Source organism: Haliaeetus leucocephalus, unplaced genomic scaffold (assembly GCF_000737465.1).
Source record: "Haliaeetus leucocephalus isolate CR32 unplaced genomic scaffold, Haliaeetus_leucocephalus-4.0 Scaffold848, whole genome shotgun sequence".
Lineage (NCBI taxonomy): Eukaryota > Metazoa > Chordata > Aves > Accipitriformes > Accipitridae > Haliaeetus > Haliaeetus leucocephalus.
Genome location: NW_010973284.1, coordinates 18,935,304 through 19,007,392, shown reverse-complemented (window position 1 = coordinate 19,007,392; position 72,089 = coordinate 18,935,304). Strand labels below are relative to the sequence as shown.

The window sequence follows — 72,089 nt, the reverse complement described above, 5'->3', positions numbered from 1 at the left end:
GTTTCAGTGGTAGACTTCATCTGAGTTGATCGTGGCTGACTGGGGAAGAGCCAGCTGTGCTGGGTCTGTGCAGTGTAACAGTTTGGTGTCTGTTTAGGATTTAGCTGCAGCCTGTGACGACTGTTAGCTGAAATCTCCTTAGTGTGTATCCACTGTGTAACTCTTGATATATGTGTGTTTTCAGAATTCAGCTGTCAGTCACACAAGTAAAGCAAAAAAGAAATACATAAAAGTTTATTGGATTGCTCCTGGAGATGCACCAAAACGTGTACAGTTTCTGTAAGTAAATCTAATATTAGTTCTAGTTTATTAAAATGCAGATAAGGTAAACCTGTGTCATTGGCTGTGTCCAATATTGGCCAGCAACTGGAAAGTATCCTTGGACTAATGGCCTGAAAAGTTGACACCTCTTGCTCACTGCAGAGTCTACGCTAATGCAGACACTTGTTTTTTAGGGAAAGCTTGGAGATGATTATTTTGATTTTTGCAGAGAAAGTAGAAGGGTATTCAGAGATGGGTTTCATTAGTATTTCTAGTTAACTGCTCACATCTCATACCTGTAATATGCAGTGTTAAGAATCTTTTTCTGTGCTTGTACCTTACAAAATGTTATGTATACCCTCCTGTTATACTACTAGCTTTTTGGAAACTAATGGATAAAAGCTATGCAACTCTTCTCTGAGGTTGTAATCTGTGCCACAGGCGTGAGTGTTTCTTATATTCAGTAGAGCATGCAGCAGTATGTTTTAAAATTATTTTTCCACTGATATTTCAGATATTTTCCTACTTTAATCCCTAAAATGGTAGAGGTCTGCATAAAGATGGGAGTTTTACAAATAAGTTGTACAAACTGTAGAAGCTTTTCCTTTTTCCTTTTTTTTAAAGTAAGAATCAGCTTTTGATGTATACAGTAATGACTGTGTGCATGTTGTATTTTTTAAGAGCCACAGTTGTGAAGAAATACAAGACTTTCTGGGTGAAGATTCCTGGTCCCATTGTTTCTCAGCCTAATGCACTGTCCCCAACAACACCCTTGCATGCAACATCAGAGGCTATATCAACTTCACACTCGGTTTCCTACTTATCAAAGCCAGTAAGTAATTATAAACCTAACTAATGCTGTCTTTAATGCTTGTGATCGATGGAATTTAATGAAATCATATTGATACAGCCTATTGACAGAAAGGGAGAGATGACGGATGAGTAACTTAAATATCAGAGACTAAGAACATAGACAGCTACCCTCTTGTGTTAGTTGAGTTGCCTGAACTGGTCTGGATTAAATGTTGTTACACCATACACAGGTCAGAAGGTTGATAGAACATGTAGAACTTAATGGTCAGAAAATATTATGCATACCTGAGAAGAGAAATGGGAAAAGACTTGCTCTGCTCTTGACTAATAGCTTCCTATTTAGTAACTGCAGGCTCAGAAACTTCCTTCAATGAGTTCATCTGTTACTGACTTCCATTACTGATTCTTGAATGGACTGAGCAAGCATCACTATTTGATCTGGATTTGATCTGGAATCCATGTATTTTCTCATTGTGTATCAGTGGAGTTTGTACTTTAAAAAGGAAATGAAAAGCTGGTCTTCCCTTCTTTTCTCCCTCATTCCACAGCTGATGTTACCTCTCTAAAAATTAAACCAAGGGAAGTTTCTCTAAAGTTTTTACTTTCTTTTCAAAGTAATTCTATTATCCTGTCTTTTAAAGTGAAAAATTCAACTTGAGTAAAAGTACAGCTTGGAACTTGCCATGATTTTACCTACTAATCCTGGGGTAATTGTAGGGATGGGTTAAGAGATCAGTGTGTAGACATAGATAGCATTTCTTTGATGTTCCTTGCATACTTTCTTCTAGAAAGGGGTAGAAAGAGAGAAAGAAAAGGGAAACTTATTGTTTATGACTTATTTGTTTGCTTAATTGTCTAGTTTAATGCATCAGGTTGTGGAAGTATGAAGTTCTGCATTAGGAACCCTTCAAACTGTGATCCTGAAAATGCTTCCTGTTTTTTTCTATCCTTCCAAGAAGAGAAGAGTTCAGTATTTATTGAAATGAGTGGTCCAAGTGAAGGCTATTTAGCATTTGCATTGTCCCATGACCAGTGGATGGTGAGTGTCCTATTCTACTTCTTTAGTTGCTTTTGTGATCTTAGGAAATTTTGAATGGTACTCTAGCAAAACATGCATGTGGAAAACTGAAATGCTACTAGACGTCGCACAAAGTAACTTCTCTCCCATAGCGCTGAAGCACAGGTTGCCTTTTATAGATGGATGTTCAGTTTTAGCTTGGGACTGACTATTCGCAATAGAATTTGCCTGTGGATATCAGTCTTAGCAGAATCCGACCTGATTGCACAGCAGCTGACTGAAATTCCTGGTTAGATCAATCTTTCTTTGTTACCTAGCCAAAAACCCTCACCTGTCAGAAGCTGAATTGCTATGCCTTCTGAAAACCATTTGCATTTCGTCGTTGTACAGGATTGACTCAGTTTAATCTTAAAAAGTGTTTAGAGCTCCTTTTTTCTAACTGGTGTTAAAGTGAAGGGACGATGCTGTTGACAACTGCATAATCCATAAACTAACTGTTGCACAAAGGAGATGCTGTTTATATTCATGTCCCAAGTACAAGAACACTTGGTTCTTAACAATACTTTGTCTTTACAGCTATGAGGAAAACCAATTTTTAACTAAAAAGGGTTTTTAAATAACATCAACATCTGTGTCTGTCTTGTCTCATTAATTTAGTAAATTCTAAGTAACTAAAGAAACTTCTGATAATAGGCTTGTTACCCTGAGAGGGGAGGGAATGTAACTCATGATGTGCCTTACTGTGTGTCATCTGTTTGACTTAATGTGATTCCTCTGTAATACTGAAGTGTTTGAAAGCTGGGAAATAATAGCTTGACATCTAGAGAAATCTGTCTTGTGTCTTGTTGCATATATTAAATCAAAGAGGTTTTGGTGACTGCCAGTAGTCGTTTTTAATGGGCTATAAATACCTTTTTCTTTTAAACTCTGCAGGGTGGTGATGACGCGTATCTGTGTGTTAAGGAGGACCACCATGTTCATGTAAGCACTGCCTATCTGAAGGGGCGAAGTCCTCCTGTTTTGGATTCAGAGGTACATTTGGAAACAACTAAGACGCTTCCACAAATGTAGGTTTGAAGTAATGAATGCTGCTGCTTTGTGCTTTTATTTTGCATAGCAGCTGTAAATACATAGGTGGATACATAATTCTTTGAGGTGAGATTGATTGGGCTCTTACTTCCTAGTAAATGTTACCTTTGGGAGTCTAAACTTACTTTTAAAAATTAAGTCACGTGGTGGGAGCTTATTGTATTGAGGAACTTTGTGCCCATTATTACTCTGTCCCTTTGCTAGGGCTGCAGCCGCAATCAATATATCTTGGGTTAAATGTTGGAAGAGAGGGGAAGATTGTTGTTATGAGCTGGAAAAATTGGTGGTAATAGGTCCAACCCTTATGTTGCTGTGTTGACTTACTGACATGCCTTCTAAGTTGGTATGCAAGAGATTTTTATCCCTCTTCCCCAATCACTGCTGTTCATTCTTTGTGCACCAGTGACACTCTTGTCTTCTGCAGGGTTACTTTTAAGCCAATTACTGTGCCAGTCTGAAAAGACTGGGTATTAAATGTCTCCTGTTTCACAGAATGTGCTTGAAGATGTGTCATGGAGGCTTGTGGATGGTATTCTTCAATGTTCCTTCGGAAGGAGTATTAGTCTTCCTGCTTACAAAGGGAGGTTTAATCTGAATGCCAGTTACTACATCTTTCTGGCAGATGGGGAAGCTAGTGAAGGTAAACTTGACTTACATATGGTTGCTTTTCTTTGAACAGCTCTAAATGAGTTAGTAAATCTTATGTAAGACGTGGCTTAGCCGAGAATTACTATCTGAACTACAGTTTCCAAGTTTGAGGACTTAGTCCAGTCATCTTTACTGCCTCTCTGGATCATGGGCTTGCTTTTGGAAGTTACAGTAAACTTACTCATATATGTGTGTTGTATGCCCACTTGATGCTAGGAACTAGTAGCTTCTTGAGAGCTGGCCACATCTTTTTAAAATGGAGACTAGTATCAAAGGGAATTATTCTTCACGCCTTGTGCATGTAGTGGAGAAAGCTATTTTCTGTAGAGGGGCGAGCTGGTTCTTGTACATTAAGTATGTGAGACGGCTTAGATGACATCTTAGGTTCTTATCATATTGTGTGTCAGAAATTTAGTTTGTATGATTATGCTCAGTACTCACAACAGGGCTTGCATTCATAAATAAGAATTGGGCACACTTACAAGTGCAGTGGCTTTCATCAGCCATAAATAAACCACTTTGTCACTGCTTAGGTGGACTAATATACAAACATCGTCATCAGCCTCTGATCACCAATGGAATATACAACGTCACAGGCCTTCCTCAGGATATTGGAGGTTCCAGGTCCCCGCAACTTATCAAGGCTCATGGTAAGCTGCAACTTCTAGTTTTGTCTTCCAGTGCTAGACTTGCTGAGACTGGAGAATTAAGTTTTCCTCATTATTGCAGAGTAAGTATTTCCTCTTGTCTCTCTGGCAGTCATGTTATATATACTGTTGGCTAGCAAGATCTGAGACTGTGAAGACAGAGTAAAGTTATTAATAACTTTTCATTTCAAGAACAACATTATAAGATTCTTGTTGCCCAGGAAAATGGACCTGCATTTTCCTTTTTCTCTTAAATTTATAACTGGGACTTGTTTCTGTTTACCTCTTTGTCTCTGGTTTAATTTGTTCTAGTTACATTATTGGTTTAATTCTACTTGAAATGAGAAACTCCTTAACTGACAGCCCAGAACCATTGAAGTTAATGAGAATTTTTTCTCGTACAGTACTGGACACTAAAGCAGGCCTGTGAGAGAACTATCACTCATTCTTTGTCAGACAAATTGCAGGAAATGTCACCTTTCATTCTCTGACATCTAAATTGGTGACAGAACAGCATCTCTCACCAGTATGTACTGACTGTATTGGCGCATATGAAGTACGCAGTAGCCAGAGGTGCTCTGTTATGCTGTTTGGGCGCAGTATGATTATCTCTTATATGCATGTTTTTGCCCTTTAACAAGATAAATGCTATAAAGTTGTATCCTTAACCAGGTGATTAAAAACTTACCACTGGTAAATTCTGACCATATGTGTACGAACTAAACTATTACACAGTCTTTGAAGCTGTATTCGTATGCAGCTAAATTACTCATGTTTACCTTGTATTTTTTTCAATTTTCAGGAGCGCTAATGTTTGTTGCTTGGATTACCACAGTTAGTATTGGTGTTATTGTTGCACGATTCTTCAAACCTGTCTGGTCTCATTCATTCCTGTTTGGAAAGGAGATGTGGTTTCAGGTGGGCAAAATCTCCCCATATCTCCACCTGTATTTTCTATCTTTGTTGTAAGCAGAATTATAAACCTACTAGATCCAAGAAATAGGAGACTAAATGTGGTGTGATTTTTATCTTTCTTTAATCTTATAAAATGGAACAATTACAAATCAGAAGTTCACCCTCTTTACTAGTAAAAGCAGTGTCTAAAAGGAAGCTAAGAACATCTTTAACTATAGACCTGTTGAATGTATTTTAATGGTGTATTAAGAAAGCTGTAGAGTTTCTAAAAGCAATTAACTTTTCTAGGTGCATCGTATGCTCATGTTGACCACAGTCATGCTTACAAGCATTTCTTTTGTGTTGCCTTTTATATACCGAGGAGGCTGGAGCCAAGTAAGTGTGTGCTTTTGTTTTGTTTAACTCAAATATAAAAGGTTGGACCAAATCAACGAGAAGGTCTAGTGATGACTAAGATGTTACAATTATTGTCAAGGAAAGTGCTGTGAAAGCTGTCCTTAAGTAGGCTGATTTCAAATCCTAGCAGCACAGAAGAGCAATGTTGCCTCCTTTAACTACAGCTGAAAAAATTCAGTACTTCCCTTCCTTCCTCTTCCTCCAAAATAAAGTCCTTGCTCACAGTTTCTTTATGTACTTAATTTGTCGTCTTCCCATTTCCTTAGAGAACTTGAATTTGAGAAGTGAGTGAGGATGGGATGGCTGACTTAATGTGGTAAACCTGCTGGGAATAAGTGTTGTTATGAACTTGGACTTGAGTAACTGTATGCAGTGATTAAGCTTAGTCTTGAACATTAGGTAGATAGAGGTTGTATATGTGTTGCTGTCACCTGTATAATATTTGGTACAAGGTAATATCAGAAATTGGAAAGTCTAGAGAGTATCTGAATTAAAGGTGGGAGAATGTGGTCACAGGTACGAACTAGGAGCTAGGGAAATTGAATAGAATATTTTAGGCTTAAGATTAAAACAGATAAGGTGAGAGGGGAGACAAGTGCTGGGAGGAGTTATAACATAAGACTCTCCTGAAGACAAAGGATTGAGGATGAAGAGCTTGGAGCATAGCTTCTACAGTCATATTGCTCTCTCAGCTGGTAGAATTTCTCAATACAGCAAAAAGGTGGGACAAACCCTGGGCAGACTTAGCAGTGTCTCATGCGGCCAAGGAGGACAATCTCCATCCAGCTGCAGGGCAGCTTACTGTGTCCTGTTGCCCCTCCAGTCTAAACACAGTGCTGCTCCACCGTTGTAACTTACTAATACAAACATAAATAAAATTATCAAATTTGGTATTTTTTCTATATCTTCATATAGATATGATATTAAAGAAAAATGTCCTGTGTTTAGCAAGCAGGTTTTCATCCCTATCTCGGCTGTACCATGATGGCTCTGACAATCTTTCAACCACTTATGGCAGGTTTCAGACCATCTCGTCATGCACCAAGGTACTCGCAACTAACTCATTAAGTTACAGCCACAGGAATTAAATATGCTTGTTTCTTTAAAAAAAATCTTTTTACATTGAGAAGATATCTTTTAAAGTAGGTAACAATGTTCTTTGATTTCCTGCACCCTGCCCTGTAATCAATAAAATGCTTTTCATTTTTTTGTAGGAGGCAATTGTTTAACTGGTTTCACTGGAGTACTGGTACAACAGCTAGAATACTAGCCGGTGAGTAGGAGTAATAGCTGTAACTCCCTTTTAAGTGATTTAAAGGAACTTTGTTCATTGTCTGGGCTATTGCTCATCTAAAACATCTATGGACATCCAGTCCAGGCATATCTGAAGATTCTTTTTCTTGCTGGACATCTTCTATGTGAGTTTTAAGTGGCCATCAGGTACAGCTTTAGGGCCAAAAAGTGACAATGTAAAACCACAGAGATTACAGACAAATCTGAAAGATTTGTGTAATGAGGACCTGTTCTTATCATGAGTAATTTATTTTTGTGTTGGAAGACTTGAGGATAGTGTTCTTGAGTAACATAGTTCGATGTTATTTAAAGGGAGAGGGAAAACTCACTCACAGAAGCAGAAGCTGGGCTTAATTCTATTAATAGTGACAGGTTTCCACAGCTAGCTTAAGCACAAATGTTGTGGTGACTGTGGTCTTGTTGGCAGAGTCACAAATGCTAGTGGGATGTGATAGGGCACTGAACAGGATGAAAACTATCTTGGCCTTCTCCTTTTGTCCCTGCTTTCCCCCTCACACTGCCAAAAAAAACCACCCCAACTTTTCAGCTGCATGGATTTGTTTAACCTCATTCCCCAAGCAGTTGTAGACAGTTCATGGGAAATCTATTACCAAAGGTGTTGAGAGCATTTTTTAATCACCCTGACACAGCACTCTTAGTGTCTTTTTATCTTGTTTTTACTGACTAGTGGTGACTATGTTCTTGGGAATGGATCTACCAGCACTTGACCTGCCAGACCCATGGGACACATATACAATGATTGGTTTTGTAGCTTGGCATGTCGGTATTGAGATTCTTCTGGAAATACACAGCTACTGTCTCGTACGTAAAGGTACAAACCCAAGAAAACTCCTATTGTTACCTTGCTTGCTGATGATTGTGCAAAAAGAATGTTAACTGAGTGGATTGAATTTCAGGAGGTGTTCTTTGGCCTCTAACTTGGAAGCTGAAAGGGAATAACTCTTGATTAACAGTGTCATATCTTCTGTACAAACTAATATGGGAGTAAACCAGCTTTCAAGACCAAAGTGTTCTAGAAATACTGGTTTTTTTCCATTTTAAATAGTAGCTTCTTATTTCTCAAACGACTGTTCATAGGGGCAGACTGAAATGCGTATTTTCCAAGTATCTATCACTGTTTGTCATGATTTTGATCCTACGTAGGTAGGTAAAGTCCAGGTTAAGACATGCAGATTTAGTCTGCATGTTATTGTGACAAATTGCTGATATGAATGGCTATTATTGCATGAGCAAAATGATCAGAAACTTGAGCACAAATGCTTGCAATTTTGACTGAACAGGGGAATGAAGGTGAAATCCTGACTCCAATATGTCTAGAGAAGGGACTGGTAGTAACTTCACTGGAAATTCTTAGTTTTCACTGGCTGGTGTCACTGAGAGGAGATGACTGTGCACATGTGAACAAGCTATATGTAAGACAGAGACGAGATGTCTGCAGGATTGAAGAAGCATGATTAGTTAAAAGGCTGTTTAAGGTGGCACATGAAGGAGTGATTATAAAAGATGTGAGTTTAAATTTAACTTGCAGTAATTACTTCCTCAAAGTAGAGAAATGAACCTGAAATATTTGAACAATTAATGTTTTCATGTTGGCTAACGGAAGATACTTCTTAATGGAATCTACTTATCTTAAAATGAAAAGTAAAAGGTTTTAGATCAGACAAATATTTTGTTCAGCTCAAAACTCAGTGTTTTCATGATTCACTCTAGCAAAAGAGACAAAATGTTTTCCCACTTCAATGTCCAGAAGTTACTTTTTGTAGGTCAGATCCAGAATAGTTTTTTCACTTGTGCTGTTGTGAGCATGATGGTACAGGCCATGAAATGTCAAATGAGACTTCCAAGCGCTTTTCAAATTTGATGCTGTGTAAGACTTAGTTTCTTAGTCACAGGATCAAGACTTCTGTAGTATAAAAATGAAAAACCTCCTTCCTCTTAAGAGCAGACTTAACTTTTTTTTTCCTTCCCACTAACAGTTGAAGTGATAGAGGATGACAGAGTACAGATACTGCAGTCACTCACATCTGCAGAAGCAGAGGTAAGTCACAATTTTGTAAATAACTGCTGTGAGATGGGATGATTCTTTGTTCAAACCAATAAAAAGACTGACACTTCTATGGCTTTTCTTCCCTTTCTCTTCCAGGGTCGTCTGTTCAAACAGGTTGTGTTAACCATCTATGTCTGTGGAAATATAGTATTCCTCATTGCCTTCCTGGCAGCAATCAACCACATATGAAATAAGTCATTGAGAACTTTGTGATGAAATATTGTGCAGTTGAAAGACCTGCAAGGAATGCTTTCTATTACAACTTTTCTGTCAACACCTCCCTGAAGATGTAACTGAAGAGTAATAGCACATGTGCATCATGCTTGGTGTTAGGGAGAACTTGAATTCAAATCAATAGAAGGATGCTGCAGTTCTGCAAAAGCTGCCTTCTGATGGGACTTTTAATGAGAGTCTTTGCCTGAATAAGGAATGAAGTCTCTATTTTTTAAGTGCAGTAATTAACTTGATTGAAGCTTACAGGTTAAGAAGACTGAGAAGATGTGCTGAAAATGCTGTTTTGATAGTCAGTTCCCTAAACCTTTTGTGAATATTATTGGGAAAACTGGAAAGATTGATCCGGAATCCATCATATCTGTTCACTTTACTGTGTTCTAATGGCATGTGATGTGACAACTTCCTGCTCATGACAGTTTTGTGCATTAAAAAAACCAGGAGTGAGAAACTGTTCCAAATGCAGGTTGATGCATGAGCCAAATGCAGTTGTCTGTCTTTGCAGTTAAATGCAAAAAATATTCTCTATGCTCTAAGAGCAGTACACTTACAGAAGCATATGAGTTTGGGAACTTCACTCCTTTAGTAAAACCACCATTTGCCTCACCTAAAATTCTGTTCTGTCCCATCCCCCTCAGTGCTTCTAAACCGTTAAGAGAAAACGTTTGCAATGTAAGTGCATTAAAACCAGTTGTACTTAGGTTCTTCCTGTTTGAGTTTTGGCTATCTCTGTGTGTGGATTTCTGTGTTTTTCTGTCTTTGGTTGCTTGTGGCTTCTGAATTACTTTTCTGTGTGAATAAGATGGATTTATGCCACTTAATGCTTAAATGGAAATGAAAATATTTGCTCAATGTTGCAGTTGTATTTGCACTATTGAACGAACTGTAGATTAGGAGCTGATTTGACTTCAGGAAAAGCAGCTTCTGTTTAATATTAAGTGAGGGTCCTTTGAGCTGGCATATCTAGGAGATAGAACTGTTCATAAGAATATGTGAGGGTGTTTTTTTTAGTCAGAAGATTTATCTAAATATATGAACTAGGTACAGGGAATGGAAAGAGACTATATTGTTTAACTTTTGGTTCATGATTTGTCTAAATATGGAAGGACACTCTTGAAATGGGATCTCAGAAATGAACCCTTAATATGCCATGCAGTAGAGTGCTTTGCATTTGGGTTTTTTTCAGCTCTGAAAGTTTGCTTCCATAGTTCTTCATTTTTGATACTGGGAATTATTGATTTTTAGTTGTAATGCTTCAAAATATATCTTCAGCCTAGGGCTACTAAGCTAGCTGGAAATAAAGGTGTTGGAGTATTGGATAGAATAGTAAATAGTGACGCCTGGCTTGGTGTAGACTACTACAGCAACATCTCTCTAGTACCTGATGGCCAGCTCTAAAATACTTGTATGTGTGGGTCAGGTAGTGGTTCTTTCTATTTACTAAAGCTGTCTATTTCTGTCTCTTCCTCTATCTCCCCAAATCCACAGTGCAGCCTGTTGCAGGGACGAGTCCTATTCAGAAAGCTACAAGTTTGTGTCTGTAGTCAGTGTTATTCTTTTTGGCCACTCAAGTAACTGGTTTAGGCATAAGCAGTGGGATTAATCCCTTTGTCATCATCAGCAGACTGCAAGTGAGTGTAAGCTGAATCGTCCCCCTTCTTCCTGGAAGCTGGAAAAGTCATGTGCAGATTAGGAAAGGGGGACTATGAAGAAATATAGCAAAACACAAGCTGAAGTGTAAGAGGCATATAGCTAATTGTGTGGGTTTGTCTCTTTTGTTTGTTTGTTTTTTGAGAACTCTGATCTCAAGAGCCTGGGAATCACAGGCCCACCTAGTACTGAAGTTTTGGGGGACTCTTTTGTATACCGTGAGTTTATAGAAGAAAATCTCTCGACCTAGGCACAGTTGATGGCTTTTTAAATTAAGGTCAATGCTGGATTCTTTCTGTAATACAGTAACTGTACAGTGTGTTGTTTCATTTGCATGGACAATGAATACAAGGTTTTTAAAACATGAATGTAAATGTCTTAATAAAAGGTTTTGTCCCTTTTAGTAAGATGAAAACACCGTAAATTAGAAACTAGAAAAGAATAGTCTTGCCTAGCAGCAAAATGGATTGTCTGTTTTCTTTGTAGATGTTGTCTTATAAATTAAAGCTATCTAAATGCTTCCTAGAGCAACTCTTATTGAAATTGAATGTTAAAATAGTTGTCATTCCCTAATGCAGTTTCTTTTCCTCAAGAAGAAAAAAATTCCTTGTTCCACATCTAATATAGCTTTAAAGTTGGCAAAATTGTCAGTTGCTCTGGATAACTTGTTCCTTCCCAGTGCTAGCAGTATTGTATAGTTTCTTATGTGAGGCGTTATGTGCAGTATTTTAACTTATTTGATTGAAAGACCTGCTGATTTTGTGTAATGTCTGTTCACACCCCCCCTGCTCTCTTCCTGCATGACTAGTAAGAGGAAGCAATGTGTCATTGTATTCTAGTGACTTCCAAAATTTCTGGTATGCTCCTTTGAAAAAAAGAAGGACGTCTAGGGAAGTGTTTCATATCAGCAGGAAAATACGTGACAGGCAGTTTGGTTTTGGAGACACTGCACTGGTGGCTGCTGTATATTTTTTTTGTTTTTGAATGATAAAATATTGTATAGAAGAAAATTCTCATTGCTTTGCTTCATAAAGGAGTCCCACTGCAGTCAAGAAAACTTCTTCACAAGAAGAGATTGAGAAGGTTTCAGTGTTCACTTTTACTCTGGGATTAAACTTGTGATGACAAATCAACACTAACATATTTCCGTTTGGGTTCTAGACAGGCAAACACTCCCAGTCAAGTAGAAACTTGTGATCGGTCTCACAACAAGTAGTTTACTGGTTTGTTTGAGTTGTTAGGTGCAGCCTCCAAATACTGGTCATCTGCTCTTGACTTAACTACAAATCATATTTCTTGCACATGTTTTGAATGAAAACTAACTGATGCAAATAGCTCAAATGCAATGGATTCACTGCTACTTTGCTTTACTTGAAATAATTTTTTTGCTAGCTGACATGCAGGCTGCAGAATGAACTAAGAAAAAGTGTGCTTTGTTTCTCCTGCCTACACTGAACGCTGTTTCCTGTTTTGTCAAAAATCACAAGATGGGGAGACTTCATATTCAGTATAATGCCCATGTTTTTCCTTTACCCGGGTTTGGGAAGGCTAGAGAGAGATTGCCTGCCTTTTGTTTTCCATCACAGTTTGTAACGCTATGTGGCGCTCTTGTTCAAATAACAGCATTTTTATTTTGCTTGCTTTCTTTAATCTGTCAGTGAGAGGTTGAGACATGTAAAGGATGTCCAAAACAGGAAGTGTTCCTAGATGAACTAAGCAGAAAAATTCTCAAGCTTTATTAAGAAATTCGGTCTTTAAATGCAAGCCAGTTCATACAGATAGACATTATGAAATGGGTGTTTTGGTATCTGTGCATGAGCTTTTGTTTAAACACTTATGGCCTGTTTTCTTTTTTCATGTGTGTAAACTGTGCTCTACGTGGGTACATCCCTTTTCCAAACAACTTAAGATGAATGGCAATCACTGAGGAAAAATTGCTATCTTTTGCATTTCAATGCAGAAGTTAGTGTCTCAGCGATTTTTAGACCTTCTGTGCACGCTGAAGTAAGAAAGACTCCAAGTGAATAGAAGGATGGTTAACAGGGATGATCTGCTAGTAATTCTGAGAAATTCTTTGCTCACATCAGTCTGATCACAGATTCTCAAAGGGGTATGCGTGAAGAGGGGAGCTGTTGCATTCACTTACCTGAGGGAGTGGCACAGGACAAGGGCTTCAGAACACACTTGGTGCCAGCTGAGCTCATACATGAGCTACTTCAACCCCTGTATAGCTTCTGCTGGTCTTCCTTGTGCTGTGCAAAAGTGACTTTACATATTGTAAACCACAAAAGCTGAACATCTGTGTCACTGAACCAGGCATCTATGATAGTCATCCTGGACAAATGATGCTGGACTAAGAAGGACTCCAGCTTTGGCTTTCAGAGAGACTTTTGTCCTACTGGGCCTTAGGAATCATTCGGCTTTAATGATGAATTGGAATTTTGCATGGCATCCATACTGATGTGTGAAAAAGATTATTTGCCTTGTCGTAATTCTGTTCTTGTGATATGGGATGTGGGATGGCTCTGGGGCTGTAGGGCTCAGATGGTGAGCATCCCTGCCTCCCAGAAACACACAACTCTTGAATGGTCTGTTTTGTGTCTCTGTTCCTCCAAATTAATGATCTGATATCCATGCTGCTACATAGCTAGTGTATTAGTGTGGAACAGTTCAGATTCATCTGCCACAAACTGACTAGTTTTAATATATGTGACATCAGAATTGCCACGTGGCAAAGCAGAGATCTACTGAGCCCGGTATTGTCTCCAGAAGTGGTAGTAATGAGTACTTAGAGCAAGAGATGTAACAAGACTGCAGTGATATTTTCTCTTCTCAGCAAGATCTCCTTGCTACTTGCCAGAATCTGTGCAAGGATGTCCTAAGCTAGAAACTGCAGCTGGACCAGGAACTCTTGTAGTGATTGGATTTTACTTAAGAAGCATGCAATGAATTATTAAAACAAAAAAAAATCTATTAATGCTTTTGCTCTCCCATTTAATTAGTCACTGTGAGAAAGTGCTTGTTTCTGTTTTAAGCCTCCTTCTTGATGTCATTGTTTGATGATCTGTATCTTTTTTTACATTCCTGCCTTTATCACAGTTCTCTAGGCCTCGTATGTCTGTGCCTTACTTTTTCCCTGTATGACTGCTGCTGCATTTAGCCATTTCGCACTTCTGATAATCTTCATTACTCTTCTCTATTTGTCTCTTCAGAGATGGGGTGACCAAACTCTACCTAAGTTGTAAATATGAAGTGGTATGACAGAGTTGTATTTTGATCTGTTTTCCATGCCTTCCCTAATGAGTCCTAAAGCTCTCTTCATTTTCATGGCTTCTGAGCACGGAGTTGATATTTTCAGAGGACTATCGAAAATAATGCCAAGGTATTTTACTTCCTAGCCAAGAGGTTTGTAACAATGACTTAACAGCCACTTCTTGTCCTGTGTATGGTTAGAGTTATTTCTATTTTTTTCATGTTACTTTTCATCTATTTGTAGTGAATTTCATCTGTAGATTTACTACACATTCACTATGGTGATGTCTCTCTTCACTCTCTGTTCTTTCAAACTACTTTGAATAATATTATGTTGGCAGCAGCATTTTTGCCCCCTTTTCCAGATCATTTAAGTTTAATAGCACAGAGTATTGGGGAATGCAGGGGATGAGTGCTGCTGTTAGAAAAACTGTTCATGACTACTACATATCAATCCTACTCTCTCATTTTTTGGTGTATCCTGTTAAGAACCTTTTGAGAAGGTGTAAAAATAAATAATAATAAAAAAAAGTTGAGGGTAACTCCCTCTGCTTTCAGAACCAACAAATAACAGAAGAAACCTAAGACACACACCCCCACACTATAAAACAAACAAACCAGGATAGACATAGAGAAAGTGTAATATAGTGAAATTTATTTGTTCTTATCTACTATTCCACTCTCCAGGTAACCATCTCTGACAAGTCCTAAAATTTGAGATTATTACCCACTTCAGACTGGGAGCCACCTAGTGTTTAGAGGCTACAAGTCAGCTGATTACTAGCATTGTGCCTCAGTATGAGGTAGTAGCTTCAGTTTCCTGCTTTGAAACGAGGATGACCGGCAAAAAAGTTATGGTTCTTTTTTGCTGGTGCATAATTTGAGTCAGCTATATTAAAATAACACAACCTAAGCTTTATCTGTCTAGTGATTCAAACTGGGCTAAGACCTAGCAAAATAAAGCTATCATCCTGATTTGAATGTAAGGATGTAGTGCTATGAGGCACTTTTTCCCCCCCAAGAACTACGTACTTGAAAAATCTGACTTGCATGTGATTTTTCTAGGTATAATTGTACCTTATGGCTGCTTTAAGGGCCCTTAGCTCCTCCCTTATGTGGAAAGAATTAACCTGTTCCTTAGTGGGAGCCTTGGACCTTGCTGGAGAGCTGTGCCCAGCAGCGGCTGCACCTGTAACAGACCTGTTGCAGCTGCAGGACAAGCCATTGGCAACTCAGTATTTCTGATGGGAGGCTTGCACTGATTTTAGCTCCCTGGCCAGCTGAAACCTGTATACTAAGCAGTTTTGGTTTGTGTTATGGTTTTGGGTTTTTTTGGTTGGGTTTTTTTTGATGGACAGGCACTGCCTGTCTGGCAACCACTTTCCTGGAAAAGCAGGGCTTTCTGAGCAAGCTAGGAGGTAAAACCATGCTTGGGAGGTCAGGCTGTTCATAGTGATATGCACAGGATCAATCTGTGAGGTTGTGGGTGGACAGCATGTATGTGGCATGGAGAAGGGAGCAGGGTCTGAGGATTGCTATACTCTCATACCTAAAATAGAAGGGTGGGTGCGCTGTGGAGGTCCAGAAGGTGGCTAAATATTTAAATGCTGACTTTACTATTTTTTGTTTGTTTTGCTGTCACTTAAAAAGGAATGCTTTAAATTTTGGATCAAGGTAGTATGCTTCAAAACTCAACTTCTATATTTACATTTCTTCCTGTTCCTGTCACTCATGTCTGTTTTCTTATTAACCAATGCTTTTACCAGAAAAATGCTGGGATGGCTTTTTCTATCAAAACTGGGTAGATTGGCACATTTTGAAGTGAAACAATGGCCTGTGAAGTTCTGTGGTGACGGGTGTTTATCCGTTCTGCGTATATAGCAACAACGTATTCCTGATTGTGGGAACAGGTATGCACATGTCTTCAGACTTGCATATACACTGCATTTATGGTCTTAGGTAACTTTCCACTACTTTCAGCAAAATCTAGGATATGATTTGTGTGTATGTGGCAGTTATGTCCATTGGATTATGCAGAGGGCAAAATAACCCAGATGCATAAAACAGAGGAGCAAAACAAGCATTATGATCCAAAAAAGGTGTGTTGAAGAAACTCTTCTTAGCTTTATTCTGCTTTGAATAGTAAATTTTACTTCCATGTCATTACAACTGTTAAATCACCTTTTTCCCCAGCTTTGCCATTCTCATCCTCAGAGCTGAAAAAAGAACACAAAGCCATTATATTTTAAGATGTAACTTTCTATTTCTGATCCTAAATCTCCTTATTTAGAAAAATGAAGAATACATGTACCTCCAGTGGTTAATCCCGCAGAATAAGCATTGGTTTAGTGTTATAGAAAGAAATCAGTAGAAGGTATTAGTTCTGGTAATTTTGCAATAAAGCGAGTATATTAAGAAATTACTCCATTATCACTATTCGAAAATTAGCACAGCTCTTTTCTAACTGTTTTGTTTCTATTACCTTCACTAACGTGTTGCAGACAGATAGTATTGTCCTTGACTAGATGCTGACAGATTAAAAGGATGAATGAATATTAAACAAACTCTTTGTTTAAACTAAACTCAGTGGGAGCTGTAACTGTTTGGAAGCCTTTTTCTTTTGTGTTGATGTTCACAGAAAACTTTCCTCTCTTCTTGGTGTAGTGAGTCAGAGTGGGAGTTAGTCATACTCCTGATTTAAGTCTGATGGAGTAACTTAGTATCTGTATAAACATCAGTATGGCTATTCTCTGTAACTGGGTATAACGTGGGTTAGTTTGAAAGTGACAGTGCAGGGCAGATGATTAAATGTTAATGTTATTTTTAGAACAGCAATATAATGTTGCTGTATGATATATAAGAGCCTCCCCCCACAATGCAGTTGATCTGAGAATGCAGTGGGAATAATCTCCAGCTCTGTGACCTGTGAGTTTGAAGAGTTACCCAAAATAGCATGTCTCATTCCTTCATCCCGCATATGTCTCTGTACTGAGAGACAGGGAGTCAAAGCAGCTGTTTACTTGATTTATGGATGTCAGCAAATGTCCAGCTCAAGTTATGTTTTGAATGCTGAAGTTGTTGCAAATCAGAGAAGCATCTGAGTGTAACTTTATAACATAGGGCCACTGATGTTATGCTTTGCTCTTAAAAGACCCTGCATACTGTTTGCAGACCAAGGAATTATGAAGGATTCAAGTCCTGGTTGTGGTTTGAGAGAACAATGTCTGATGCTTCACCTATAGCCAATAGTCTGTTTTTGCCTTGCTTTATGCATTACAGAAACAGATGGCAAGCATGAATTTTTCTCTGTTAAAAAGGATTTTTTTTATGTTACGTTCTTCAGTGCAAATGGAGCTAAGTCTCCATTGTGTTTTTTGAAGGTTGCACAGCTTCCAGTGGTAAGGAAAAATTAGCTCATTTAGACTAGCTACCTGCCAATAGCCTTGGACCTTCACATCCCATGAGAACCTCTTCCACACTGTGAGTAGGTTTTACTGCCTATTCAGCTTCAGTTTTTCCTTTCCTTATTCATTCCACTATGTCTAGCCTTTGTTCCCCCCCCCAAGGACTTTTAATTTCCCTAATGAGTATTGAATCTTCAAAACATCTGCACACTAATTCATTTAAGTGAAATTTAAAGAGAAAATAAGCTCTAAGAATGCAAAACACTGGTGTCCTAACTATAGCATTGTCATCCTTCTCTCTGTATGGTTTTTCTGAGGGCACATACTTTGAGATATTGGTCCCCCACCAAGCTCATGGGGAAAGGAAAATTGCTCCCATATGAAAAGAGATATGTTCTACATTTCTGTCAGTTTGGAGGCATGCTGAAAGCTCCTAATTTGATCTGATATTTCTCTATATAGACTGGCACATGGAACAATTCCTCTGCCTCCTACTTGTCCTTGGCCATCACTAACTTTTTCAGTAACTTGCTCTGAAGGTTCATTTCTTTCCCAAAGCAGGGTAGTTATATAAGGGACTGTCTCCCTGGTCTGTCCTGTGTGCTTCCTTGCTTTCCATTCTCTTTCAGAGAGTCCTAAGTGCTTCTTTAATGTTCAGATGCTGCAATTGCCTCCCAAAACTTTCATTTCAGAGAGGATTATTTTTTCTGTTGTACAGTTTGTTGGTTTAGTAATGAATGATGAGGTACCAAAATAATTTTGACTGCCCTCTTTTCACTGGTGGTGTTTAGTGTGAACCTGCTAGGCTAGGCTGCTTTGAAAACAATTTATTTCCCTAAGAAAAAGCTTTGTGTAATAGATTGTTGTAGATTTAAGAGGCTTTCCTGCTTTTGTTTCCTTTTTAGAAGTCACAGTAGGATTACAGGACTGCTTGGGAAAAATCGAGTCACTTCCTGGCTTTTTCCACTGATCAAAATGTCCCAGGGAGTGGCAATAAATAGGTGGAAGGGTAAAGAGGCTCAGTTCCAAATTTGGCTTAGTTCCAAATTCTACTGGGCATTTAAGACACTCACTTGGAGGCAGTTGCCAAACTGCTTTTAATTTAACTGGGACCAATTTTTTCCTAATTGGCTATTTTCTCTTTGGTAGAATACTTGTAAGTAAATGGGTAAGACCAAATACAGATTAACAAAACAGATTCTCAAAATGTCTTTGCCAGATTTGCACTTATCCCCCTTCCCTGAAAGTCAGTGTTTGTTTTCCACTAACCTCAAAAGAGAAAGAACCCAGATTGTTCAGAGGGTGTCTGTGAGTGGCAGGGGAAAATGAAGTTTCAGATTCTTCTTTCAGGAGACAAAAATAGGCCAAGATCGTTACAGATAGAGGTGCTCAGCTAATGTCTCATGGCCTGTGTATGGCCCCCCCCCAAATAGTAGTGCTAGCTATTAGTTACTTCTTGGAAACCTCTTTCCCAGGATCTGTTCAGGAGCACCCACGCAGTGGGGTGTAGGATGAATTAATTGTTTCGGTAGCAACCAGCTGGTGGGTGGGTGAGTGTCGCTTCTCTGTTACATGCCTATACATATGTGATGGGGGAATTAAGGGACTATCACCCAAATGTAATGGGCTGGAGCAGTTACTGGTTTATTTTGCCTGTGCCAGCTACTTCTGCTTTCAGTTGCTGGCATAAGAGTTGCTGGCAGCAGCCGTTGGTCCTGGAGGACCCAGAGAAGTGTGCAGATGGCAAGACTGGTGCTTGAGAGAAGCAAAGGTCCTCTCAAGTGATAGAAAAGTGCAGTGGTCTCATTGATCAGAAAGGCTGGGCAGCACTGCTGGAATATTTTAGGCTGTTGTGTGCATGACTGCACAAGTTTGATACTCCTATAAACGGAGAGCCTTACTTAACTGAACAGCTCTTCACAACCCGTACGTACTGATGCAAAAATACTTGAAACTCCTTATGTGATCCAATGACTACCCTCTCTCCTGGCTTTACATGTATTGTAAAGAAATGCTGGGCTGCCAATGCAGCTTTAGGCAGGGCCCAAACTTACAATTTTGCGGCCAAATTGCAAAATTATTCAGAATATAGTCTGGAAGAGGAGCAGGGAGAGAATGTGGGATCAGGACCCCTGATCTTCCTATAATTCAAGCACAGTATTCTTTCCTTGCAGTGGAATGTGACTGCTGTCTGAAATCTGCTCTGTAAATACTTAAATACAGTTTAATTGTATGCATTAAAGTGCAACATAATGATAAAGAGCTCTCCATGTTTCTGAAAGATCTTGCTATTGTTCTTTCAACCTTTTATTCTAAAACTTTATATTAAGAAATAGACAACTTGAGTATTAATAGAATACAAAAAGTGTTAAAAAAATAACACTATTGACTAACTACATGTACTGATGAAAACTGTTTCATTGCCTTTCAGAGGCTATAAAAATATCTAACTCAGGTTAACAAAAAAATGTTAAAACTTGCATAAACATTGTCAAGGCAAGGTTGGCAATGCTGATTCCAGAAAAATGCAAAGTAAAACTGGTTATTAAACAGTCTTTCTGATTTAAGGAGCAATTTGGATTATCTAGGAAGTAGTTAGAATGCAGATAGGCACAAAAACATTTCAGTGAGGAGACAGTGTTAAGAAGCAATGCTGTTAGTTACCTGGTAGAAATGAAAACTAATTCTGCTGATTGAAGTACTATTAATGGAACTTTTAATTGTCACTTGAAAGATAACCACTTTTAATCTTTGAAGGTTACAGAAATGGCTTTTCTGAGATAGTTTATTTTCCAAATTTTGATACGGTAACTAGTGCATTGCTAAAGATGAAATAATTCAACAGTACCAAAATGCAGATTGGCATTTGTTAACAAGCAAAGAGCAAAGAAATTATTAATAATTGAATATTAGTCCATGAAACAATCCCAATAATAAAGTGAAACAGTTGCTAGCAGATAATAGTATCAGTTTGCTATATAAGTGAACAGCAGTGACAGTCTTTTCTGTTACCTGTTAGTGAGGGATCTTCTGTACCATCGCCAGATACCTGGCTGTGAAGATGAGCATGGTGTGTTGGTGAGCTTAAGCGTTCCTCTTGTTCTCGCAAGGAGATGGAATTTTTGTGGGGTACCTTGTTCAGGCTTGCACCCAGACTGGTCACAGGGTTCATCTGTGGGACTTCTGTGACTTTCCTGCTCAGTGGCTGATAAACCTGACTATAGTGGCCTACGGGATGATATGCTGGTTTCTCAGATTTGCTGTCATCATCATCGTCATCAATGATGACTAATTCTGCACGGATAACCCCATCGTATTGTGACAATTTTTGGTCTGCTTCTGCATCGTCATCATCAATGCGCTGATAACCCATGAAAATCATTGTTACTGGTTCAGAATCATCCACGTAACATGGTACAGCTTGGACAATGCTGTATTGAACATCTTCCTCATCTTGAGGTGCAGGGGATATTTCATTAAGATGGCAGGGGCTTAACCTTGTCTCATTATGTCTTTCACTTGTATTCTGGTAAGGTTTTAATTCCTCATACGCAGCTTTTCTTTCTTCATTATGTGCCATCCTGTTCTCAGGATTAGTGTACACTGTCTTCTCTGAATGGGGAAGTACTGGAGAGGGAGACTTTGGCTGCGTTAGCTTTGGAAGATCAAGCCCATTCTCTTTATGTTGCTGCATAAAGGGCTCTGTTTTGGAGGAGAATTCTGTCTGATGATTGCTAAATCCATTAATCTCTCTTCTGTGAGTGTCTTCCAGTTTTGGTCTAGAGACAAATTTGTCTTTCTGAGGAGTAACTGGCCTGCAAAATTTGTTTGCAAACACAGGCTCATGATACTCTGTGGGAGACTGGGAATTTTTTTCAGTTGCCTGCCATAGCAGGTCCTCCACCTCAACAGGAGCAAGTTCATCCATGCCATTTTGTGTTGTACTGCCATTTGAGGACACTGCATAGACTGACTTCCTGCCATCATCATACACTTTAATCCCTGTCTCTTTAAACTCCTTTGAGGGAAGAGGTATTGTTGATAACACTGTGTTTTCTCCTGTCTTCATGTCTTTTTCAACTTTAATTTCCATGGCAAACAATGCTGTTGAAAGAAACAAGTGCTTAAACTGATGATGCAGCAGCTGCAAGAAATATTATAGAAGAGTTCTGACAGTGATAGAGAATGTCTGTCAGAATTAATTATCAAATATGTGAAATTATCACATACATAACCACTATATTGGATTCTTATTTCGAATGATCCCTTCCATCCTGTCAAAACTTGAAGTGGAAAAAAATATTTTTGATTGGATCTAATTCTGTGAGGAAAGAGGAGCCAGTTTTCATTACATGATTGACTGACTGAGAAAGCCAGATTTAACCTTGGCCCCTGGTGTTGTGTTGGGCAATAGCAGTTGAAAGAGCTCAACGTGCTACAAGAGTAAAGAGTCTTAAGCCCTCAGAAGGGTTAGGAGGCTTTGTAGTAGTTGGGAAATAACCAGACTACTGCTGGTTGCCCAGTAGGTATAAGCATGTATAGTATGAAGGGAGGAACTACTTAAGGTTATGCCAGGTAGAGGAACAAAGTGCTGGAAAGAAGTGTCAATGTTGAAAACACTTGATCCTTATTCTCAATGGCACATACTTTACACCAGTGTCTCACCTCTCAGTTTTGATGACCTCATTGATAACACAACACGGCTTAAATGAGAACAACATTGTCCCGTATCTGTAATGTTTATCCTTCCCTTAAAGTGTATTAGATTCAATTTATAGGAAGTCTTTGCACATATTGACACCCTGTGGAGTTACTAATAAGCAGTACCTTTTCTCTTTTCTTCATCATCAGTGGCAGCATGTGCAGTACTTCTCAGTGCGGAAGGCCTGAAATACTTGGGAAGGTCAGGTATGCTGGTGTATATGTAGTCTGCTGCCTCTGAATAAAGATGATCCACAAAGCATTTGGTATGTTTTCACTGACTTCTACACAAACCTTTTTAAAAATATTTTTTTGACTAAACATACCTTTTGCAACTCCTGCTTTTTCAGTCTTCGCAGACTAGGAAAGAGAACCATTAACAATAAATGTTATTAGTCAGTTTTAAGATGTTAACTAGGCAGTGCTTTGCTTTACCTGATAGTTTTAACTTTTTGTGTGCACAGCTTCATACTGAGAAGGGGCTTAAAGTGCAACATGCTCAGTTGGAGCATGGCAGGGGAGAAAGTGAAATTTTTCTGGTCTTTTTTGCCAATATGATTCCAACTCACACAGGGAAGGACAGGACATTACAAAGTGTTAGTCAGTGACACAGCCTCACACTGTGGCCTGAACTGATTGGCTTCAAAGATTTTCAAAGGCTCTACTGTGGCTTTCTAGTTGTGCTTATCTCCCTACATATCTTTAGAGAGAGTGTGTAAGAACATCTGGAGAATTGGAGTTTCATCACTATATTTTTCTGAGATGGTTTAAGATTATTTTCAAATATCAAAATGACCTTTTGACAAAGACTAATGACAGATAATATTAAGTCATGTTTCACTAGAACCTCTCTCAGGGACTTGAGGGAAAGCATGATGCGGTTTAGCTGGGCACATCACCTGACAGAGTATGAATACATCAGCCTCTACCCACTCTGTACCTGTTATGTCTGTCTCTGGCTGAGGTGCAAAGTTGCTGGTTAGTGCCAGTGTCAGCACTAATTTTTTTGAGATGTTCTATAGATGAATAATGATAGGAGTTGCTCCTCCACTCCCATAAACAAGCAAATGGAGACATTTGGCCACTTGAACAGTCTAACATCTTGACCCCTCTTGTATCTGAACTACTGTCACTTTAGACAAAAGCTCATGACCACTCAGGATCCAGCTAGTTCCCCTTTTGCTGTTTTTTTATGGTGAACAAGTAATGAATTCTACTTCTGGAGTAATTTGGCACTAACCTTTATTATGTCTTCTGTTGTTTTCTCAACAGACTTAAGTTTCTTTAAAATTGCTTCTTCCTTAGCTGAGACTTCCATTTCCTCTCTTTCCAGAGCCTCAATTTCCTTCTCCAGTCTGCAATCACAATTCCCTTTGATTTAATACCAGGCAGAGAAAAACATTGCTGATTCAATACATTGTGAATGTGAACATTAGTGGGGATGGTTCTACTTACACGGACAAATTTTGGTCTAATATGAGATCAGCATATAATTTCACATGCATTAGGAAACACTGTGAAATAGTATTCTCATTTTTTTAAAAAAAATCTACCTGCTCTAGATTCCTTCTGAGCCTACTTAGAAAACAGTGCCTGAAATTAACTTATTTTTCAGGAGCGAATAGATAGGAAATATAGGCCCCCACAGCATTTCCTCACCTCTAAGCAAATTTTCTCTCCTACATTTTTCTCAAGAAATGTGATTACTCTGTTGTAATTAAGGTGTAGGAATCTAGTATACAAATGCCAGGGTTATGACTTTGTTTCTTAATTTTGTATGTGTACTTGTACACATGATGAAAAGAAGCAAAGTCTTTTGTTGTAAGAAAGAAGAATGTTCTTGTACGTGGTGGTACTGCAAGGGCGAAAGTACATCACCTCATATGCTATATTTTATTAAATGTAGCCAAACTGTATTCAGGAGGGTCCCCCATGGAGGAAAATTCTAGTCAATCTATATCTAGAAGCTACAATTCCAGAAGAACCACCTCAATCAATGGAAATCAAATTGTATTTGTGTTTCTGAGGGGTAGAACTTTTTTGATAAAATAGTGATGGCATTTGCAAGTACTTTCTGTAGGTAAAACAGCTCTTAGCTATTTTTTTAATAGGAAAATTAATATAGCTAGAAATCATTATAATGATGTGCTTTGCAGGCTACTTTTATGAAGTAGTAACTTCAAAATTGTGTGGATTTTGAAAACTAAGCAGCCTGCATAGTGGCTGGATGCTCAAGAGACTAAAGTCTGAAGCTTTTTTGTTTTCCAGTCCATCTGAGATTGAGAATGAAGAATTTACAAACACCCAGGATGATGAAGGGGGTTTCTGAGGCAGGTGTGTGTGTGTTCAGCTCCAAGATGCCAAGACAGTTCTCCAAGGTTTTGAATGTGTGAATATGGGTTCTGGGATTTCAAAATTCTTTGCTTTGGTAAAACAGGTGTAACAGTGCTTGACTGACAGCTTGAAGCTTGATTCTTTAGGAAAAAAAATCTTGATTAAAAATGCAATATATTACTGTTGTGGGGTGGGTGTTATTGTAGCGTTCCTGATAGACTAGACCAGAGCTTGTGTAGTTACAGACTTAAATATAGTAGTAAATTTTAAGAGCTCCTCTTTGGGGCTGTGTACTAGGGCTTTTACAGACATACAGGCATCCTTCTGAGTCACTCATCAGCATTTTGTGTACTTAATTCTCTGTGAAAAGTACTGAAATCTTGTTTCTGGAAACCATTCCTTTTCAGCAAAACAGCAGTCACGCAAGACACACTGGTTCAATGCACCTAGGACAAGCAGCTGGGAAGGTTAATGTTTGCAGTGTTTGCTCAAGTAATATCTTCACAAGTATTACCAATGAATTTGCAAGAGAAAACTGGGTAGTTCACATAGCTGTGATAGAGGTTGCATCAGGTATTAATAGCAATCACTTTCTAGGATTGCAATTAGGTGAGATTTCCAACACTAAGAAACAATTTTTAAGGGTCTGTTTATTGGTGGAGGAGCCTTAATTGTACCCAGGTCTAGTCAGTGAGAGCTTTGTTTTACAAACACTACAAGCCTACCTCTTATGAATACCAAATATACTAACTTTGGATAGTCTCTATGACATCAGGATATTCAGCAATTGACTTATCTCTGTCAGATTTTAGCAGTGCAAACCATAAGTATCTTGCCAGTTAAGACTTGGCTTGGCAGTCAAAATTTCTTTTGGGCTATTGACTCCTGCTGTAGGTTTGTACATTATTTAAAAGGGGTCACAGCTCCCTTTCCCTCCCCCTTTTGTTACATGTTAAATCTGTTACATGGTTTCTTCTATGCTAAAGCTGAGTACAATGTTTAAGGCATCTTTTTCCTAATTAGAAGGTTATTTTCTTAGCACTAAAATGTTTGATGAAATACTTCTAGACAGAAAGGTCCAGGATAAAATATCTAATCTCTATGTATGTGAGAGAGGGAGAAAGCTATGCCCAGTTAAAGCACGCCTCTAAGTTAAAGTATCTCAGGCAAATTCTTTTCTCTGGTGACTAAAGCAGTGACTTAAGCAGGTGTCCCGTATCCTATTTATTTCCTCTTTCTAGTCAAGACTGTTGCTTTCTGCATAAGTGCATACTTGTTGGGTTTTAGATAGAAATTTGCCTTATTAGCCTAGTAGTTGGGAAGTCACTTTTCCATGAAGATCCAGAATCAAGTCCAGATTTAACTCCGAACTGGGACTTGAACTGGATCTCTGATGCTGTAAGTGAGTGCCATATAGCTTCAGTCTCCTGGTTCATCTACCTTTTCTTTTTGGGATTGTTGCAAATATTTTGATAAAAGAAATTAAAATCTAATTATAAAGGAGTTTGGTTCGATTAAAAAGTAGAAATTATGAAGCATAGGTATGGGAGTGTTAAGTTTGAAATGTAGCCATAGGAACTTAGGAACTTAGAAAATGTGTAATGTGTAACCATAAAAATTCAAGTATTGTTTAAAATCATCTAACCACAGAAGCTTTGACAAAGATTGGTAGTCTTGTAGTGTTTGTTTTAGAAACTGAGGAAACCGTTGTGGACACCAGTTTGCTGCTTGGAAACACCTGAGAGGTCAAAAAGCGGACGAGTGAGGAAGACTATGAAAGACCACCAGAGGACTCCTGAAGACCACCAGAGACCTTCACTGTGCCTGCGTAAAGGACATTTACATATGCTAATGATTTCCCGGAAACCTAATGAATATGTATAACCTTTCCTGGAAACCTAATGAATATGCATGAATAAGTTTTGATATAAGGTGTATTGTTTTGGTGTTCAGGTGTGCGTGGTTCGTGAGAGGACTCACCCGCGCACCCGGCCATCAATAAAGAAGTGTCTGCTTATCTACACTAAATCGGTGTTGATAAGTTCTTTATTCCAAGTTTTTCGGCAACATGATTGTTTTTGGAAGAACTTCTTTTAACTTAAAAGAAAAAACAAATGTAAATTTCAAAACTTTCCATATTTGAGTGAAATATGTCTTCCGTTGTTTTTGAATCCACGTCAGAAATTGATGACTGTAGACTTAAGGCAACTGCAACTGGTATCACTAGTTGCTCAGATCAGTCAGAAGAGAGTTACAACCAGATGATCTGAGACAAAGTTACATATAGAGTAATGATGACCTATAACCCTCATAGAAAAAATTGTTTTATATTTTGACTTATTCTTTAGTATGTGCTAGGATCCATGATTATTACACCAAAGTCAACATTAATAATAGAAATCTGTCATCCCTTTAAAGTAAGCAGACCAGAAAAGTTGAGTGTAGGCTGGCAAAGAAGCATTATTTATCTCCTTCTGTGTGACTGCTTGAGGAGTCTGAATTAACACTGTGGCTCTTGCCCTATTTAAACTCAGATTTGTAGAGATACTATGTGGACTTTTATCTGTTAGTGAGAATATCCTCTTTTGTGAAACACAAAGGTATCACAGACCTCAGAACTGAGATGTGAGGAAAAATGCATTCAGGATGAAAGTAAAAGCTGAAAAAAATATTTAGAAGTAGATAACACTTTGGACCTGAGCTCTGCAAGATGCCCTTAGGACCCTGCTCAAAGGTACTGATTATAGTTCTAAAATTTAAAAAATTTGTAATGAGGGGGATGAATATTCTTGGAGGGCTATGAAAGAAAGTAATGCAATGACCATGTGCCATATTTCTGCACTTCTTACAGAATAGTATTTGTTTAATATATCAAAATGTTGTACTTTTACATGAGACTTGATTGTAATATTATCATAAAGCAAAAGTTAATCATTAAAAGATCACAGAAGCATAATGAATGGAAGAATCATTAACTTCTACTATGGGTTTATTTCAGTTTGGACTCTAAATGCTCATAGACACACAGGTGGACGAGAAGAAAAAATCCTGGAAAGGTATTAAAAAAAAAAAGTGGGGGTGGGGAGAGAGAAAGAGAAAACACAACCCCAAATAAATCAAAGATGATAAACCCCGTATAGTTATCTGGGAGATCAAGAAAAGTATTATTTAAATTTATGTATGCTGTCACACCCATACCAACACCCACTTCATATGGTAATTAAGAGGACTGATTAGGTGGGGTTAGGGAAAAATTCTCATACTGATGTAATGGATGTTGCATCTAGACCTTAAGTATCTCTTTTGCACTCATACTTACATATAGAGATAGATTTTTGTGCTTCATTTTCAGAGGATGTTGTGAGTGTGCATGCTGGAATTTGTTGAAAGGAAACTTTTAAAAGATGCAATTTGTATGGTTTGAAGAAATCTAAGTCCTTTTGACCTCGTGCAGTTGAAAAGTTAGGCCAGGATCTTTCTGGTGTGTTTAAATCTTTAGAAACTTCTAAATCAATGACATTTTTATGAAGTTACATCACAGTTTGTATTTGTCTTGAAAGGGTTTAGGAGCTACACTAGCAATTATAAGAAACTATTTTTCGATGGTGCTGCTGTGTTTTGTAGAGAAATGGAAGTATAACATAGCTACTGTATTAAATTAATCCTTTGGATATTTGTCCTTCTCTCCTTGAGTAGAGGTCATTATCTGAGAGGGTAAAATAAGCAGTATGGAGGTATGGATGAAAGAAGGAGCCTTAGAAGCCAAGATACTAAATTGGAAGTTTCTCTGCCAAAGTAGTAGCTGAATTAAGAAATTCTACAGAGTATACGTGACTGCTGCTGGCCACCAGCTGATCTGCTGGGCTTGGCACCACTGTCATCCCAGGAGAAAAATAAATGGCTTAAGAATGAAAAGCAGATAGGAGGGTACCACCCTGGAAAATACCAGACTGAGAGGAAAAGGCAGTTTAGCAAGTCCTCACATGTTTTGAGGTGAGTCAAATGCTTCAGCAGCTCTGGAGTCCATCTAGCCTTAGCCTGCTTTCATGTATCACATTACAAAACATTGAATAGACCTTAGTTAACATGATGTTGTTTGTGCATTTTTAAGTATGTTGTTTAGCAACTAATTCCATCAAGAATGAGTGCTTAGCTGAAGATTAAATGAGAAAACCTGACTCATAATTCTTCATTCAGCTTGTACCCTGATCAAGGACATGCTCACTTTGCTCACTGTAACTTCTAACATGTAAAGAGGGTGAATAGGACAGATAATGTAAATGCTAGTTTTCGTCCGTAACCACAGCATTCAGCTATTTGTCTGGAAGGTGGTTCAGGCCACTTGCTATTCACTGTTTTGTTGCTGATACAAAGAATGGAACTCTCCCTTTTATCAAAAAATGCTCAAATTCAAGCATACACTAGCAGACATACACTAGCTCTATTCAACACCCAAGTAAAGAATGTTTCAAAACAGAGGTCCCATTTAGGAGGGTGATGGAAAGGCCCATGCCACTACTGTAAATATTCTGCCTACAACTGTGATTGTCCTCTCAGCAGAAAGAAACAAAGACTGGTCTGAGTGTATTCAAAAAGTCTTTAAAGTGATGTAGATTTTTTAACTGAAGATAAAACCCATGTAGAATAATCATCAAAGTGAACAGAATCTATCTGAATCAAGTGAAGTTTAATATCAGATGCCCAGAAGAAAGAATTCTACAGAGCTTCTGAAGAATAGATCTTACTGCTACTGCATGACATGTGTCTACATGATCAGTTTAGCAATCTTTGATTTACAGGGCAGGGCAAAAATATGACTTCACATAAATGTAGTCAAGCAAGCTTTTGTTAGCTTGGGTGATATCTATGGCATAGCAAAAGCACTGTGCAAGTACTGTATGGTGCGTAGTTTGTGCTTTTTAGTAGACTTTGTTCATACTGAACTCTATTACTAGGTTTCTGTATTGCTGCTGCCTGGTTTGAAACTGCGCTGGGTATGTCTAAACAAAATATAATGATATCCGGAAGGCAGCATGGATGTTTTTCTAGAGGCCTTTGCTAGACAGCTATTGAGGAGTGGTAGGAAGTATAATTTAAAGCAAAAGATGCTTGATGTGAATAAACCTGCTTAAATTCCTAGTTTGGAAGGAAGTTCCCACATGACTCCAGGTATGTTCTTCTGCCTTCATTCTCCCTGTATAAAATCAAATGTCCTTGTCTGAGTCCTCTGTGTATTGTGAAGATAAAAGCTGCCAAAGACTCTAAGGTATGTAGATTGTTTGGTTATGAGAGTAAGTATATCAGTAATGAAAATATTTCTTTTGATATCAAGGCCTTACAAACCTCTAAACTGTCTTTAGAACTTCAGCAATGGTGAATTAAGTCCTCTTAATTCAGTGTGGATCAGGAATGTAATTAGGAGCATTTCTGTATCGATTTTCATTTCTAGGATGCATTATACCTGTGAAGTTGTTAATGTAAGAGTGAAGATAGTGTGTCATTTTGTGTTATACTTTTTGTCAGTTATTCTTTTCATTTTATGCTGATGTAATTTGTCTGATTCATTTCACTACAAATAAATCTGAAGTATTCCAGATGTATGTCAAGAAGTAGGAATCATTTTAAGGAGGAAGCAATTTGGTGGAGATTCCCAGGAGAAGGTCACAGAGAGGAAACATTAGTTGGTAACACTGGTATTGACAACAAATGGCTGTGGAAATACTCAGTTTGCTAAGAAAAAATGAATTGCCATGAAAGAGCACCATATCTAAAAATATAAGAGGAACCATTCCCAGCTTCTATTAAGCAGGTGTAGTAAAACAAATAGCCTTATATTCTTGGAAAAAGAATAATATTTTTAGTAAGAGGAGGAAGACCAGCAACTACAATCAAACATTTATTGCAGTTTTTTCCACTGTAGTGCTTACAGTTGCAAGTGAACTTATTTAATTTAATTTTCATCAGCATTTAAATTGCTGGTTTATGGTCGGAATATCAGCTATCTAGATAGACAAACAATACTTGTGCTTGTAATTAACTGAATCTGGAACTATGTAGGAAAAGAATTCATACCTAATACATTTCTCCTAAATGCAGGCATATAAATAGAAAGCATTAAAACAAAACAAACCAACAAAAGAACAAACCACAAACCAAAACAACACAACAAAACAAACCTGTCATCCCTGCATCCCACCTACATGGGAAAGGAATTCTAACATGTTTTTTTTCTTTGTGCATGCTGAATGTTAACCAAGTCTCTGGCAAAGATTTCAGTAGGAAGGTAACAGGCATATTTCTATACTTAGGCTGTTACAGGCTCAGGCATACATCAAGTGTATGAGTTGAGGAATCTCTGCCTTGTTTGGTATAATGTGTGTGCTCTTGGTCATGTGATGTAGTACTAAATGTGCAGTCTCCCCATTCACAGTGTATCTGCATCTAGTCCTTGTAATTATCAAAAAATAGAGATGGGCTGAGACGTTACTCCAGGATTCATGCTGTGATTTAAGAAAGCAATCAGGGACAAATAGGAGGTTTGGCACTTTCATTTCTCCTTCCTTAAAGCACAAATGCATTTAGAAATCTTCCTTTAAATGCCTATGGGCATCTTTTAACAGACCTGGAAGCTTCTAATTCAGATAAACTTTAAAATTTATAACCTCTTGTCAAATTTGGATCCAATCTAGAATTAAAGCAGAGGGAATATTCCTTTGTGATGCTAATTTACCGGCATGAATTAAAGGAGTTTTTCAGGTTTGAAGCACCAGTTGGATTACTGTTTTACTATTTGTAATAGTGATAAATTCTAGTCATGCTAAAAAAAAAAGTTTATATGGCTGTATTCAGAGAAGTAAAGCTCACTCTGTGTGTTCAGTTTTGGTCTCTGAGAAAATAAAAATTAAGGTCACTGAGCTGATGACAAATTCAGGACAATAATTATAAAAACAGTCTCAAAAGACTCTACAACTGTAGTTACAAAAGCAGGATTCTCTAAGACATGGAAATGACATTACGTATGTGAATAATCAACCCTATTTGCTGAAATCTCTGAACTAGTATTGTAGGAAGGTTTTTAAGTCCTAATCCTGCATTCCAAGTCTTCCCAGGCATAGGACAGAAGGGACCCACTGCCAGCGCTGCTGTGAGATAGCTTGATGATAGTGACTCAGGTGCAGAGAACCCTAGAAGTATGTTGTGAGGTGACAGACTAGATTTAGATGCTGGAGATACAGTACACTTCCTACTAAAATGTTTCACTATTTTTTAAGTCAATCAGTATGTCAGGAGTTCAGTACCTTTCCTTTTTGGTGGCATAGACATTTACAGACCTCCACTATAATGGCATTGCTTGTTCTTTACTTGAGTGTTGTCAAACAAATTGGCAACAGTATAGGTTATGTCAGGAGAATAAAAGCATCATTCCCACAACATAGTCACACACCAAATCCAGTTCTTGACTTGGTTCTGAGACTTAAAAAAACCCAACAGTCGTTTTAAAGATCGCCCATCACCAAAGTTCTTAGGGCATAAAGGAGATCTTGAGTAAACCTCCAGCTCTTACTCAAAGTCAACAGGACTTTGAAAATCTAGTCTATACTCCCAGTGCTTGGAGAAGGGCTGAACTTCCAGTGGGCTGGTGGGGAGTTACTTGCTCAGTGCAACTTCCCTGTTGCTCCTGAGCCAGTTCTTCCCCACAGGGCTCGCTCTTCTGGTGATGACACTGTGGCAGGGACCCCTCTTACATGTCTTCATAATCACAACCTGCTGGGATGTTTTTAGAGCACACTGTCTACCTCCTACCACTACAATAAAGAGTTCTACAAGGGTGTGTGAAAAGCTGTTCTGTTGAGAAAAGTGCTTTCGAGCAAGAAGTCAGCGTAATTATAGGACAAACTAACACTAGGCTGCTGCCTGTCAGCCAAGAGAATTATTGTTTGTGTCTGAGGGATGGAGTAAGAAGGGAAGTGGGTGGGAGATAACTGGAGGAGGTAATCTTGGTGACAACTTTGCCAAGAGTGTGTGTAGGAGGACAGTGGAAGAAGAGAAGAATATGGAGGAAGATGCTATTGAACTGAAATAGAGGGATAAGCCTCAAAAAAGGATGATGAAACTTTCCAGAATCTAAAGAAACAAGAACACTTCATCTTTCTGTGGGTGCTAATGGGTAGTACCAGTCAGTATGCGTGGACCCAGGGAAGGAGCTGATTGTGTACAGAGCCCTGTGGTATTTGGGAAAGGCTAACTGCAACTAATAAGTACCTAGAATCATGTCCATAGTAAATAAAGAAGTCGTATGTGAGACTGTCTATGCAGATTGATGTTAGCCCTATGTGATAGGGACACACTAAGCAGTGAGATTGTAGAAACATGTGTAATAAAAGGTAGAAAAAGGCCTTTGCTCTAACAGGCGTCTGGGAATAAATTGAGGACAAAACAGCATGGAAATTAAGTGAAAATAAGGCAAGTGATACTAATGGTGCTAGGCAGCTTGTATTGTTCTGAAGTGCTGTGTTATGGTAGAAGTCAGGTATTAAAGGCTGTGCAGGACCTAGTGAAACTGAAGAACTTCTAAAACTATTTACTGTTATTTTGAAACTCTGATTCAACAATTGCTATCTCAGGACAAAACCCATGTACTGTGGCTTACATCTATTGACTATAGCATGAAATAGATATCTGGAATTAGAGGAACAAATATTCTGCAAGATATTTGTTGTGTAGTTTGATAAAATTCAAAGTATGGAAGCTTGCATTGTGTATTCTCTAATTCTAGCTGACTAGAAAATATAACAAAGATTGCTTTACTCTGCGTGTAAAACTGTGTATGTTTAGCCCTTGCTGACATATTAATCTTTTACAAAATAAGGTAGGACTTTTAAGAAGGGACCATTTAAACCCGGACAGAAGGGCAGGGGTACTACCCTACCTGAAAATGTCTTGTTCCAGCTCATCAGTCCGTTGTTGGTCCTCCCGATTCTGCATTTGCATTTCCTCTTGCTCTTTTGGAGTGAGAGAACTAAGGCCATCCAAGAGCCATTTTTCTCGCAAGGCCTTTTTCTGATGGGGAAGAATACAGACAAGAAAGCATACTTTAAAAGTTAGGCTAATCAATCATTTACTGTATTTGTCTTGATGCCATAGGCATGATCCACATTCTTATCCTGTATCTAGCATAAGGCAACCTGACAGCGGTGAGTGCCACTGAAAGAGAAATACTAAAAAACATTTGTGTTTTGAGATTGACTTAAAACCAAACTCATTAAGAGCAATGTCCCATTTTATTAGTCCACCCAACGAATACATAGAGGATGTCAGTTGGTACCTGTAACAGATTAATATTTATAAGTGGATCCAGTGGTGTGTTTGTCCTCAATAAATCAAAACAGTTGTATCAAAGCATACATATTACAGACTTGTGCGAAAGGCACCATTCAGAAGAGCTATAGTTTTATTTCAATAGCCCTGATTTCTGGGGTCATGGCATTGTATAAATTCTGGGATGGCGTATAAAAGGTGGAAAGTTTCTGTAGATAAGATTGTATAGGGGGAAGAGATCTCTAGGGAGTTAGTGGTGGAATGCTATCTGTAGAGTTTACAAGGAACTTGGGTAATTATGGTAGTGAACTTGCATTTCATCTGGTGAGGATGTGTGGGGTAAGAGTGGGACTAGAAAGGTGGAGCATGGGTTGCTGATTTCTGGTTAGTGTTTCAGCAAGCCTGCTATGTATTTAGAACTGCTGTTGTATGGGAAATCCAGGGCTTGTGTATTTAAGTCTTAACCTGTTTAGTACCTGTGGAGTTCTTTCTGTACAGCAGTGGCTTATAAATGGGTGTATTGCATGTGTACAGGTAAGTGGATCTCTCAGCTGTGTTTTCAAATTTTGAAAAATATGGCTGTATGCACTGATTGCTTCCTACAGCTGCTTTACAATATGAAAGGTGGCATCTGAAAGTTGTCAGAGCTCTCTAAAATATTCCTGGTGTAAAAAAAAAAATAAATTAATGGAGATAAGTTCATATTTGCAGGCCAGAGGTTGTAAACCATGCAAACTTTCATGCACTCTTTTTACTCCATTCAATCTAACTTGGGAATATTAATCTAGTTCCTGCCTTGGGGAAAAAGTGGGAGGCATGGCTCCCTAGAAAAACTCTTTCAATAGGGGGGAAAAAAAGCACTCGTACAAGGTTTTTAATTAACCATGAATTTTCCATTTGTAACTTAGATTCCTTGAGCTGCCTGATTTCCCTGTTAGGATTTTGGGTTTTTTTCCCTATATAGTTTCACTAATTGTAGTAAGTGGATGAAGATTAAATTGGGTTTTGACTATTGCTGCTTTGAGGCAGAGCTGTGCCCAGCGCTGGTGAGAAGGCTGCATTAACCTCAGTGCTGCTTGCAGCAGCTGTTGGAATCTCTGCCTGCATCCTGTGTGTTGAGTCACTTAAACTGTTGCTTCCTACGCTTCTCTGTTTACTGTATACTTTACGTGAGGTTATTACTGAGGCCCAAGTGATGGAGGAGGATGCATGTAGGACTTGAAAATTGCATTAAAATGCAGTCAACTTGCTTGATGTGTGACATACATGATGTGACAGAAACTGTAGCTAAATCAGGTTCGTTGGGAATTCTGTGGTACTCCATGGTACTATTTTTTCCTTCTCCCCCCCCAACCCCAGACCATAGGAGCAAAGGAGCAATGTTTACAGTTGCCTCAGCCCCTGCGGGCTCTCTCTCAACACTGGATCCTAGGAAATCAGTGGGAAACAAGGGCTGCTCAAGACTGATGTCCTGAGCCTTGACTCTGGCTGTAGGATCACTTGGCAGGACTTACTGGCAGTTGTGTCTTAGGCTCAAATGAAATAAATGCAGATTTTAGTAGAATGGTTTTATCTGATCTGGTAGATGCATGTAATCTTGTATTGGCACAACTCTTACTGAACACAAAATACTGTTTTCTCAAGTTAGAGGAAACACAGTTATTAATTCCCTTTCAATCAAGCTGTTTAGATTTTAGCGATAAGCAGGGCTCCTAGAAGAAAGATTTTAATCCTGGCTGGAACTGAATTAGTGTAGCGTTGCTGTCTCCAAAAATAAATCTATAATTCCTTGTGAGAGTTACAGCAAGGCTGGCACTGTAGACCTCAGAAAATGATAACACCCATTGAAATCAACAAAAGCTTCATGTATGTATAGGGTTGGGCCCAAGAAAACAAACTCCCTAAATACAGGCATAACACAATAGTGTTGTTTTTGCCTTTTCTTAGAATAGTTTGCTGCTGCTCCCAACTAAATACCATGTAATCATTTTAATTAGCCACTTTTGAAAGAATGATACATGGTGTATTTTGGAAACAGCCTTTGAACATCAGACAGTTTCAAGGCTGCTCCACTGAAGTGCGGGCACAAACCAATGCAGGAGCAGCTGCTTTGGGGCTGTCGGGTTCTTTCCACTGTCTAGCATTTCCTTCTGCTTAAAGCATCTCTAGCTCAGTACTAGGTTGTTCATGTGTTACAGCACTTATATGAAAGCACTTTCACTTTGCATTAGACTAGGTATGTTAAGGGAAAGGTATACTTGTACCTTGTGCTGTGATAAGACCCTGGGAATGGCCAGTGTTGGAAAGCAATCACTATCTTTTGTAGTTCATGATCATATCAGGAGTACTGTGACAATATTCTTCAAATTTTGTGAATAGCATCCTATGCATGCTCCAGGTATAACTGCACTGTAATTCTTAGCAAGGCTGGACTAACACTGAAAGATTCATCCTGTGCTGGAAGGCACAGGTGTTTTTGAGTTTGTGAGTCTTGCTCTCCCAGTGGGTATGGCAGTTCACCTTATGGCACATTGGGGGAGGCATAAATAATTTTCACAGTTTTCACAGAGGATGTAGTTCAACACTGTTAACTCCTGGAACAGGAAGATACGTGACCAGCACCTACAAGGTAGCACTAACGGAGTTCAGGCATGTCAGAAGCCAAAAACTTAATAAGCTAAACTAGAAAAGCTCTTGTAAAGTACATGCAAATCAGTGCTGACATGCTTTCAAGCAACTGTCTGGTCCTTTCCCTTGTTGCTTCAGTGAGAAGGATTCTAGATAGGGGGAAGAATTACTTGCTGGTGCAGCTAGAATTACTCTGGAATAAAATTTCCTTTGTATCCTCACTAGCAGCCCCCATTACCCCTTGCAGTTCCCTGAAGCCCTTGCCACACAGGTGTGTGTTTTCTTGCATGTCCTCTGCCTGATGTGGTAGAAGCACATATGTAGGGAATAAATATTCCTTCTCCAGTGCTGTTCTACTGGATAACTAAGACCTGCTATGACACCTCATCTGTCTCTTTCTAGTAAGAAGTTAGTTTGCGGACAGCAAACAAAGTCACTGGGAAGCTGGAGCAGAGATTCCTATTTACAAAAAGGAAGTTTAACAAACAAAAAACAACCAAAAAAAACCCCAAAACAGAACAACCTTTTAATAAACCTGTTGCTAAGGGTTATAAATATGAGTGAAGGACAAAATGAGGAACAGGATAGTGATATCCAGCTAACAGGAACATCTCTATGACAGTGAGATTTACTAACCTGCAGTAGTTTCCTAAGGGACAGGTGTGAGTTATGTTGAATAGGTCATGAAGCTCTAGATTTCACCATGTACAACTGATAGGAGTATAAATGAGTGGAATCAACCTGACTCGCTAGGGAAATGAGCTCTCAATAAAATTTACTGAAGTGCCTAAACACTTTAGAAGTCTAAATCTCTTTTAAAGCGATTTCTGCACTAGATTCTTTTGTTGTTTGACTCCATTGAAATACCTGAATTAGTCTGAAGCATAAATGTTCGTTAAAGGACAAGGCTTCTGGGGCATCAAGCAGAGGATGTTCATATAGTAATGTTGCATCTGATATTAAGTGACAGTCTTAGTACTCAGTTGGAAAAAGTAGTCTCCATTTTGGGCGCTCGAATGGCTAACAATATGTATGTATTTATACACCATATATATAGATTTAAATGTATGCTTTATCTCTCTTTGCCAAGTGAATTTCTTCTACAGATCCTTGATTTGCCTCATACACAATATGACTGATTTTAATTTTAAAACTTTTCTGTATGATATCTGTATGACTTCTCACAGAACAGGCAAACAAATCACATCCTCTGTCCTCTTCCAAAGGAAGAGCATTTCAATAGTATTTTTCCAGGAGTGTTTTAGCTTCTGTAAAATTCCATAAAACATCTTCAGAATAAGTGTAGGCTGGGTTTTTGTTTTGTTAACTTCTAACTCCATTGTACCTATTGAAGTTAGCTGAAGACACATGCTAAATCTGTAAGGAAACTGCCCTCGGACTCTGTCTGCACACCGCAGTAGTGAAGATTAGCTGGTTATCTAGAACAGATCAGTTTATCCTTCTTAAAAGAAGGGCAAAGGAGTCATTCTGAATCTATATGCATGGAAACCTGAAAATAAAATTGCAGTACTCCATGTAACTCCATGTAACCACGTACTAAGATGGAGGAAGGCAGTCACATTTGCTGCTCATTAGTTACAGGACTTGGAAAAGATACTCACCTCTCTTTTAGGCAAGACATTACACAATTTGTCAAGCCTGTTCTTATGGTCACTACCTTCCAATAAAACCTAAGCCTGGGTCACTTTTGTGTTGGCTTGCCTGGCCCAGTGAACTGGTTTATCATAACTTCTCATTATTTTGGCTTGACACAGAAGAAGAGAGTGGATGAAACCCAGGATCACATGTTTATCTTGGAGAAATCTGTTTTAAATATGTTTCTCCCACATTTGCTCAAGGAGACACACCACACTCTGGTATTGGATTCAACATTCCATTCTTGAAACTGTTTATCCACTCACATGATTAAAAGGGTATGTAAAATACTAAGTTTTGCATATTTCTAGAAGCATAGATTTTTGTCTTATCTCCCTAAATGACATATAATGCCAAATTGCAACAAATATTTAAAGAATGGTGGTGTTGGGTAGAAATTGTTGCAATTTCAAGTGTCTACAGAGGTGGATCTTTTAGTTTCTTAGTAATTTGGACTTTGTAATCCTGAGTTTACCAGGCCATATTTCAGGACAATATTTGCAGCATTTATGGTTTTGGTTTTTTTTTTTTTAAAATACAAAGAAACAGCATTATTTTACCAAAGAGTCATTAAGCAAGCTGACAAAAGGCTATAGCCAAATAAAAATAGGCTGCTTTTTTTTTCTCCATAAAAGTGCAATTAGACCTCATGATTGTGCTACACCCTGTACCAAGTGAGGTTGCTGTAGTGGAATTAAAGAGTGAACACACCCAGTCTGAAATGTGAGGCTTAATTTTCAGCTGTGAGTTATTCCTGGTTATGATCTCATTTTATGCCATGAAAAGTGATCAAATAACATTAGCTCCTGAGTGTAATTTTTTTTCAAAGGGTGATGCTTATTAAAGTCAAATGGAGTCCTGGCAAAACTCCGAAAAGCTGTGGAAATTTGACAGTAAAAGCATGACTTAAATGCACAAAGATTTACATTCCAAAATCCAAAACCTTTATTCATGCTGAACGACTCGAGGCTATCATTAGTTACATAAATCCAACACTTTACTTACCTTTAAATGTTGATGTTTCATTTTTTCCTCTTCCACTTTTAGACGTTTCTGTGTAATTTCTTCTTGCAGTTTTCTTTTGTCCTACAAGTTAAGAGAACAATAAAACTTTGTTTAGAGAAATTACTTGTTGCTAAAAAAATTAAGTTGTTCAGTAGGGTGAAATTAATCCATGCAAATAAAGCCTTATTTTAAAGCTTATATGGTGCTCAGGCAGTGCATAATTCTTAGCAGCAACAGCTCATGTGTTCTATGCAGGTATGGTTTCTATTACTCCTTCTTTGAAGTACATTTAAACATGTTAATGGCCACAAAGCAGAGATAATCCAAATTAAAAATAATTTACCGCTGGGAAGGGTAGGGAAAGAAAATAGGAAGAAATAACATTTGAGCACAATCGTACATGCAAAATGAGGTCAGAAATGGGTCCTGCCCAAAATTCCTAAGGCAGCCCACACATCGTTTAGGAGAGGAAAGAGTCTGCATGGTCTACACTGTGCATGCAGCTGTGATACATCACTAAATGAAATGGGCTGTTGGTGAATCCAGCACTGAGTTTATGTATCTTGTGGCTAATAGCTGAAATAAATAGGAGTAAACAAAGACTTAGAAATTTATTTCATTAGTCGAATAGTGGTAAAGATCAACACAGAGAAATGTAGTATGCTTCATATATGTTGTTGTTACCTCTCAATTTAAAAAAAAATATGTCTGTGCAAAGGCTGGTTTTGTGGCTGCTGAACTTTAGAAGGAAAAACCTCAAGTAGCACTGATCTATCATAGTGCCACCTTCATCCATTTTGCTACAGATTATAGAAAAAAGGAAATGGGTGAACAGTTTCTGAATGCTGGCAACACATGTGTCTTTGGATAGCTGCTGTCACGTGGAGTATCCTTGTGGCTCCTCTGTATGAGGCCAAACGCTGATTTAGTACTTTGTGTCCTTAGCAGCCAGTGGGAAAGAAATCATGCCAAAGGAAACTAACCCTTACTCTTACAAGCTGTATTAATAGGCTATTCTCCTGGTCAGCCTTAATGCTATAAAATCCTGTTATTGCACATGGCAACTTTTGCACTTGTTTCTTGGTATGTTTTAGGGAAGTAAATTAAATCATCTGTTGTCTCATGCAGAAGTGCTTGACTGGGGGCTAATCCCCCTTTCCTTTCAATTAGAACAGATTACTGATAGTTTTTTTTAACAGAGTCTGTTTTCAGACAAGTATGGTTTAGGAGGCAGTTAAATTCTTCACAAACATAGGAGGAGACTTGCCCTTTCAGCCCACCTGAGGAACCAGCTGTGTGTAAGGAGTGTAGAAAGTCAGTAAGGAAGTGCTGGGCATAAGGCTGGGAGTTGTTCCCTGCTGTTTCTCTAGGATCTGGGATCTGGAAACAGGAAGAGCTGTAGTGTGCTTGGCTGAATCACTTCACTGTTACTGGAAATGAGCAGTGGGGCCACAGGCTACAGGGATGCTTTGTTGAAGCATAACAAGTAGGAGAAAACACCTGGCTTTGTGGAGATCAAGGGCAGGACTACAGGCTGGCCAAGCATGACTGAGGGTATGCTGGGGTTTAGTAGGGTGGATGAGTGTCAGTGATCTCTTCTTTCTTGCAGTCTGTAATGTGCAGTAGCCACCTATAAATGCTATCTGTACTTTACAGTTTTTCCTTGATGGTGTTAGTCTGCCTCTTTAATACACCAAAAAGAGCGGGTAGGGATCTTGCCTCAAGATACATGCTACCTTCATCTCTGTAGTGATTTTGAGTTTTGCCAATGCTTTTTAACACAGTTAACAAAGCTACTGATTTAGGATCATTACAACATGTAATTTTTCTGCAATGCTCCTTTTTAGAGACTTTAAGAGCTTCTATGCTGGATTTTACTCAGCTAGTCCTGATTTTTGGAGACATAGCATCTGGTCTTTGAACTCTACATCTTTCCTTAATTAGGAAATATTCCTGATCTCACTGTATAAATGGCCTTTCAATAACCCATCATTAGATAGCAAAGTGTGATAACAGCTTGTGTTTATAGATTGTTACCGTTCTTAGGAGAACTGCTTTTTCTCTTTACTAAAGTTCTGGAGAAGATTCTTAGCCAGAGAATGAACTTTTACTTGGCTTATACTATTAAAAAATATTCTAAGTCAATTTAAATATTCTCTTTGTACCAGTGGAGATGTGTACTAAGACTTTGAGCAGTCTGAAATGACAAGTGGTACACAAAAATACTGTGCAGAAAGAAATTGGAATGTAAAGGCACAAATAAATACATTTTAAATTAACTGTGTAATAAGGAATCTATTCAGTAATGAAACTTGCCTGTTTCTTTTGTTAGAGATCTACGTTTCTTCTGCATCTGATATTTTTTGCTCTTGAAATTTTCTACTTGTATTTTTTGGTGTTCTAGCATGTTTTAATTTCACTGGTTGGTAATAAACATCCATTATACAGTTATCCAGATTAAATAGGTTGAAATAGATTGTCTTTTATGTATCTAGACAAAGAAAGCTGAAGGTCCAATGCCAGGAGCTAAATTTAAGGAACCTTTTTGAACCTTGCGTTGCCAGAATAATTTTTAAAACCTGTTAGGACACTTCCTACAGTGTATTCTGTTATGCTTTGTCTGTAAATCATGTCTTGCTGTACAAAGCTTTGACTATACATCTGGTGGAATAAATGTTTATTCTTTGATAGCTAAGGGATCCATACTACTAAACTTCATACTCTGCCCCTGTAGATAATCAGGTTGCTGGCAGAAGTCCTCTAATCCTCTCTTACTATGCTCTTGTTAATGTGGGCAAGATTTCTTTTTTATGAAAGAGCACCTTCATCCCTTCATCTCTGTTGTGCATCAATGCAAGGTGAGACTTGAGCCTTGGTCCTAATTTTTATTCTTACTGAAACGTGTAGGAAACTTACCTGACTTTTGAGCACAGAAAAGAATTGTGTTCTAAACTGGGTCTGTCTGAAAGGAAGGGAAACACATCTATGGAGCAGTGTGTTCCTAGGAATCTTGTGTGCCCAGTCCATTAGTTTGTGTCAGTGTTCCACAGTGGTGCCAATGTTGGTCTGCTTGGTCCCATGGCAGATGCCATGTACTGTCAAAGCCAATGTAGCAGCTAATGTTTTCATATAATTTTCCAGAGGTAATGCGTGGTTATTGAGGCGTCTTATCTGGAGGTATGGACACTTTAGTCCGATGGCATGAGACTGCAGAAATGTCATAATTCAAATCTTTAATCACAATTCAAATCTATCATTTTTGTTTTCCTATAGAATGGAGGATTTGATGAAAAAGGATTAAGCCTGAGGTTCCTCTTTGACTGTTTTGCTTTTGTATTTTAAGATACGACAGTCTCTCTAGCAAAATGGATGCATTTGATTTTTTTTTTAGGTGCTGTGAAGGAGCTAGGCATTTAACAACAGAAACCAATCAGGTTTTAGCACAAGTGTAGTTGTTTACTGCCCTGAGTGCCCCTTGCTATCCTCTGTTAGATCCTTTACAACCTACATCTTGTAGGCAGCACTTGAAATTCCCCAGTATGTTGCTTGGGACAAACCTTCCCAGGGCCACTGAGTAACTTGCGATTGTAATTATAATGTGTTGTTTTCTTGGACAACTCATACTGCAGATTCTTAAACCTGATAATAACTTCACCTTATTTAGGGTCCTTCATTTCTGCAGTGCATTGTAACAAATACGCTGAGTGTTTCAATTAAATGCTCTCAACTATGAAAGTAGAAGCAAATAGTTCCTTTATGTAGCAAGAGTAATAAAAGAAGGCATGGCCAGAATCTACATATGATTTTCTATTTCCTGTAATGCAAGACACTAGAAACTGTCAGTTTCCTAAAAAAATACTTCTCCAGTATTCGTCTGGAGGCAAAGATGCAGCCTGAGGATGCTAACCCTAGTTACGTTTGCAGGAGTCTTTATCAGGCAGGTGTGCTGCCCCATTCCCCTGCTAGATACCAGGAAGTATAAAAACGTTGCAAGGCCTGGACTTCGCTGGAGTGCCAAAACATTTCTTATCTTTTGAGCTCATACACTAGAGACAAAGTCCAGTTATGAGTCTGGTTCAAACACCATTGCAGTTAAACAAACAAACATTCTAACCCCCCTAAAATATTTCAAATTACCTTATCGTGGGCTTGAGTCAGGTCTCAAGTATATACGATAAATGCACCTGTTGGCTTTTATCATGTGTCATAATTAAAACCCAACCTGTTCAACTCCTCGAGATTTCCAGTTATGCCTTCTCACATTTATTTTGGCTCCAATAAGGTATTTTTTAACTCTGCCCACCATTTATTCAGCCAGTAGTGTTTGTTTCACAACTAATCTATCATGCTAAGAGTGTGAAAAATATCTTTGTTCCCATTATTTGTTTTTAAAGATTGTCTGTGACAGTGAATGATTCTTGTGTAGTTTTCCTTTCATCCCAAAGGGTCAAATTTTGTTTCAGTATAATTCTTTTATAACTGAATAAGTTTCAGCGGAGACCAAATCAGAGGAGAATTTGGATTCAGCCATTTTTGTTACATTAGGTTATATTCCTTTAAAAAATAGCTCAGTAGTTCCTCTAAAACATAATAAATCTTTTGAATCAGATTTCCCTTTAGAAGAGAAACTGAAAATGTTTTCTAATGTCTTCAGCATAAACTATACCGAGTCTGTGTCCCCTGTCGTGTCCCCCCCCAAAAAGAAAAAATCTGACAAGTAGGAATTTGCTTAATCCAAGCTTGTCCTTTTTTACTTTTCAGACAGCAATATTTATGATAGAACATCAATAATTCAGAAATTGTATTTAATTCCACAATGCAAACCAAAAAATCTTTCATCTCTCAGTCTTGTTGTGAAATGGGAAAATTGATTTGTTCTGGAATTTTCTAGCTGCCTTTTGACCTGCTGTCCTTCAGGCAAACATTCAGTTGTGATGGTAGTAATATGTATTTTGGACTGTCTAGTTGTAATTTGCACACATACTTTCACTGCTTTAAATTTAATTTGAAAGTGCAATACAACCTGTAATAAAGTCAGTACATGCAACTTTGCTGTCTTAAAGCAATAGCTTATAAACCAGAATTAAAAAGTTAACAATTTCAAGCTGACACAAGTCTCTTTCCTTTTTTGTCCTGGGATAAATCATTCTTCAGAAAACACGCAGTAGCTCATTAACACAATACTACTTCTAAGTCTTTTTTTTTTTTTTTTTTTTTTTAAACAGCGAGTTATAACTATAAGCACTTACTGTTATGGCCTGGAATCTTTCTTTCAGCAATTCGGCTTCCTCCATTCTAGAAATCAAAAACAGACAAGTAGTGAAGGAAAACAGAATAAGACCATAAGCAAAAAGCCTCCTGGTGAGGCTACAAAAAAAGCTGAAGTGATTTGATCCAATTCCAGAGTAGAGAGAAGGCAGAATTTTTGACTTGTCAGGAGAGTCCCTGAACAGATGAGTAGATCAGTCCAGACAGACACATGTAATGAGGGTGTGTAGAAGAGGCAGACGTGGAGAGTGCTGGCATGAGTTGACTGACAAGTTGGAACAGTGGAGCACAAGCCCTTTTCCTTCAGAAGCTGCCAACTCTTTGTTTTAATGTGCTCAGTTAGTGTGCCATTGCTTCTTTAACTGTTAAGTGCCCAAACCCGAATCTTCCAGGACCATGGTAGAAGTAAACCTTTATTATGTTCCTGTTTCTCTTTCTTCCCTTTGTGTATGCTTCTGGTGATAAACAGGTATTTTAAAATTATTAAGTATTCCTGTTCCTTATGAAACTTATTTCACCTGTGTGTTTTAACCTGTTGTAATGTTAGCACTGTAGATGGCATGGAGTTTTTTTGAGACAGCAGTTTTAATTTAGTTTCCTAGATGAAATTTTTAGAGAAGCTGTATTCATAGCTGGAAGAATGTTTTAGAATGGCTAACTTAAAGTAAAATAAACTTTAAGCAATCAGGTCTGTCATTGAATGCAAGTGTTAATCTGTGCAATTACTGGTCAGCTATCTAGGACTCAGGGGAAGCTTTGTCTAAGTAAGGATTTCAGGATCATCATTTCAGTGTTACCAAGATGAGTCTAAAATGCCAGTGGCTCTTACACTGGATTTCCATTCAGCTGACTTGAAGGGTTTTTTGCTGTGGACTTCTGCTGAAAACAGCATTATGCTCCTTAAGGGATGGCATACATTTTGACTTTTCCAATTATATGAGTAGGAGTCAGCCTTCCAAAATCAATTTAGGAAACTTGCAAAACAAGTGGAACTGCCTCTAGTAAAATCCAGTTGTGGAAAAAATTCTAAATGAGATAAAGCTGAATTCAAACAGCATAAAGATGTAATGTGAATCTGGAATCCCTTTGTTACTCGCAGTATCATGTAACTTAATTCTTTGTAAGGACGCCAACAGGAGAATCAGTCAGCATGTTTGGGTTTTTTCCTGCTAATTCATTGAGATGACTAAACTCAGCAGGATTTGGTGAGGGGTTTTATTTTACATGTCAGTACAGTGATCTGAATCTTGGTGGCAAATCAGGCTCATTACTAGCAAATTCTAAGATGTTACAGAGTTGAACACTTGATGATGAAGTTGCATATTTATAATTCAATATGAATCAATATTTAATTTCAATTTCCACCTTTCTAGTATGTCATCACTCATCCATGTACACAAGCAGACTACCCATCTCCACACTGGGATTAAGGATGCATTAATGTTTTGTTTACACTGTGATCCACCCTGAGGTTTTGTTCAAACTTGCAAAGACCCCATGTTTTATTCTCCAGTGAATATTATTTTTTAAAAATATTAATATATGCCTCATTTGGTCAGCACCTGAAATTAAAAATGTTACCACATAAAAGCAAATGTGAAGTTCAAAGGCAAGTGTACTGAGGTATATCAAGAGAAAGAGTACATGGGAATTTAAATGCTTTCAGTTTATGGATTTGAGAATAAGTTCAACCACCCCACTGAATTAAATATATTCTTGCTGCAGAAGCCAATAGAGAGACAGTGTTTCTGTTTAATCTTTCATAAGTTAGTATAGCCTGCCTTATTATATTTTGAAAAAAAACTCACAAACTTATTTCATCTTTGTCTTCTGCTAAGTTCATGTTAAAATTTAAGTGCATATGTGGACTTCAAAATGTTTACAAATATTTAAAGAAGCAAATGATTACATCAGACATAAGGAAGTCTGTTTGGGGCCAGAATCTGTACTCCGATATAAATGGGATTCCATTCTCAATGTATGAAGAAATGAGATCAGTATTTCAAGTACAAATTAGAATCAATGGAATTGCATTGCTTTGAATTTTTATGATTTAAAATATTTTCCTAACTTTATGCTCCAAAATTATTTAAATGCTTTTAAAAACCTTACTTGTGGATGCTATATATTTACAGACCAAAGAAGTATTTAACATGTCTTTCCCTAATCTAAACTCCCAGTAAATTGAAGTAACCTGAAGATAGTTTCTAAAATGTTGCTTCCCTTTTTAAGTAACCATTATTAAGAGAGTATTTAAAGCCCACTTTAAACATTTTAAATTGTTTAAATCATATATATCCCCTTGCTAGGTAGGATTTGTTGTTCAGTCAATAGGTTGTTTTCCAGTTATCTTAATCCTATTTTAAATGGGATTTATGTGCAAGAGAAGAAATGGACCAGCTGTCACTTTGTCTGCCCTTTAAGCCTGCTTCACCAACAGGAGTATCCTCAGTGTTATAGGTTAGATCGAACAGCTGTGTTTTCAGTCCGCAGGATTCCTGGAACAAGGTTTTTCCAGAGGAAACTATCTACCTATTCTGGAAGTTTAAGAAAAAAACAGAACAAAACAAACAAAAAAAAACCCAACCAAAAAACCCACAGAACTCTTGGAAGAATAATGTGTTAGCCTGCGTTTCTGTAACTGGCAACTGTATATTTTTCTTTTGGTAGAACAGATTCTCTGAGTTATGCAGAAAATGTTTATTGTTTCACATGATGAGTCATACATGTCAGATTTTTTTGGCTTCACTTCTTCCTTTGTTTATTTTCATTTTGCACTGGGTACCTAATTTAGGAGTAATAATGAGAATCTAAAGCACAAGGTGAAAGAGTTGCATTATGAAGTCTTACAGAAAAGTGGGTGGGAATTCGGAAGAATGCAATATCCTGAACCAAAATCTAAAAGTAGGACCACAGAAGTACTTTCACAGCTGGAAATGCAAGTTCAATTGTCCATTTCTGGAGCAAAATCTGAGTAAATCCTGTCATTCCAGAACTGTAGCAGCTGTCCCTGGCCATACTCTACAAACATAATCATTCTCAATTTTACTGTTACTCATTGCACTGAGATTTCTTTTGAAACAAATCATTAACCTAAGGTAATACATGTATGGTGAGTTATAGATTATTGTAGTAGCAAAAAATTGCTTCTAAGAAGAAACATCTCATTAAAGGTAAGGAGCAAGAAGCTTTCACTTTGAAAAAGTGAGTTTGAAGTGAATGGATTTGATCAGATTGTTATCGGTGGAAAATATAGCCTATACTTTCTGGAAAGAGTGGTTACTGTGCTTATGAATACCATTTTGTGCATCTTAACTAGTCTGATTATTTTACTTCATGATGAGCTGCCTTCTGTAGCTGTGTTTGAAACAGGAAAAGGGCATTTGGGACTTGGTATCAAAGTGAATTTTATATTCTTACAGTGAGCAAATGTACTGCCACTGTATATCTGTCTGCATATAGCCTTGAATCTCTGACAGCAGAGGAATGGAGAGGAGAGAAATTTTATTGAAGGTCCCTCATTGAAAATGTCTACTGCAGCGTCTTGCCAATTGACCCAAAGGTCCAGTGTCTGGGATGCCTCAGCTGACTGAGAAATGGCCTCTTCTCCAGCTAGAACCAAGATTTTGTATTTTAAAGATGAAAAATAAGCCAACAAGAAATAGAAATTTGAAGATTAAAATAAAATAAAAAAAAAACCTTTAAAAAAAGGTTAAAAATAAAATTAAAATAAACCTTTTGTTTATTCCAGATGAAATGCATACAAATAGACAACAAAAGCCTTTAGGTAGTTGTTGCCAAAACTTTTTTTTTTTTTTTTTAGAGAGACTTTCTCTTTAGCTGTATGTTATTTCCCAAAAGAAACAAGGTGCATTTGTCTCACTCGAGGGTTGGTTCTGAAGGCCGTTTCTATCATTAGTCTGCAAAGTACTTCCAGCTGTTTCAGTCAACAGTGCATTAATGTTGCACAATAAGCAGCAACAGTTTTTGTCTAGGATATATCCAACTAAAGAACTCTTCTGGGATTCATCATGGTGCTTTTTTTTTTTTTTTTTTGTCTAAAAAGCTTAAGACAGTTACACTTCTCACCGATGGAAAACTTAGCCCTCAGTAAATAAAAGGCTTGAAGTCCAGGGAAAGAAAACTAGCAAGAAGCAGCACCTATTGCATTATATTTTTTTACTTTAACCTGATTTCTTTCATATTATAAAGAACATATTTTCATGTATCCATCAAGTCATAAATTCCAATATAAACTGGAAGATGTTTCATGAGAAGTGTATGTGTTAATAATGGGGAAAAAGCTTTAAAGTGAGGATAATCTAGAGAGACAAAGTTAAAAACTATCCCCATAATATAATTTTATATGCATGAATTTGTGTATATATGCAAACATATATTTTATATATATATATATAATAACTAGTAGTAATTAGTAAAGATACTAGGTATTTTTATGGGTACTTGTACATGTTTAAATATTGCATCTAGGGGTACATATAACTACAAGACTAGTTGTGTGTAGCATGTCTATGGGGAGACTTTCTCACTGTTTGTTTTCCTCTGTGGCTCATACATCTATAGCTTTCTAGCATTTCAGTTTCTGTTGGTCACTAAATCTTTAATCTAATGACCTGTTTAGCGTGTGGGATTGCCTGACGCTTATCAGGTGAATAAAATTTAAGATGCTTTCTTTTAACTTTAGTCAGAGTGCAGATTGTATTAGCCAGTAAGCTTAAAGATATGTGATAAATTGGGGGGGGGGATAAAGCCTCATGTCCCTCCATCAAATTATACAACATTAGAAATTATTAAAAAATGTGTACATTTTTAGGATCTTAGAGGAAGTTCATACCAAAACCTCTGCCAGCATTCAGGAGGGATTAAATTTTGCCTTGAAGGCCAATTTTGGAGAAGTAATTCCCTACTAGACAGGTCTTTTAACGTAATGAATTTCTTGGGTCCTCTCACTGAAGCAAAACAGTATCTGAGTATCTCAGTTTTATACAGTTTTATGAAGCTAAATTCTACCTTCTTTACTTGTTTGAGTAGACACACACCCTGAATCTCTGGGAGGAAAAGCCTTGAACTATTATGTTTCTGTTGGTACAGCTCCCTTCCTGTTGCTATTCATAACTATGAATGTATTAAGTCTTTAAAATCAAACTAAAGAAACAGCTGTTGGTCATTGCCTTCAATTGTTTTTAAAAAATTGATTATTTCAATCATATTTTATACTAAATCTGCTTGTCAGATATCTTTCAATATTATAGAGAAGTTTTAGAATGCAGCACAGGCTCCGCTGTCTCTTCCATGGTAGGTGTGTGTATTATATGCACAGTGGAGCCTAGCTATATATGCTATTGTGGTAAATATAGATCATCTTGCCCCTGTTTTCTAAAATTACACAGTAAACTTTGTCAAAGTCTCTTGATTATTTTTTTAATCAGTTAAATATGTTTTTTGTAGCCTTTTTCATGTTCCCAGATACTTGTCAATTCTTGGCCTCATGTATTTTGGAAATGTTTTACGAAACTCTGAACATAGGAGGCTTTCCAAAGGAGCTTTAACAAACTCTGTTGTCTCTCATTTAAAAATCACACTTCAGTGAATAGTTTAAGTGTAATTAATGTGGTGATATTAAACATGAGAGTCTTAACAGAATGTGTTCAGGTGCCCAGATAAGTGATAGGATTGTGGGTTTGTTTTTTGTTTTTTTTTAATTCTAAACTGAAATAAATAAAACCACAAAGAGGCTGAAATACTCAGGATCAGAGCCTTAAACATGTTGTGGAATGCATTGCTTGCAACCCAGCATTTTCCAGCTGCTGCAGATACGCACTTCTAAGAATAGTGCAGAGTTTTAAATCCTACCCAGCCAACTGTGTGGGGAATTTTTAGCAGAGCGCTGAGAACCAGCTTTAGTTGTTGTGTAGTTTGTTTGTGTTTCATTAAGCGAAACCAAATACCCCATAAGCAGGGCCAAAACCTGGGGAAAGTAACAAAACCCACACAGGTACTGTGCTGTCCATAGTAAGGTAAACTGCATGACATATTCATCTGATTCTTGTTTTCTGATACTCTCGGAGAACACAGAGAGAACTGTAGTGGTGTTTGGGTCTAATAGGCCTCAGTAGGATTGCAGAGCAAAATTAGGGCTTTGCAGACATATTTTTGTGAACACTTAGCGCCAGATGTGGTTTCTCCAAGGACTAGTGCTGCTGGTGGAAGCCTTGAAAGTATAGATGATTTGGTCTAGAAGACAGAGCTGAAGTAGGAAGTGCTTAGGAGAATACTTTTCTTCCACAGCTGGAGCTGGGGGGGGCAGTGCAGAAGAGGCAGGGACAGGACTGGAGGTGGTGAAGCCATTCAGCATGTTGAAGAATAGGAGCTGTGTAGGTTACATCAGTTGATTCCCATCTCCTGAGGCATGGGCAGAGTGCTCACCCTGCTCCCCTGGGAAGCTGCCTATCCAGCCTGTGCCTGTAGCAAGGTCTACCTTGAGCACTGGAGCTCAGGTGTTCTGCAAGATGGGATGAACCTTATCTGATAGCTCTCAGCAGAGCAAAGAGGAATTACTGCTTTCTCCACCCACACTTCTAGCCACATTTTCCAGCCACTTTCCTTCCTCTGACTATTCTGTGAACCAATTGAATTTGCTAATCTGTCAGGAAAGCAATTAAAAAAAACAACAAACCAAAACCCCTAAATCCATGAGTGTCCACTATGCAGTAGCATTAGGGAGCAAGAAGAAATGGGATTCTGGCTGCAAGATGAGCAGCGAGAGGAGAAAGATGGAGGAAATGTGACTCTTCCAACAGCAGTGAGTTGCTAGATGAACTCAGCCATCTTGGAGGCCTCAGGCTTACCTTACCACAGTGGTCCAGGGACCATGAGACACCTTATACTGACATGTATAATAAGCACATATGCTTAGCTGTTTATCTGAAACTTGAAACTGCTGTGAAGACATGATGACTTCAGACTCTGGCAATCCTTCCTGTGCTTCCAGATATTCAGTATCCTGCGCTGTGGGTGAGCAAAAAATATCCCACATAAAATTTGTTTTGCGTAAGCCTCTCTAAGTATTAATGGAAAAAAATACATGATAAGATTATGCAAAACTTTGTTGTTAGCAGAGCTGATCAGATCACTTATGGCAGACAACACTTGTTGCAAATACAGGCCTATTTTCTTAGTGAGGACGACCTATTTTTTTGCTGAGGAGTTCGTTATTTGGAAGAAGCGGCTGAGAAAAACTCTCAACTTGTCAGTCATTCAAACTGTTAATTTCAGCTGTCCCCTGTTCGTTTGCAGTGCTGGCTAGGTCATCTGAATAACACAGGGACTCTGAACGGCTGACGCCTGCTGTGTGGAGTGCCAAGCGATGCAGCACAAGCAGCTGAAGCTGAATAGTCATCCGGATGCCTGTGAGAGTGTGTCACCAACTTGTATTTTTCAACAGATTCAAATATTTCACTTCTGTTTCTCATAGCACCATATATTTACTTAACCCCTCACCTTAGAGTGGTGATTATTAACTACAAGCAAAAAAACTTGGTATAGTATGGTTTCTTTTATTTTTCTTGTAAGATTTATTTTGATTGTCAGGATTTCAGACCTGTTTCATAGCTACATTTTCTTACTAGAAAGGTGATATTATCTTCCTTCTTTTCAGCTGAATCTGAAGTCAATCCTCTGAGTGATATTATACTGTCTACTTGGTATTCACTTAGTGTGAAATTACATGAGAATTTTGAACTGATGTTAACAGCTGTGTGGTTCTGAGAAGAGGCACCCTGCTTCCCTCCCTCTCAGTCCTGGACGTGTATTCCCACAGCTTATTTGCCTGTCTGCTCACTGAATGCGCTCGCTAAACTGGCAGGGAATTAACTAAGCAAAAAGGTGGCTATTGCTGAGCTGATGAGTCAAATCATTGCCCAGAGAAGTCTGATCAGTGCCAAAACATGGTAAAGGAAGAGGGCACAGGGTGGAACTATGGCAACTGGAAAATGCAAAGGAGGGGGAAAGAGCAGGGGATGAGGAGGGAGGAGTAGGAAGTAAGGGAAGTGGTGGTAACCTGTTAGATAAACTAAGTTGTTAAATGTAAATTTACCTTTACAGACTATTTAACACAATGTGGGGAAACTTTTTTTCTTCCCCCTGAAGGCTGAGTAGGCTTTTCAAATATTGTTGGCAGATCAAAGGTTGATATTTTATTACCATCCACGAATAATGCAAAAAATAATCTGGCTGCAAATTGTATGAAAGAATATTTTGGGGAATGTAAAAAGCTTTTTTCTTGTCATATCTTCTCAGATGCGAACAAGTTCTTTACCCAGTGGCATTAGGAAAGCCAAACTAATCTGCAAGTCATGGTACTGCTTAATTAATTAAGACATAATTTCTGAAGAGTGTCTTTGCAAATTTGTCTTCAGCCTAGCAAGCAGGATCTTTGGTTGGTTGGGAGATCCATTATGGTCTTTATAGATTTCTCACTGTCTAAATGCACCTGGAGACTGATGGCCTGAAAAGGCTGGAGTTGGATCCTATTTTAATAATCTATTTTAGTGAAACATTTTAAAATTTGAAAATATTACCATTGCATTTAGCCTGTAGGTGAAATGACTTTTTGAAAAGGGTTCTGATGCATAGTGTTAATCTGGAAAAGGGGCTTGTCAGGTAATTTCTCATTTCACAAAGTATTATAATAGCTTGCTGTAAAGGGGATCTAGCTATATTGTCAGACTTACAGCCGATGCAGTTAGAAGACTTCAAGAAGTTGATTCTTGGGGTTTGGATTAGAAACTTAATCCGCATTTTTTGCTTATAATCATCACTTGATTGGATACAATTAATTTTGGTGTTTGAAGGAAAGATCAGAAATGCTCCAGCAGTTCTAGTTAACTGCTGTCATCCTTTAATTTAGTTGGTCTGTTCTCTTATTTTGGCTAATGCAGCTCAGGATTGTAATCAAAAGTTGTCATTATCTCATGGCCGCTCAGTGGTTGTATGAGAAGTTTTATATTCTCAGTTTCCAGTGGACTGTCAGCAATGAGAGAAGAACCAAGGAATGAGTAGCATGCACAGTAATCTGTCCTTCCACTGAAGGAACACCACATGTCGGTGTAAGTATCAGCATCTTTTCACAAAGTCTACACTTCAAACACCAGTAGAAGTTAATAATGGATTTATTTATACATGTATAATTTTTTTCTGTTGAGATTCAAGAGCATTCTTTATGAAAATACCCTTTCTTCAATTTTATGAAGTATGTCATAATATAGGTACGTTCATATTAATATTTGATTCTCTTAGGAGACAGCCCCTTATATTAGTATTGCTTGGGATTTATACCATAAATCTCAATAACTGTTGCACTGATTTATTGTTGAGTTGTTCAATGTTGTAGCTCAGAAATGGAAGAGCTGAAGTTAGATAGATCGAACAACTTCAGTAACATCAATTTAGACCTCCACCTATCCACCTGGCAGAGGAAGGCACTTTTGGGGACCAAATGATCTGTCTGAAGGAAATGGGGACTTAAACACAGCTGAGGGATCTTAGCTCTCTTTAGTCCTAAGAAATGTCCTACATCAAGGTCATATTATTCTGAAGTGACTCTTTTTACCAGTTTGAGTGTATGGAATTTATTTCATGGTTGAGACAGTTTCATTTCATATGTGTTGGTCATATCTAGAGAACTTCATGCCTTTTAATCATATAGCCTTATTTCTTATATCATCTCCTACCCTCTCATTGATTTCATAATTCTGTAAATATCTCAATAAAATTCTGACAGGCCATTATTTCAGATTCCTATTTTGAATACTGGCTGTAGCATAATAAGTTAAAAAAAAAAATTAATTTGCTTTTTTTAAGAGCATACCACCACCACCACAAATTGAGCAACTTCTGCAATTAAGAGATGTCTTGAGGGATACCTGGTTTTGACAGAGGCAGAAAATGGCTTTTATAGTAATCATTTGGTTTCAGAGAACTTCAGAAACAAGTTTCCCTTGTTGGGAGAGCTGATTGCTGGCTTTCTGAAGCTAATTAAACCAATTTTTTAAGGTATACACATGAATGCTCAAGAAGTGCAATATAGATCAGAAAAGGAGCAATTTCTACACATTATGACCACAACTCTCAGCTATGTTTAGCTTAGTTTGGCTATGTTCAGATAGTGACATGGGGACCTGTCCTGAAAAATAGATGTGTTGGGGATTTTCAGAGCTGTGTGAGTGTCCCATGCTTGCACTAACTGTGTTGTCCAAAGCTGATCTAACACTGGTAGCTGTGAGCTACCATATGCAAATTAGCAATTAGAATTGATGATGCTGGTAGTGGAATGGGTCTGTTCAGTGGCTTCTGCTAGGGGGTTAAAAGCAACTTTTCTTCCAAGTCCTCATTCCTTTGACTGCAGACTTTTGTCTTAATTGCCTTACCATTATGACAGCTTCAGCAAAAGTGACAGCAACTCCTGAGCCCTTGGCTGGTACTTTCTCTGAACTGATAGCATCTGCTTTCCAAAAAACCTTCTGTGAGCCTCAGCCTCTTCCACCTGCTCCTCCCACTTCTGCTAGACATTATGCTAATCCTCAGTCTTTCTCCTATCCTATATTAATCCTATAAACCCCAAGCAAATCTACCTCTGTCAGTGTTTGTTGAGGGAGGTCCAGGGTGACAGCTCTCGGTGTGCACAGCCTGCACTGACAGGGAGTCAAAACTGACCACAGTTTGAATCCCCCATTTTAATTGTCCCCAACCTAAGCAATTATGAAACCCTCACAACAGCTTTAAGCACTCCTAGGACATTCTGAAAATACTCCTTACATACCGGTCCCTTAGGTTGTGTTGTGTATAATGCTTGTGGTGTAGGACTGTTTTGCAGTGAGTGAAATTTAAATGCCAATTTCGAAAACAACACTAATAATAGAAGAATAGATATATAGGACAGACTTTGAAAGATCATGAGCATGGCTGAAGCAATTGGTATTTTATTCTGGTTAAACAGGGCTTTCAAAGAGGAATGTGAATCAGCAAAACATCTTGACTCTTGATTCTTCTTGTTTCTCTTCTAGAAAATTACTTTAAATTCTCTAATTAACCTTTCCTTGGAAGTACTGATTCACTTGTCATTTTCTAATTCCTGTAGGTAAAAGCTATCTGTAGTACAGCTTGTCAAAAACATTTGGTATAAAAGGCAAACTTACTAGAGATTGCCACAAATCCTCCTGTACCGAAACATTTTCAGATCTACTTACTGTTGTTTCCCCCCCACACCCCATGTACTGCTATCTGCATCCTGTGAATGAATACTACAATTATTACAACCTACAATCTATTATCCTAGATTAACCTCTTAGCTGTATTTTTTATCTAGTTTTACCTTCAATTTACTTACTTGAACTTTTCTGTGATTAGCCAACAAACTTTTGTCTGATTTACAGGGACACTCCTCACTAGCAAAAACAATGACTAATTTCTCTAATTTACAGTTACCTCTCTTATCTAGATACCCTCAGTTTCAGACGTGAAAGTAGGATAAGAATTATTTTAATTCTTTGGTTTGTACATCTTTGATTATTCAATTATTTTGTCACTTAATCATTCTAAATAATTGGATCCTCCCGGATAATGAGAAGGCTTACAACAGTTCATGAACAAGGTACCGTCTCTTTCCTCATAGATGGGGGATGATTAATAAACAGTTTGAGATCTGTCATGCATTCTTGTTCATCTGTATGCTAAATTAGTAGTCTGCCTGGGTTAATCTCAGCACTTCAGAAGTTTACAGAGAGTGTCTGATGGTATCTGCCTCCAATCTGCTTAATTACAAAACAGATTTGTCTAAGCAGGCTTTTGGTTTTTTTTCCTTTCAAACTCTGGTTTGCAAGGCTCGTATCAATAACAAAGCATTATGTAGGAATAGCTGAATATCTCTATTTCCCTTTGGACTTCTGCATATCGTAAGGATTCTTCATTAGTACTGTTTCATATTTTTTCTCTGGCAACAATGCCTACATGTGGCAAATAGACCTTTGCAGGGGCCCTCTGCAATTCAGAAATGACAAACTGCTCCATATGTGTTTTGTAGTTCCAAAAAAGTGAATCTTATTTTTTCCTTAAGGCTCACAGGTATAAGAGACATAATGTAAATGACAGTACTAGTTTACAATTATTATAATTCAAAACCAGTACTGCTCAGAGCTAAACCAACAGTACCATATTCACGGTGGTTGAGATTTTGATGTGCCATTGTGCAGTAGGAAGGCTATGCTTGTTAAATCAAACTGTAAGTGGCCTTTTGTTCTCTTCAGTGTTTTGATCTGTGGCACTTTTAAAAAACAGAAACTGATTGAGAGCAACTGAATCTAAAACCATCTCATTCAACTGATAATGTCTTCCTGTTGGGTATCTTGATCAGACAATTCTTGCTTGAGGATTAACATATTGGCTGGGAAAATAATGTAATCATTGCAAATTCTTTGTTGTTCCTTTAAATAAGAATAAAAAAATGCTAGCAACTTACGACTTATCTTCATTGCTATATAAAAAATCTTTGCAAGAGAATCTTGTGCTATAGAAGTAGAGAATAAATTAACAACATTTTGAAGAAGAATTGAGTGAATACCAAAATTAGGTTTTTGTGGTTTTTCTCACCCCTCAACACCATGAGGGATCAGAATTAGTTTTCATAGTCCTGCTTTAAGTGAAAAACAAGTAATGCTACACAGTCAAGAAACAGTTTATACATCTACCACATCATATTAAAGTTTGACAGAGTTTCTACTGACTTCTAACAAATGGTGTTACTTTCTAACTGAACTGCTGTGATAGTTGAAGACACTAATAGCTGCTTTCACAAAACCTTAAAGCCCTGGCTGCAGTTTCTCTCCTTTGCAGATGTCATTTTCTCTGGAATGGAGATGAATAATTTTTTCTTAACCATTCTTTAGCACAATAAGTAGAAGTGTGGTCTTAATAAAAGTTATTGATTTAATCTGTAACATATACCACAGTTTAAAATTCCTGAGAGAGATGTGCATTGCTATTAAAAGTGTTAGATAGTATGACCCAGATTAATTTTTGGCTTCTCAGTCTAACATAATCAGTTCCAGGCAAAGTGTTGGTTAGGCTGGTACGAGATCTAATAATGCATTAAAGGAAAGTGATATAGTGAGTACCAATACATGGGAAATAAATTCTGTCACACTATTTTGATGTTACTTCTAGAAAAGGTAATAGAATAGATACATTATTTTTATTTATACTTTCATTAGGAACCAAATTTACATAAAGCCAACTCAAGAACACAGAGGTTGTGAGAGCTAAGAAGTAAAGCTGACAGTTCACTGGCATGGGGTGATCTGGAACACTAGCAGATTATATGATCATAACCAACATCCATTTCAATACTGTCAAAAGCAGGGTTGTGTGTTTAGGAAGGATGAAATTTCGCAGATTAAGGCACTGCCCTGAAACTTCGTGATGCTGAGATGATCTTGGGAGTCATGCTGGATAATCAGATGAATATTAACACTGATAGCAAACCTGTAGCTAAAATGGCTAATGTTCTAAAGAGATTTAAAGTTCCTCTGTATTTGGGAATGAATGCAACTGTTGTGGGGAATAGATTGTCCAATTTTGCTGGCAATGTTTCAAGAGGGATGGTAAAAACCGACTGGAATGTTATGAGAAGAATGATAGGAGGATTTAATAGAAACTATATTCTGCAAAAGGAGCTTAATTTATTAAATAGAAAGTGGTTCTTCAGGAACACTCTATAAGAAATAGAAATTTGACAATAAAAGGCCTCTTACTTTAGCAAAATGATAATGAAGTTCAGCGATTGGATGTTGAAGGTTGAAATTTCTGCATACTAGAAGAGATTTTTAATAGGGATATTAAGCAGTTAATGCAACAAGGTCTGAGTGCGGTCTCCATTGCTGTAGACTTAAAAAAGCTGATTCCTTTGGACTTGTAATCAATGCACAATAATTCTGGGACAATGGCAAAAGCAAAATGATGAAACCTCTGACAAAAACCTGATAAATTTCTTAACATGCTTAGGAAAGTGACAAATTAGATGATACAAAAATGGCTTAATCAATGGTCAGCTGAACTTGTTAGTACTGTTTTAGGCATTTACAGAAATAAGGGTATTAAAAATCCCTGACATAGGGCTGGTGTTCCCTTGTCCCCAGCCATCAGAAACACTCTTTGCTCTTTCACAGTTTCCCTACAACTGTTTTCAGGTTGTGAGAACACCTAAGTTTTTCTTACAATCTCAGACAGCACTTTCTAGTTTTAATGAAACATTTCTGTGTTTTTCTCTGAAGATAAAGTTTCCTAGTGGTTGACAGACACAAGTAAGAGTGCAGGTGGGAGTGAGACTCTTCCCTTAAACTAAATTTAGTTTAAGATTTATACCTAAACAATATACTTAAATTCAACTCTTCATCTATCACTTTTTTGTAAATAGTATTAGATGAATGAAGACAAGCAAAATTATTCAAGTTATTTAGAAACAAATGTCTTGCTGAATTATTGAAAACACTTACAGGACAATTTAAAAAGATTTCTTATTGATTTTTTTTTCAATTTTCTTCTGACTTTTCACATTACCTGAAGAAATTTTTTAAAAATCTAACACATCAGAATTTGCTGTTTGTCACAGATGGCTGGTGTTTCTTGCAGTTAGCTGTCAGTATTATAATAGCATCTACAGTCCTACTGTACCAGTTAGAGAACATACAGAACATGTTTGTTGTGACAGTTGCTGAATCCACTTGCTTGTGACCTTCCTTTTGGAACTTTCTGAAAAGCTGTCTTTCATAATCCAGAACCAGTGATTTTCAAATGGGGACTGGATTTGCTGGGTTTTTTGGTAGTCTGAATAATGAAATGTAAGTATAAGCACTGTGTCTCTTCACTGTCTTATCACAAACCTAGACAAAGTGTGAATGAGTTTGTGTAAATCAGGAAAATCAGCCCTGCTCCACTGTGTATTTCCTGCTTTCCAGCTGACAGATGGGAAGAATGGTACTTTCCTAGCTCACGGGGAAGAAGTGCCATTGTTGAACATGGACTACTCCTTGCACAGCCATTTAGATGAGATTTGAATTCAGAATCTACCTAAAATGATGGTTCGTCATTTGGTAAAATAAATGCTGGAAAAAAATAACTTCAAACAGCCTTTTTGATTTATAGATGTCCATGCAAGATAACAATTGCAACCAACCATAGCAATAATGGAATATTGCCAAAACTGTGCTACCAAAATGCAGGCCATCCCAGCCCAGAAGAGAACTGAAACAGCTGCTTGATTCCTGTTGAAAACCCTGGAAGTCATGAACAAGCGCTCACTGTGAAGTATGAGCTGCCTATGTTTTAAAGGGTGTCTCTGTTCTATTTTATTTCTGTTGCAATGGACTGCTGTGCCTTACTGGTCTCCATAACTTTATCTTTTAACAAATTGTTTTGGATGGTGCAGACCCAGCAGCTAATATACTATAGTCATCATTAACAAATGTGATTTGCCCTTGAACAGTCTCCTATGCTAATCATTTTATGCTATTACCATCCTTTTTCAGGAGTAGCTGCACTTGCTAAAAGCAACCTGCCCCTGTCAATTTGCTAAGAGAAGGTCCTGTCATATGATTTAGTACCTCTCAAAAAATGTCTCTGTGTGGCTTGGCTGCCTTCTCAATTCTTTACATGCTGAGACTGAATACAGAAGACTGACTATCTTCACAGAGGACTATAGTTCAGATCTCATTTTAGTGTCCTCTCTAAATCAGCAACCAGACTGATGTCATGCATTAGCAGATGACAGCCATTGGTTTGGTGATGAGGAGTCACATTTTTCACACTGGGAGACTGGAGGCTGAGCCAGGGGACTGACCTTGAATTTTTCCTCAGTCATAGCTTGTGCAGGAGTCCCTGGCTGTTTTGATACCCAGCGGAAAATGCAACCAGTAAGCAGAGCTTCTGGTAAATATTGTATCCCCTTGCATTCAGAGTTTCCTTAGGGTTCAGCCTGTTGGTGTGAAGATTTTCTGAAGATGTGGGACAGTGAGCTCTTAAGAGGGAAGAGCTGTAGAAACTTTGTTGCTGTCAGCAGTGTGGGACTTCTGTTTCTGTGTGCAGCAAACACTTCTTTGTGCAAGGAGCAACCACAAGTTCTCTTGTTTTCAGATGGGCTTTTTATTGGCTTTTGAAAGGAAAAATGTGACTTGTCAATCACTGAGCTTCTAATTGACATTGAATTCCTTCTGCCTTGATAAGTGGTAGTTGTTGGTGATAGATTATTTTATAGTATATATACAGCACAAGCCACAATCTTGGGCAGAAGAGATAACAACACCTCTCTCTAGCTGCCTGCACATATTAGCAAAGTATGTATCTATGAATGTAAAATCCACAAATCCAGATATTCCTCTTATGCACCTATCTCTATAAATAACCCCTTCTTCATTCAGAGAACTGACCACTGACAGAACAGTCTGTGCAGTCTTTTACAACCAATGAAGCACGTTTTGCTCCAGTCATACTAGGTGTTTCACAAACACTTGGGCAGGAGATGGTGCCAGTGGTGAGCTTATAAACTAAGAAAATAAGAGGCCTTCATAAAAGGCTTGGCTTTGAATCTGTGATGCTTCGTATATGCTACCTTTTCTGATAATGTTAGAGACCTTATCCATACTGGCCAAAGTGTGCTGTTAGAAAACACATATTTGATGTACTTTAAATAACATAACATAATTCAATTCTTACTGTGACCAAAGATCATGTAAAACTAGCTGGACTTAGCTTTCCACTCCCTTAAGTTTAGCTGTAGGTAGATAACTAATTTTTTAACTCAGCTGTCTGTATTAATTCTAGACAATAGCCTGTTTTATGGTATTTTTAGTATTGTTTTTTCTAACAATACCTTCCAGTTTTGGAAAAATACAGAACATTTCACTGCCTGAAAGGTTACAAAATTTAATGGGAAGGGTGGGGCATAGTGGGTCATGGTCCTGAACACATAAAATATGAAAGTAAACTGATGTTTCTAATGAGCAGTCATAGGGGATTGGCAGAAAAACACATCTGGTAGTGGGAGATTTCTCTGGGCTGTAATACTGACAATGAGTGAGATGAGGGCAAAATTAACCCTAGAAAGGATATTTAAGGCCATTAAAAAATTTTTAGAAAAACATACAGGAAGCCTACTACTTGCTTTTGATTAGTTTGATTTCATTTTACTTTTGGTACTATTTCATGTCAATGACTAACTTACAGATGTGCCTTAGCACCTCTGGAAACATTCAAATAGTTCATGCTTGAACTTCTGGAAGAGTTGTTATTACAAACGTAACCTCAAGAACACATAAAACAGGGAAGAGATCATGAGGATCAGATGTCATGATGAACACTAAGAAAAAGTTAACTGATACATGAGAAAGTAAGTTGCTGAAGAAGCAGTATTCATGATCTATGGTTTGGTCTTTTGTCTAGCCATCAGCAGGTACATAATAACAAAGCTTGAAAGCTCTTTGATCAGCAGTTCAGCTTCCACGCTGGGAATAAGGCAGGACTTGCTCAGCCGATACCTCATTCTGACAAATCGAGTTACAGGATGGACACAGAACAGGATTCGTGTGGCATCAGTAAGAACAGTATAATAGAGTAAACCTCTACCAACCACTGTTTGTAGGAGAAGTAAGAGCATGGAATGGTTAACGAACAGCACATCTAGTATTACTTGTTCAGCTGGAGTAAAGGAAGCACTTTCAAAAAATAAAGCACAGAAACTGGCCTTGCTCCAGGGATGAACCTGCTAGGGCTTGTAGATCTCAGCTGTCTGTAGTGGGTGGGTAGATTCTATACATGTTTCGTCAGATCCTGGCAGGGTCTGCACTGCCTATGAAGAGGGCTATGTTGTGTTCTGACAGGTAAATATGGGATGACACAGTAGCTTAAGTGTGGAAACAACACAGTGCCATAGTCATCAGACTGCATTTAAACTCGGTGAGAGCAGAAAGACACTGCTTGAGCTGGGATTTTAATTTAAGGGAGACTTCTCCCCTCTTCTGAAGTTCTGACCCAATAATGGTTCTTTCTGAGGGTACCAGCAATTCCCTTCGCATGTTTTTGTACTGGATGAAACTCATGTTGCCAAGGAAATGTCCATAGGTGCTTGTATACCATGGCTCTGAGAGCCATGTGAGTACTAGCGCACGCTTCATAGTTACTGTGATCCTTCCAGCCTGCAGCGTATGGAAATTAGTATTAACAACTCAATGTGGCTAGGACTTAATTATATGGAACCTGATCCTCAATTTATAGAGCCTGATCCTCTGTGTCTGTTCACCAGTTCAGATCTAGCCTAAGTTCCCCAAATCTGATGTGTAACCTCGACAGAGTTGCTTCAGGTTTCTGTCAGCAGTGCACAGAGTCAGGCCTGCTATTTGTGAGTAGCTCAGGGCACTGTTGACCAACATGAGGTTCCAAAGAGCTTTTAGTCCCCTGAGTTACAGCACAAAGTTTGCTCCTGGGGATGGTGGGGCGGGGGGGAGTAGCTTTAATTATTTGTAGAGATCAAATTTATTAAAGAAGGTTCTGGTTGTGCAATGTAATTTCTTTATAGCATCCACTGCAATATTGCAAGCTTGGACTGAAGGAGGGGCCAGCCAAACAGCTTAGCATCTCATCTGAACTGAGGGAGCCAGCCAAAAGAACATTACTCTTGTAATGCTCAAAAGTGACTGGAAAGCTAGAAGTAATTTTCAGTGGCATGCATAAGGTAGGTTTTGCCTCATTCATAGACTCCTGGGGGTAGTTTTCTAAAATAACATTTCTTGTGCATATCTTTCTAAAGACACACGTACAATCTTTATCCCCCTAGCATCGACTTTGTAAGATTGAGTATCATTGTCTGTTATTTTGATAGATATTGTAGAGTTATGCTAGGAATAATAAACAACCTGGATCTATCCTCTACCTGGGACCACTTGAAAAGCTCCGTGTAGATGGGAAATATCACTTCTTACTGCAGTTCAATTCTCACCTCAAAGAAGGTAGTTTCTGTGTACTCCGTGAACCTCTTGGAAAGGAATTGTTTATTTTAAAACAAAAATTCTTGAACTTCAACCAAAAATCCCACTTAGGGGATGGACTGCATCCATCTTTATGCTCAGTTTTGCATGGATCACGGTGCATATCCCAAAACAGCAGCCATGTGTTATTAGTTTAAGCATCCCTATAATTCTTAAGTAAAGTAATAAGTTGGTAGATAGATACAGTTTAGGTTTTTGTTTCACCCTGTAGAAGAACATCTTGAAATATAAGAATTGATTAGAAAAATTTCTCATTTCATTATAAGGAATTTTTCTTATGGAATTTGCTGACTCTTTTTGGATTCTACTAAGCAATCCCAGGGCATGGTGATCTCTAATTGCAGGAGCTGAGGAGGCAAAGAGCACCTAGAAATGAAGTATTTGTAGTTCAAAACATATAATTACAAGCTTTGTCTAGGCAGATTCAAGGTCAAGCTTGTTGCCTCGAGACAGAGAATCTTGATGGGAAATGGCAGCTAAGGATTAAGTCTGTAGAGGAATATATTTGCCCCATTCCCAAATACTAGACAAACTGCATTAATGTGCTTCAGTACATTTAATTTCTCTGCAGTGCAACTAGGAGTATCTGCCAAGAAGTTTTTTTGAGAAGATAAATCTAATATCTAGCAGCAGCATGTGGACAAATGACAGTCAAGACACACATCATCCTGGCTATTCTGCAGTCAGCTGGGAGCTCTGCACTTGCTGCATTAGGGGAAAAGGAAATAAAATTACCCTGGCGTTTCCTGAGTCTTTTAGCTTTCACTTTTGACTAGTCAGCCATTACCACAACAAGCAGGGCCAAATTCATTCTTTGAGGATCTCTGAAGTCAGAGGAGTTATAGTCATACTAAGTCCCAAGCTTCTTAGTATAAAGGCTGTGCCACATCTTGCAGGAGAATCCCCCTTTGACAGCTCTTTTCTAATGGAATGCGGTGTTTAGCATGGCTTTTCATTATTCATCATGAGTCATCCTGCTGCCTGTTCAAAAGCTGCATTTGCAAAGAAGTGTTTTTGCCTTTTCTCAGTTTTCAGTGAAACTTGAAAAAAATCTCATGAAAACAAGTAAGAATTGTGCTTAGGCCCATCAGTATGTTGTGGATTAATGAGGAGATGGGTCAGCTAGGCTAAAGGTCATTTCAGTGGCAATGTTTTGTTTCTGTTACTGCATTTAAAGGTCTCCTGATGTCCAAAAGATGTCATAGGGTTCCTTTTGCTATTACAGTGCTGTCTCTTTACCTCATCCTCTCTGCTGTGTGTAAAAAGTCACAATAGGCTTGGTGTCTTTGCAGTCTTTGACCTAGGTTACAGCCAGGGTCACTAGCAGCGAAAAACATCTGTTCTCCTTTCCTTTGACTCTTAATGTAGGCACTGATTTTATCTACCTCTGAAGCTGATACAAAAAGTAGTAGAAGTTGCTTGCACAAATGTTTGCATGATCCCACTAGAATAAGCATAACCCATGTTCAGATTTTTTCCACTGGCTGCTTCATATTCCTTCTGATGGCTTTTTCCTTGGAGAATCAAACTGGTTTTTCTGCACCTGATAATTCCTATGGTAGATTTTCCCCAATACTCTGACTTTAGCATCACTTTATGATGATTTCAACAGGATTGACTCACATCACTTGCAACCTCGCGCAAGTTGCAAATACTTGGCATTCCAGTCTATGTAGCAGACAAATACTTACCTTCAAGTACTTGCTTTTGGGAGGCCATCACAATGAAACTCTAACTGATGGACAAACCCAGACTTGGAGACAAACGTTTGTTAGTTTTCCCACTTTATTCTCTTTCATGTAACAGCTGCTATATTTTCCAGCTTACTGTTTCCTCAGCTAGCATTGCCAACATTAGCTGTTTCCAGACCAACGGAAACTTTCTTCTGAATGAAGTAAGTTGTACTTCCATCTATTTGAAAATGGAGAACATTTGTAATCTTTACATATGAAGAAATAGGATCTTGCCGTAAATATAGAAGCAAAGCACTGTTTGTGCCCAGATCTCAAATACATCTTTGAAATAGCTGTGAGCTGGAAAAATGTTTGGGAATGTGAAGGAAGATGAGTGCTCTAAACATCTCATGATGAAATGCAAAAAGTTGTTCTTTTATTTTGCTTCCTGAGTTCTTTATTCCCACAGGAGATGGCCTTTTGAAAAAGGAAATGTGGCAGACAGGAAAAGAAAGCATTTAAGGAAGAAGCACAACTGTAGCCTGAATTGTTGGCTTGGCTTTATCACATTCTAGATAGAGGAATGGAAGATTAATGGATTCACACCCAAATTCCACTGCAGTCATCAGCAGAAACTTTAGAACTGGGCTCAGGGGCCACATGTCCATTTCCATGTGCAGCTGCTGAAGTGCAAGGATCTCTGAGCCTGTGTCCTGACGTACTTTTAGTTGGTTGATCCTGTTCTATAAATGGGAGTGGTCAGGTATTATGGGTGTAACCACAGTGACAGAGATGTCTGTAACCTACCTAAGAGAGGTCTTGTGTAATTTTTGCAGCAGGGATTCATGATCCTACAAATCTGGTCTTTTTTGTTCTCTAGTCAGCATTTTTAGGCATCTCAAAAGAGCACAACTGCTGTCTTCATTCTTTTTCTGCAATCTGCAGCTGGAAAGTTGCATGGTATTTTGTTCCGGATATAAAATGCTGATCTTTTGAGTCGCTTCTCAGATTTATCTAATATATGGAATAACTTTATAGTTAAGGCAGTTTTGCACACTCAGAAATGCCTCCATTAGAAAATAGAACTGCAGAAATGAAGCTACAAGTAAATGGACACGTACAAATATTCCAACTTTCTGTAACAAGATTTAGACAGACCAGATTTCACAGTTCAGATATTATCACCCTGTCTTAAAACCAAATTACAAAATGGAAATGGATTATCAACTGAATGAATTGATTGTCATTCTGTTTATGTGTATATATATATATCACAACGTGAGACATGCTTTTCTGTAACTTTCATGTGGCAACTGCGAGAAAAGAACAAGTAAAGAAACCAGCAAAAAGTACTGGTTTATATAACTTTATTATATAGACTATGTAAATGCTAGAAATGGTTGCTTTGTAGGAATAGTGTGTGACAAGTCATTCATCACTTGATATGTGGTCCCTCAGCAGACATTTTGAGAAGTTAAGGAGCTCTGCAGTGGCTTCTGTGTGTTTGTTTTCATAAGAACATTTCACTGGCAGGCCTGTCAAGTGCTTGCTGCATCAATGTTCTCTCCAAAGTCTTTCTTATATTAGTTAATTGCCTGCAAATTGCTCTGGTATGCTCATTTCAGGGATTTTATTATGGGCCAAAGGTAAGTACAGTGTTATAAAGTAAACAAGGAAAAAAAATCACCTCTTCTCCCATGATTTAACTTGTCCAGAGGTCTATGTTGACTTTTTCATTCAATGCATGGCTTGTCCAAAGTAGAAAATGATATATGCATTTGAGAATTAAACTATCAGCGTAGCACCGCTGAGTTTTAGTTCATGTATACCACAGTGAATTCATAATCAAATATTTTTGAACCTGTTCACACTGCTCAACAGTCTTTAAATGTTAGACTAATATTATTACCATCTATTACGCATAAGACCTTCCTATGCTGGGAATATTCCTTATCAGATCTGTGTAATCTTCCTATAGAAATACTTCTCAGTCAACAGATGGAGTGGGAATCTCCCTAGCTAATGGCTAACAGATAAGTGCTGCTCATTAGAGGTTTCCCTTTCATACTTACCACTCGCCATCTAGCTTTGGGAAACTTGATTCTTGTAATCTCTTTAGTAATCAGTACGGACAAAGGTACTTCAAGGTGTGCAGGAATTAAATATAATAAGAGAAGTATGTTGGCTCTAGCATAAGCAAAGGAAACCTTTCCAAAATGATAAGTAGTGAAGGTTTGGTGCTATAGGTAGAAAAAAAACCCTATAACTACACCTTCATAGTGTTTGCTAGGAATGATGTAGTCCGCTGGCATGTATGGAAATATACAGTAGTGGAGAATCTGACACTATTTCCACAGCGGATTGTGAATTCCCTCTGGAATTCCAAAACTTGAGGTGTCTTTAAACAAACAGAAGCAGCTCTCTTGAGTCTTAAGTCATGAGCATGTTCTGGGAGTACCAGGTTACTCTGATTCAAATGCCTCCGTAAAGTTACTCTGTTTTGTTACAGAAAATACCACCTGGAAACAGCTGGATAGGTGTTATGATTACTACCAGTGAGTCCTGCTAAGTAGCACTGCTGGAAATTGGATGCACCGATAGACCGTAGTCAAACAGATTATTATTGCTGTCAATCTGAGTCAGTCCAGACTTCCCCTCAGCACCCAGCCTTCCTACCCACCCCTAAACCCTTCTACCTTCAGACTTTCATGACATGACCTATTATGCCTTTTCTTTGCTGCTTCCAAGTACTTCAATCAGTGAAATCACACAGGCTCCTGTTGCTCTGTGTGCAGATAAACTTTGCTATCAGTTGCATAGCTGGTTGCGACTGATTTATACAAGTCCCAGCCTGAAGGTGATATGGACAATGCCAGGCAATTACAGCACTGCCGTTCGCTATCTGTCTGCCTTTTGCTCTATATAGCCACGTTCTGTGCACTTGTGACACAGTCCCACCAGGAATTATTTAAAAAAACCTTTTTTCTGATGCAAATTGAAAGAGGAATGACATTAGAGCACTGCTGAAAAACTGGAAAACCTTTATGTTCATCTAGGTCCAGGATTTCCAAGAGGAATTTACTATGACACTTCAGCCAACAGGACCACGCAAACACTGGGACAACTTTATATGTCCTTTTTTCAGGAAAAAGGCTATAGAAATCAATGGCCGTTTGTTGGACTGAAGCTGCCAGAATTTCATTTAAGCCTTCTCTGTGTCTGAGGTTGGATTTATTTTCATTTTTAAAATGAGTGATATTTTTAAAACCGAAGTCAGTGAAAATCTTCAGTATGTATTAACCTGCATCTGCTTAATACCTCTCACAGGAAGTTAGCACAGCAGTTCTTTGTTGAGATAGACATCCGGAGAGTAAACTAATTACACACCAATATTGTTTAGAAGTTTGCGTGAAAGTGTCATTCGACTAATTCCATGTACAAGTTTCACTATAAATGTAGCGTAGATTTTAGATTCCCTCCACAGTCAGTGGAGATGGGCATCTCCAGAGGGCACTTTGGCCATTCCTAAAATAGATGAGTTGCTTTCTGGAAGTGGCTGACTCCCTCTGCTGACTACAGAGCCTCTTTCTGCTGTGCTAGTTTTCCTAGTGCTAGTTGACAAAACAATGCTCTTGATTCTTTGTATTAAAAAAAATAAATAATGCAGGTTAGAACAAGTCTAATGTGTGGGCAAATGAAAGTCCACAGACTCTGAAAATATATTAAATCAACATTTTAACATGAACAGAAGCATTTATGTTGCATTTTCATGTTAATGTATATTCTTTATCCCCCCTCATATAACCATTCAGGAGCGTTAGCCCTATTGGACTATTGACTACTGTCAAATCTAGGAAAAGAGAAACACCATCCTGGAAGGGAACCAACCTGGGTCTATGTCCATTATCCTTTTGCTAACGCTGCACAGCCTAGTACTGATACTTCTGACAAAGGCCTACCAGCTGCAGAGTAGGCAGATGAGGAATAATCTGCCCTTCATTGTCATGGGCATTATGTGATTTCTAGCAATTAAAGATTGGCCTGAATTTGGAAACATTAAATATTTTTTCTACAAAGCTGATATCCTAGTTATACTTGAAAATTCTGGGAATAACTACTTAATCCCTTTCTTAATATTGAATCATAGGTTTCAACAGCCTCCTGTTGAACCTGTGGCAGCAGGTTCCACAGTTTGATTACACTGTGAGTGTAAAAGTGTTATTTTGATTTTCTACCTTTTATGAAAAGCCTCCTTTTTTTTGACCAGAGGTGCACAGAGATTAGGAGTTTTTTATCTTCCTTACTTTGACTGATCCTTTCTGCATTGTTTCTAAAATAAGTGATTTTAATATTCTCTGTTTTTCAGGGAATAAGGTCTTTTTTTTTTTTACCCTTCCCCAATTCTGTTCTAATTCTCCAAAAACCTTTCCATAGATGCAGAGATCAGAGTGCATATAATCTAGACAAATTTGTGCTAATGATTTCTATAAATATATTCTAACATTGTTATTCACTGTTTCAGCCTTTATATATGTTCTTTGCATTTTTGGCTACAGCTGTGTACACAGTTACATCTTCACTTAACTAAGATAATGCTGATGTCCATTTCTTGACCAAATACTGCCATGTAAACATACCTACAGCTAATTCAGAGTTCAGCAAAGTGTCCTGGTAATTCACATCACGTTTATCAGCTTTGATTTTCCTTTCTAATCTTTGTGTCCATTCACCTAGTGTGCTTGGATCCCTTTGTGTAATAATTTCAATTTTTATTGTGATGTGCATGGTGTGTTGATTGATAGTGGAAAAAAGATTCTACATTCCTAGGTAGAAATAATAAGCAATGGTAATCTGGATGGGAACACTTTAACTGAATTTGTAACTAAGCATATTAAAGAAATTAAACCCCTATATATTATGTTATGTATATGATTTAAGTGAAATAATGAACACTAACAGCTACATTTAACTGAATTAGAAAGAAAAAAGCATGGGAGAAACTTGGTAATTTCTAAACCAGTTCCTAATTTGTCTGCTTATTTCTCTAAAACAGACAGATGTCTCTACGAAAACAAATCCAAAACTATGGATGTCCAGGGTTATAATGTACCACAAAGCAGGCAAAAATAACTGTGTTTATTTTCTTCTCTGAGATTTCAATCTGAAATTAATATTCTGAGCATCACTATTAAAGCAGGATGCGAGAGTAAGGTAAACAGCCGGGGGAGACTTCTCCATCATGCAAAAGGAAAGCCCCTTGCATTTAAGAGAAGCTCCATCTGTGCAGGCAAATTCTATAGACAAGGTGGGGGCTAGGGAGGGGAGGGGCAAAATGCAACAAAGAAAATTGGAAGAAGAGAGATTGAAATAAAAGAGCAATCTGAGGATATAATTTAGAGAGGCAAGAGAGAGAAGATTGAAATTATCTGGTTTCAGCAACTTAAAGAGAATATTAAGGTGCCAGAGTGTTTGAAAGGTGAAATAACCAATTCTGAGAGTGAGAGAAGCTTAGCAGGATTTATAATTTATGGAGGTTAGGGACTGGGAAGTTGGGTCAAACGTGCACTTCATGAGAATGCGACATCTGATAATGGAATCATCACACAAGACAGTAGAAAACTCAGTGTGGGGGATGTTTAAGGCAATCCATTGCTGGATATAGTGCTGATGTCCAAAGAAAACGCACAAAGCAAAGCAAAAGTCATCTTTGTTTATACTTGCTTCTCAGTGATGGCTCTCCTCAGAATGCTTCTTGATCCCTTTCCTGATCATACAGGATCAGGAAATGATCTAATGGCTAAACTGGCTAATTAAACTCTCATATTAAAATAAATAGTTCTAGTTCTGACAATGAAAAGTTGTGCTTTAAATTAAAGCCAAACCACACGATCTGTGTATTTATGTAAGCTGTGACTAGTGCTAAGCATGGTTGCTTTGCTGATGGCCAAATCAGCACAGTGACCACAGTGTTTCTTCTGTATTCAAAATCATTCTCTAATACCGTTTAATGTCACAGAAGCAGGTTTAGAACTGTTGGATTAAATTCAACTACATTTCAATATCCCTTTCTCCTTTCTGCTTCACCTGTCTTTCTGTCCTCTCTCTCCCTGTTTCCCGCCTGTCTCCCAAGAACAGCTATAGTCACAGTCACATGGATATTTTAAGATTTGTGTAGTTCTAACTTTGAAATAGATGCTCATCTATTGTGAACACAAATGCATTGAAGATATGCTGGATTAATAGAAATAGTTCTCTGTTCAGTCCTCCCACATCTGGAAGCACAAGAACACATAATCCAGATCCACATCACAATTGTGGATATATAAACTAGAAATTTTTTTTTAGTAAGAAAGAAAAGCAGAATGAAGAACAGGATCAAAATACTATGGAAAGACAGATTTTGATAGTCACATTTCTTAAGACCAGTATGCAGCCTAAATAGATTTTAAGAAATTGGGATCTTACCTTTTTTGTCTTTGATGTTCAGAAACCAGAGTGTCAGACTGCATTTTGATGTCAGATTTGTCACTACCACTTTGCAAATGACGACAAGGTAGAGGACTGAAAGAAGTGCAGTCTGAAATGATGAATCCTTTTGATGCTGTGTTATTGTGCTTTATTCATGCACATATCCATCCAGGTGAAGTTTGACTTTCTTTTGTGGGATTAAGAAAAACAGATGGAAAAAGATATTTTAAAAATGTCCATGGTG

General features: G+C 38.0%; 2 protein-coding genes across 9 annotated transcripts in view; one reads left to right on the top strand and one right to left on the bottom strand.

Annotated features, from left to right (window-relative positions):
* The window catches only part of FRRS1 (ferric-chelate reductase 1), a 19,950-nt gene extending 10,141 nt beyond the window's left edge, over positions 1 to 9,809 (top strand). For all 8 annotated transcript variants that reach the window (XM_010582684.1, XM_010582682.1, XM_010582683.1 and 5 more), the window contains 13 exons: positions 185 to 279; positions 943 to 1,093; positions 1,934 to 2,113; positions 3,026 to 3,124; positions 3,674 to 3,821; positions 4,363 to 4,479; positions 5,279 to 5,394; positions 5,680 to 5,766; positions 6,736 to 6,833; positions 7,002 to 7,060; positions 7,769 to 7,912; positions 9,078 to 9,139; positions 9,245 to 9,809. In XM_010582684.1, coding sequence (XP_010580986.1) covers positions 185 to 279; positions 943 to 1,093; positions 1,934 to 2,113; positions 3,026 to 3,124; positions 3,674 to 3,821; positions 4,363 to 4,479; positions 5,279 to 5,394; positions 5,680 to 5,766; positions 6,736 to 6,833; positions 7,002 to 7,060; positions 7,769 to 7,912; positions 9,078 to 9,139; positions 9,245 to 9,337 — 1,449 coding nt within the window. In that variant the 3' untranslated portion in view covers positions 9,338 to 9,809. The remainder of the gene's footprint in view (positions 1 to 184; positions 280 to 942; positions 1,094 to 1,933; positions 2,114 to 3,025; positions 3,125 to 3,673; positions 3,822 to 4,362; positions 4,480 to 5,278; positions 5,395 to 5,679; positions 5,767 to 6,735; positions 6,834 to 7,001; positions 7,061 to 7,768; positions 7,913 to 9,077; positions 9,140 to 9,244) is intronic.
* Positions 9,810 to 16,301: 6,492 nt separating this feature from the next.
* PALMD (palmdelphin) lies at positions 16,302 to 44,873 on the bottom strand. Its single transcript, XM_010582676.1, has 8 exons — positions 44,577 to 44,873; positions 39,328 to 39,408; positions 33,650 to 33,780; positions 23,627 to 23,741; positions 22,713 to 22,746; positions 22,513 to 22,623; positions 20,698 to 21,789; positions 16,302 to 16,497 (listed from the first exon to the last, which is right to left on the bottom strand). The coding sequence occupies exons 1-8, from the start codon at positions 44,619 to 44,621 to the stop codon at positions 16,454 to 16,456; spliced, it is 1,653 nt and encodes a 550-aa protein (XP_010580978.1). The 5' UTR covers positions 44,622 to 44,873; the 3' UTR covers positions 16,302 to 16,453.
* Positions 44,874 to 72,089: the final 27,216 nt, after the last annotated feature.

Bases quoted from the DNA above. Each gene is read 5' to 3' on its own strand.
- PALMD (XM_010582676.1), bottom strand. From the start codon at position 44,621: ATGGAGGAAGCCGAATTGCTGAAAGAAAGATTCCAGGCCATAACA. The intron at 39,409-44,576 runs GTAAGTGCTTAT...CTTAACTTGTAG, and splicing joins AAAGATTCCAGGCCATAACA to GACAAAAGAAAACTGCAAGA. The intron at 16,498-20,697 runs GTAACAGAAAAG...TTCTTTTTTCAG, and splicing joins AGAAGATCCCTCACTAACAG to CTCTGAGGATGAGAATGGCA.